The 72,089-nt window shown below is 33.4% G+C and overlaps 3 protein-coding genes and 1 non-coding gene across 8 annotated transcripts in view; all 4 read left to right on the forward strand.

Annotated features, from left to right (window-relative positions):
• LOC112024467 (KH domain-containing protein At4g18375) overlaps positions 1-6,171 on the forward strand; it is a 6,795-nt gene extending 624 nt beyond the window's left edge. The window contains exons 2-9 of one of the 4 annotated variants that reach the window (XM_065763977.1): positions 75-205; positions 881-1,432; positions 1,943-2,434; positions 2,993-3,232; positions 3,320-3,586; positions 4,484-4,539; positions 4,644-4,740; positions 5,605-6,171. In XM_065763977.1, the coding sequence (XP_065620049.1) occupies positions 98-205; positions 881-1,432; positions 1,943-2,434; positions 2,993-3,232; positions 3,320-3,586; positions 4,484-4,539; positions 4,644-4,740; positions 5,605-5,736 (1,944 nt within the window). In that variant the 5' untranslated portion in view covers positions 75-97 and the 3' untranslated portion in view covers positions 5,737-6,171. Of the gene's footprint in view, positions 1-74; positions 206-794; positions 1,433-1,942; positions 2,435-2,992; positions 3,233-3,319; positions 3,587-4,119; positions 4,156-4,483; positions 4,540-4,643; positions 4,741-5,604 lie in introns of those variants that run through there. The other 3 variants (XM_065763975.1, XM_065763974.1, XM_065763976.1) reach the window with 3 other exon arrangements.
• A 6,273-nt stretch (positions 6,172-12,444) lies between these two features.
• On the forward strand, positions 12,445-25,541 carry LOC112024466 (ornithine aminotransferase, mitochondrial). Of its 2 annotated transcripts, XM_024057096.2 has the most exons (10): positions 12,445-12,873; positions 16,180-16,288; positions 16,755-16,985; positions 18,568-18,727; positions 18,920-18,975; positions 19,743-19,895; positions 21,314-21,411; positions 23,646-23,726; positions 24,765-24,998; positions 25,233-25,541. In XM_024057096.2, the coding sequence occupies exons 1-10, from the start codon at positions 12,725-12,727 to the stop codon at positions 25,393-25,395; spliced, it is 1,434 nt and encodes a 477-aa protein (XP_023912864.2). In that variant the 5' UTR covers positions 12,445-12,724; the 3' UTR covers positions 25,396-25,541. The 2 variants fall into 2 exon arrangements, with proteins under 2 accessions (XP_023912864.2, XP_065620036.1); XM_065763964.1 differs by lacking the exon at positions 12,445-12,873 and having other exon boundaries at positions 16,177-16,288; positions 16,741-16,985.
• A 6,332-nt stretch (positions 25,542-31,873) lies between these two features.
• Positions 31,874-31,958, forward strand: LOC112024478 (small nucleolar RNA Z102/R77). The gene has a single exon (XR_002884128.1). It is a non-coding gene; the product is annotated as a small nucleolar RNA Z102/R77 (small nucleolar RNA).
• Positions 31,959-44,647: 12,689 nt separating this feature from the next.
• Positions 44,648-47,385, forward strand: LOC112024477 (F-box protein At5g46170). The gene is made up of 2 exons (XM_024057105.2): positions 44,648-46,268; positions 46,972-47,385. The coding sequence occupies exon 1, from the start codon at positions 45,050-45,052 to the stop codon at positions 46,232-46,234; it is 1,185 nt and encodes a 394-aa protein (XP_023912873.2). The 5' UTR covers positions 44,648-45,049; the 3' UTR covers positions 46,235-46,268; positions 46,972-47,385.
• The last annotated feature ends 24,704 nt before the right edge of the window (positions 47,386-72,089 follow it).

Consider the following 72,089-nt stretch of genomic DNA (forward strand, 5'->3'; position numbering starts at 1 on the left):
TTGTTAAATGGCTTACATGCATTTAGGTTGAGTAGGAAAAAGTATTTAAACTTAGACTGATTTTGCACTTTCAGGAGCCAAGTTGAAATTAGAAAAAATGGGTGAGACTGGGAAGCGATACCGTGGGCAGAGGGACTATGATGGGGACAAGAATCAGAAGAGACGGATGAATGACAAAGATGAAAAGGGGAATGATGAAGTGGTTGTTTATAGAATACTTTGCCCAGATGGGGTCATTGGTAGTGTTATTGGCAAGAGTGGGAAAGTCATAAATTCTATTAGGCAAGAGACGAGGGCAAAAGTTAAGGTTGTGGATCCATTAATACTCTGCAATTAGATTTAAAAAAATTTTTTTTTTTATAAAAGATAGTATTTTTTTTTATCTGTTCTTGAAGGCAATATTGTGGGGTTTTTTATTTTTGTTTATTTTTTGAATCTGGGTTTTCTATTCTGAGCCTTTTTCAATTTTCTGGGTGAAAGTTTTGTTTGAACTGTTCTTGGTCTCTCTTTGTTGAATACTACCCATAATATAGTTTCTTTTTTTTTCTTGGTTTCTTTTCATGTTATTTTGTATAAGTTTTTGTGTGGGCAATTTGTTACAGATGTAGCTTTGTGTGGTTTTTCAATTTGTTCATGTTTGAATGCTGAAAAACTAGAAATTAATGAACTAGAAACTCAAGTTTTGAGTCTGATAAGCCATGTTATTTATTAAATTGAGGCCGTTTGTGCAGCATGAATTTTTTGTGGAAATTGTTAAATGGCTTACGTGCATTTAGGTTGAGTAGGAAAAAGTATTTAAACTTAGACTGATTTTGCACTTTCAGGAGCCAAGTTGAAATTAGAAAAAATGGGTGAGACTGGGAAGCGATACCGTGGGCAGAGGGACTATGATGGGGACAAGAATCAGAAGAGACGGATGAATGACAAAGATGAAAAGGGGAATGATGAAGTGGTTGTTTATAGAATACTTTGCCCAGATGGGGTCATTGGTAGTGTTATTGGCAAGAGTGGGAAAGTCATAAATTCTATTAGGCAAGAGACGAGGGCAAAAGTTAAGGTTGTGGATCCATATCCAGGTGCTAAGGACCGTGTCATAACAATCTACTGCTATATTAAGGAAAAAGCAGAGGTTGAAATTGATGATGAGTTCAGTAACAGGGAACCTTTATGTGCTGCTCAGGATGCTCTTCTCAGAGTTCATGCTGCCATTGCAAATGCTGTGGCTTCCATTGGAGATTCTGACAAGAAGCGGAAGGATAGGGAGGAATGTCAAATTCTTGTTCCATCTAGCCAATCTGCAAATATCATTGGTAAGGCTGGGGCAACAATAAAAAAACTGAGAGGTAAGACGAGGACAAACATTAAGGTCACAGCCAAGGATTCCACTGACCCAACTCACTCCTGTGCTTTGGACTTTGACAATTTTCTCATGGTTAGTATTACTATACCTCATTATTCCCTTGATATTATCAATCCTTTTACTTCTCAAAAAAAAAAGTATTACTATAATTCATTCAATTGCTTTTTAATTTTTTTTTTTATTGAAGTTTGTTATAGATTATTCAGATTACAAAATGTTGTCCTGGTTACTATTTACTGTGGAACAGTCAATTACTTTTTCATTTTTTTTTACATGCCAAGTTGTATTGCTGTTGATTGGGTATTGTGCATGGATAATATATGCAGTACAATTTATGCCCTTCATTATGATTTTTCAATTTTCTGTCAAGGTTCGCTTTCATCTAAAATTTATTTTCCCGTACGCTTTCTGTGGTTTAATTGGCCAATGATTTCTAGTTTAATGGCATCTACTCCCTTGTAAGAGCAAGGTGAGAGTGAGGTGGTGGGTTGAAAACCCTTAGATGCATCATCATGTGTAACTTAACTTATCAATTAGAAAAAGGCTTTTTGGGTTTTAATTATTCTCTTATCATATGATTAGATTGCTGGTGAGCCAGAGGCGGTGAAGAAAGCACTGTTTGCAGTTTCTGCAATTATGTACAAGTTCACTCCTAGAGAAGAGATTCCTCTTGAGACGACTGTACAAGAAGCTCCTCCAAGTATTATCATTCCATCAGATGTCCCTATTTATCCATCAGGTGGATTGTTTCCAAGTGCAGATGCTATCACCGCTAGATCTGTTCCTCCAATCATAGCTGCATCAAATGTACAGGATCTCCCTGTTTATGCTGAAACAGGGAGTACATGGCCCCTTTATTCATCTACTCTTCCTATGATGTCTGGGTTCAGCAGTGCCTCACGATCTGAGGAGTTAATTGTAAGAGTATTGTGTCCCTTTGACAAGATTGGGCGTGTCATTGGCAAGGGAGGTGGTACAATTAAAAGTATAAGGCAGGCTAGTGGTGCTCGTATTGAGGTTGATGATACCAAGGAGGATCGTAATGAGTGTATCATCACAATTACGGCAACAGAGGTATGTGCTTTACTTCCTTAACTTTTTAAAAATAATAATAATGATGATTTATTCATCAGAATTTCTCAAACTAGATGGAGCAAGGGTTGCCGTGTTGCCCTCTGATTCTTCTGGTTTGTTTGTTTTTTTTTTTTTTTTTTGAAATCTAATTACATAGATGCATCTATTATGCCCTGTTTCATAGTTGATAATCTTTAAAATAGATGGTTAGATAAGTGGGAAATTCTATGTTTTGACAACACTTGTATGGAAAAATTTGTGAGAGGCAATTTTTGGCAATTTTCAATATTTCCTATACCTTGCAGAGGGCAAACTTTTTATTTATTTACTTTTTTTTTGTCTGACTGATTTTGATATATATTTTTGCAAATAGAAAGTAGATATTTCTGTTATAACATAAATATGTTTAAAATCATAGCAAGAGTAGCCGTCTCTACTTGTTTGTCAATGTTTGTGTTGTTTGTTGGTGAATTGCATCGACTCCATTCTATCAATTTGCTGCACAACAGTGTTCATCTTGAAAACTTGTTGATAATGCCAAGTTTCCCTTGTTTTCAGTCTCCCGATGATCTGAAATCCATGGCAGTTGAAGCTGTTCTGTTGCTCCAAGGGAAGATTAGTGATGAAGAAGATGACACTGTTTCAATTAGACTCCTTGTTCCATCTAAGGTTATTGGGTGTATCATTGGAAAAAGTGGCTCTATTATAAATGAGATCCGTAAGAGAACCAAAGCTGATGTCCGAATCTCGAAAGGTGATAAGCCTAAGTGTGCTGATGGAAACGATGAACTTGTGGAGGTTCGTTTTTTAGAAGTCTGTCAGATTTGTTGTTTACTATTTCTTATTCATGGGTCATGTATTATAATTAAATTGCTCCTCATTTAGGTGCTTGGAGAAGTTGGTAGTGTTAGAGATGCGCTTATCCAGATTGTTTTAAGGCTTCGTGATGATGTTTTGAGAGATAGAGATGCTGGCCATAACCCTAGTGTCGGTGCTGATTCCTTGTTCTCAGCTGGCACTGGTCTTTCAGTTCCATCTGTCCTGCCTTCTGTTCCCCCTGTTGGTTCTTTGGGTTATGATCAGAGGGTTGAAAGTGGAAGTGGACTGGGAATTCTTTCTTCAAGCGGCCTCTATGGATATGGATCTTTGTCGGTATGCTGATACTGTTATTTTTACTCTTTTTTTATTTATTTTTTTTATATTTTTTTTATAAATCATATAGCTGCTGAAACCACAACTTTGTTCACCATCATAATATATGTTTGTCATGATCAGTGCTAGTAATTACTGTAATTCCTTCTACTCATCTAAGTTTGTACCATCGGTCAATTCATGGAGCGAAGTGATTATTATAAAATCTTACTAAAATGATGTTTAGCATTATGACATGTTACTTGGTTCAACTATTTTTTGCACTTCTCAGTGCTTTTTTATTGATATATATATATATAGATATATATTTTTAATCAATACATTTAATGTATGGCTCTAGCAGTATGCCACTTGCCTATGAAAGTGACAAGTTCTATTTATATATATATATATATATGTATGTATTCCCCACCCCCCCCCCCCCCCCCCTCTTCCCTTTCTCTTAAAACAATGTTTGATACTATTAGTTCCTCTATCCTCTTCTCACTTTGTTTCACAAGAGGAAAAATTCTAACTTGTTCTCTATTAAGTAGGTTGGAAATTTGCCAAGGTAGTAAAATCTGGCATGATTTTGAAAGCCCTTGTTGGTTTTTTCTAATATGTGCCTTTGATTTAGACTGTTGTTTATGATTTGAGCTTTCTAGATTGAATAAGCTTTCTAGTTGATTCAATCTGAGACGGGTTTATGATTTTTTTTTGTTTGTTTGTTTGTTTGTTTGTTTGTTTTGTTTTTTTTTTTCTGTGGTGGTTGTTTTATTCAGTTGCAATTTGCAAGTGTTAAACTGGATCCTAATTACTGTGGTTCAGTTGTTCTATTTGATGTTTTTTTCTTGTTCAAGTGGCGACATATTCCTTCCTTTTTGTAGCATTCATTTTCCTTTTCTTTCTTTATGATAGATGGGTGAAAATGGCTATGGATCCTTGCCCACGTATTCATCCAAGCTGTATGGAGGGTTAGTATATTATTATCTTGTGATTTGCTCTTGAGCAATTGTCCTTTGGCTTTATTTACTTATTTTTAATCTGGGTCCGCTTTTAATTCCATGTGCCTATGCAGGTTGCCTCCCCCTTCAACGCTTGAGATTTTGGTCCCTGCCAATGCAGTGGGTAAAGTGATGGGTAAGGGAGGGGCCAATATAGCAAACCTTCGGAAGGTTGGTTCATCTTCCTGTTTAAGATTTTATTTTCTGGCCATTAGTTAGCATGCTTTAATCTATATAAGGGAATCTAAAGTGTTATTGTGGAGTTCCATTTCTGTGACCTGTAAATTTGTATAATGTATAAAATGTACCTTCAACTCTTGCTTAGGCATTTGCCAAGATGGCTGTATTTTGAACCTCAATTTTCAGAACTGTTGGATAGGGGCATAGAATCTAAATTTTTTGGTTACTTAAATGGTAATAATATTTAGTTGCTTATATAATGGTGGGAAGGAGGTGATAACATGTTCAAGAAATCAAGTCATTGGACTTAGGGCCAAAAATCCCATGCAGTTTACCCTGATTATTTGAATTACCTTTGTTCATATTTGCTACAGCTTGTTCACATTCTGAAATATATCCTTTAAGATGCTGGTAGGCATCCAAGATACATATGTTTCCCAATTCCCAGCAATGGCATTGTTCCTTCTATTTTGTTGAAGTGGACAATTTTCTAATATTTCATACTTATTTTGGCATTACATCAAATAAGTTTGACTCTTTGAACTCAAATAAATAAATGTCTATTCACCCTGTTCTTTTGTTTTCCTAGCCAGTGAGCTATAGCTCAAGGCACTTCCTTCTCCCATAATAATGGGATGGAGGATGAGGTCATAGGTTAAAGACCCACTAGGTGCATGTGTAACTTACCAATAAAAAAAAATGTTCTTTTGTGTACCTAATTTAATCTAATGCCTTATGTTTTGATTTTACCTCTAAATTCGGCTGTCTTGGAACATCATACAGAGTACATCTTAACATATTGAACAAATTTGTTTGATTGAATGACATTTTAACACCTACTTGTCTTCCCTCCAGATATCCGGTGCAATGATAGAGATTTCTGATTCCAAATCTTCCCGTGGTGATCGTATTGCTCTTATATCAGGCACACCGGAACAGAAGCGTGCAGCTGAAAACTTGATTCAGGCATTTATAATGTCCACCTGAGTTTTAAGGACGCATCTAGATGTTGAAGGTGAATAGTTATAATCTTGGAATTCTTTCCCTTATGGTTCCTCTCCTTAGTTCCTTTAGGTTTGGTTCTGGACAGGGCTTCTTTTCTAGGCTTCTTCAACTGGAATCCTCCTGTTCTTCCAGGCAGTGACTATCAAGATTGTGCAGGAAGATCTGGTGGTGGTTTTATGTTTAACCGTATAGGCTTCCATCTGTCAATCTATTCTCCATCTGCAGTATCTTAGAACTATTAGGACCTTTCTTTCTTTCCTTTCGTGTTATATAATCTGGTCATGTCTTTGACTAGTGTGGAGTCCCTCTTATTTCCAATGCTGTCATACTCTATAAAATTGATGTTCATGCCCAAAAATGTTTTCAAGGATGACCATAATTGTCAAACTTTTAATATATGTGTTGCTTTTCTGGCCATTCAACATCTCACTCTCAGCTTCTTGCTAGAAGAATCTTTTCTATCGGTGACAAGTGCAGTGCTGCGGTGATGATACCTTATTTCAATATTCTCCTTGGTTTACATTTATAGTGTGGTGGGAAAAGAGGCTCAACTTCTGCAATTAAATAAAATACATGATATACTCTCTCCCTCTGTGCATAATTCTATATTGTGCCTTATCCTAGGTTTATGATAGTTTGTTGCAACGCTAAATCAAGAAATCATCGTTTCTCAAGTATATATATTATTTCTGGGCTTCTCTACATGCTCTATTACATTTAGTGCTGTAAATTTCATATCACATCTGACAAGTCAGCATATGCTTTGTATCTGAAAAGCCTATAAGATATAATTTTTGGAATTATATCTCCTCAACGTGTTATATGCGTTCCACCTTCTGGTCTACTTTTGATACATATCTCAAGATCACAACTATTAGTACCCTGCTGGTTCTCAGTACTCTCCTTTCAAAGATAATTCTGTACTTCTCCTTGGTCCTGACTAAGGGAAGAGATGTTCAGCTTGAGGGGCTATTGGATTTTTCATAGTTGCCAAACCTATCCGTTAATCATCATCTCCTCTGACTGATGAATTTGGCATTTCAAAAATACAGCTAAGCTTTAGTATTAGGGTTAACTTAGTTCTGGAAATGAGCCATGCATTGACAAGATTCTTATTTTTACAAAGCAAAATGATATTGTCACTACTTGTTTTTTATTTTTGGGGGATATTTTTGCAAAGGCAAACTACTCCATTTTATTGAGTTTGCTTTCTAGGATATAGTCCAGTTGTCTATCCATTTTTATTGAATTTGTGTTGACAATATTCTTATTTTTACAAAGCAAAATGATATTATGTCACTATATAAATATATTGTGTTTTGGGGATCTCTTTGCAAAGGCAAACTACTCTGTTTTTATTGAGTTTGCTTTCTAGGATATAGTCTGGTTGTCAATCCTGATCTGCCAAGAGCCTTTAGCTCAACACCTCCAAATATTCTCAATGGAAATCTTCAGGGTTCAAATACCTCCTCCCTCGTTATAACCTATCAAATTATCAAAAAGGTTAATCCTAATCATATCATAGTATGCAAATTTTCATAATTGTCATAGTATACTAGCATCTTTGTTGTTGATGCTGCCTTCCGAGTGTCAACTGCACTTTCTCTCATGTTCCCATACTATCTTTTTTGGTTGAAACTATCATGTCCAACCTTTTTAATTATCTGTCTTGCAAAAGGGTCTATGGCACCTTACCTGTTGGAATTTCTGGTTCATGGTGTAGATAAATCATCTTGTTTTCATGATGTTGTACATGGCTCTGCTTCCTTAGCATATGATTGACGGCATATGCAGACAATCCAGTCAAAAACTATCATTCCTGCTTCAATCTTTGTTAATGAAAACCCCAATATAGGATACACAAATGTCATTGTGCCTTGCACTATTTATAGGATTCTTAGCCAACCTAGATGAGCAGAAAATATATCCTTGATATATTGTTGATCTTTCTCCTACTATTTCTCTTGCGAATTTCTATGTTTTCTGTGCCATACATTCCAATTGATTTCATCATTGTGGTTGTCCGGATGGCCAATTAAGTTGGTGTGTGTGGTAATCACTGAGGATTTGGTGTTATGGCAGCACATTGTAACATTGGTGTTAGTGGATATCTGAATTGATGTTCCCCCAGTGATGTTATGCATGGTGGCGAAATTGTTGGAAGGTGTATATGTTAGGATTTGTAGTGGAGTAGTACTGAATTACATGTCTTTACGCTTGCAAACAGTGCTATAAATTAATTTACTTGTAATATAAGTTTCAGGGATCAAAATTTAGAATGCAATGAATTTGCTTGCATTTTGCATTTCTAACATTCTATATATTTGTCCTTTTTGGAGGGAGAGAGGAGTTGGGCAATAATACTGGACAATTTTTTTTTGAGAATATGAAAAATCCGCATAAAAGGCAGTCACAAACTCATATCAGTACCTCTAGAATAATGGAAAAATGAACACTGATTGTGACACGTCAAAACATTTCTTTCATCATCTCTCAAATATCCAATATTGTGTATTTTATGTCCACGTTGGAAATGTCACAGTTTAAATCCCAATTATATGTATATATATATATATATATATTTTTGAGTAAATGTTGAAAACAGTTATACATTTGCATGAAATTTATGTTTATTTAAACATAAGAACTTCATTTTTTTTTTTATGCTCACTTTTTAAAACACTTAGCATCATATTATCTATATCTATTTTATATGACATTTTATTAAAATAGAAAAATTTCTTGATTTTTTAGTTGTTTTTTTTTTTTTTTACACAAAACAATAATCATGTAAAGAAAGAATAAAAATATAAATGCAAAATGAATAGCGCTAGTGTAAATTTACATGGATATTATAGTAGTTATGTATTTTTACACAATTTTACATGGTTTGATATGGGTAAATTTTGGGTTTGGCTAGCTAAATTTTGGTTATTTTTCTATTATACAAGCACTAGTAGGAGTGCTTAGAGGTGCTAATTGAGTTTCAAGAGTTTCATTGATAATTATTTTTATGAATGATATTGGATGTGCACAATTAACCACTAATATTAATTTCAATCTAAATATGTGGATTGTCTTGAATTTAGAGTGGAGGGGGTGGAGGTGTGATAATTATATCTATGAATGATATTGGATGTGCACAATTAACTACTAATATTAATTTCAATCTAAATATGTGGATTATCTTGAATTTAGAGTGGAGGGGTTGGGGGGGGTGTGTTTTCATTTGGGGTCTCTCATTAAGAATTGGAGAGGGTATGCTAGCGTCACAACAAGAAATTATTAGGTCATCCATAGGATTATTGAAATAGTCATCTCAATCAATAAAATGCTATCATTTATGCAAGCGTGATATCACCTAATTGTTTATTATTTTGTTTTCTTATGCTGATTTGGAAGTTGGTTCACATATTTGTATAAGTGGCATCATTTTATTGGTTGGGAGTTCTACTTCAGTAATCTTTCTAGCGAACTTGATAATTTTTCCGTCATAGCACAGTTGATTGGGGAGGTGAGTCCAACCCATGGGCTGTATTCTACAAATGGAACCAATGGATATTGGTGTAGTAGTGGGTCCATCCAAAAATCCAATTATGCATGGGATGATTGTATAATATCACGAAGCATAGAGGATATTCACATCATAGACACTAGCATGGTGGCAATAAGTGTGTGTGTATATATATATATATAATTTAGCTATAAAATTGGTTGTAACCTAAGAAAATAACTTTACTTAATAAAATAAATATTATTATATATTTTGAAAATCTAATCGTTGAATTGCATGTTCCTTATACTTTTAATACACATTTCAAATTTTATGTCAATCGGATATTATATACTATAAGATCTATAAGCTTATATTTTATACATAATTTTAAACTACAAAACTAACAATTTAAACAATTTACTGATAGCATAGTTATTGATCTTTAATTTTTTAGAAATTTTGCAAGCGTGGAAGATATAAGAAGAATATGTAATCAAATGGTAGAATTTTCAAAATTTACCTCCAATAAAAGATATTAAGGTTGTAGCCTTAGATTACAATCAATTATATATATATAGATATATATAAACATAAACAAACAAATTAACGGACCTTATTTTAGGGATGGGCAAAGCAAAATGAAAATGATGACACCAAAATATTTTGTTCCCGTAAGCAGCGTGGAAAGGATCTTTCATTGGTTGATCCGTTGTTGTATACTTGTATATACTATATAGGGTTTGTTTGATTGTCTACCACTTCATTTCTAAGAAATTGTCACGTGTCCAAAAATATGTGTAGTTTTCACTTGCGGCGGAGTAATGGAGTGTGACTCATTTTTGTAGCTTTCTTAAAAGCATGTAGAGAAAGAACGTTATTTAACTTTAACTACAAAGTCACGACCAGAGGGGTCTTATTTACTGTCCTAAATAAGAAAATCGGGGTGGACATCATTCCTCCCATTATTTTATTTTAACTATCGATTTTAAAAATAAATATTAAAAAAAAAAAAAAAACCCAAATCAAAACAAAACTAGAAGATTATCCCAAAAATAGTGGTGCTTTATTGGATGGGCTTTCAGTGGTGGGGGATAATGGGCTTTGGTCCAGGTGTTGTAAGAAATATAATAGAAAAATAAAAAGGAAAATTATTAAAAGAATTAATGCAAATGTGGATTTTTTTTTTCTTTTCTACATTAACAAAACATCTTGGTTTTAACGCATTAAAACTATGATGTTTTGAGATGAAGTGGCACTTGATGGATACATTATCAATGTATATATATAGATAGGTTTGAATTAAAGTGGAGTATATAACACTAGGCATAACTAAATTCAATTTTCTAAACGTGAGACAAAATCAAAATAATCCTAAATTTTAAGAGTGTGAATTACTATTTAGTCAAAATAGAAAAAGAAATAAAGCCAAACACACTGCCATTGGAATTTTTTAATTGAGAGAGAGAGAGAGAGAGAGAAATCAAACACACAGTCATTTGATTTTTTACCAAAAACAATTTGATACCAATAACACTTAGGGCTTTGTTACATTAAAAATAAAAAATCTTTTGGGATGGGCCAGCAACCACAAGAATGGAGTGGATGAACAATTTATTTTCTAGGCTATTTGGACACATTTAAATTTTTTTTGGAGTGAAATATAATTATTGACCCAAAGTTTAAAATTTTATATATATTATACTATTTTATGTTATTTTTAAATTTAAAGAGGGCTATGGCTAGACTTGGCAAATGTTCAGGTTGATCGTGTTGGGGTTCGAGTTCAACTTGATTCGTTTGGATTAGAAATGTGTCATTCTAAACAAGTTACAAAATTTATGATCTTACTCACTCTTTTCATAGTTAGGTCTATTGATATGACACATATGTCGATAGTCTATATTTTTCTTCTTTTTAATAAAAATAAAAGAACAACTAAGCAAAGACACTCAAACATAAAAGCTAAAGTTAGGCTGATTTTGGGTCTACCTATTTTTCATCGATCTAAAAATTACTGGCAGTCCATATCAATATTTTTCTTTAAAGTTTGGACATGCTATACCATTTGGGCCAATTGTGTTATGATCCTAGTATTTCCATATTGCTTTAATGTAAGCTTAAAAATGTGTATATAAGTTTTTGAGCACCTTCTTGCAAACCGGTTTTTAAGGGTGAGTTCTACTTATGGGTTCCTAATCAAAAAGAAAAAGGGCTACCAACCACCAAGTTAGTATGAATACCCCTTGAAATGTATTGGGGGGTGTTTGGGTGTTTTCACTGATACAAGAAGAAAAATAAAATAAAAAATAAAATAAACAAAAGGGTTATAAAAGAAGATATATAGGCTAATATATTGGACCAATGTATTTTCTTTAACCAATTGAATTAATATTAGAATTAATAATTATCAAAAATATATAAATTTTAACACCTCTCTCTCTCTCTCTCTCTATATATATATATATAACGCTATATATCAATATTAATTGGCACTAAAATATTATGTTCCTTAACCAAATCAAAATGGTCTCCCTATCGTATTGACAAAATTGTTTCCATCTGCGTATGTACAAGTATATAAGGCTTTAGATGCTTGTTCTGTGCAAATTTGTCTTAAACTTCTTGTTGTTGTTGAGAATCCGTTTATTTGATTACATATCTAACTGCACATGATCAGAATCCTTTTAGATGTCAGTATAAAAAAACAAAACTTCTTTAAGCGGATATCATCATATCACTGAACTTTACACGCTGTTGGGCTTATTACCTAACATTGTGCAAAAGGTTGGTGAGAAGGGAGGGAAGGATGCAAGGATTTTAGGACCAAACTTTTCAACAAAGTCCATGAAAACATTGAAAAGGTCATAATTTTACCCCTACAACTTAGTAAAACTACAAATTTTTTTTTAGCAACTCTCAATTGAATCTACTGGTACTTTAGTATTCTTGTATAGTGGCAAAATACTGCGTTTGATTCCTCATTTCTTTCACCTAAATAAAAAGTAGTGGTTAGTAGAAATTGGGCTTCGTTCCAATTCAAAAAAATGAAGGCTATTGGTTACCATTGCTTTCACAAAATTATTGATTACCATATTATAGCATGTGGGATAGTCAAGGATATGCTTTGGAAAGCGCAACGAATTGCCGCGTGCGTGACACAACACAATACAATGACAATGAAAGGGAACGGTTGAGAGGGAAAGAAAGAAAGGAAGACCCAATACGCAGCATCTATCTATCTATATATAATGATTATATTCCAATGTGGCAATATATAATAGATAAGGATAAAGAGGAGCATGATGATGAAACTGTGTGTGCGCGTGTAAGCAATAGTTAAATATAAAAAGAACATCAAACCCGACATTCTTTTAGATTTTATGAGCGTGTGTTGTGTTGTGTTTGTGTGTCAAAAAATCCTGTTAAAAGACTAGAAACTAGAATCTAGAACAGAGATCTGAACAAGCTTCTTCCATGGCGAGCAGGAGAGGTTTGCAATCAATATTGTCACAAAGGATTTGCAGGGGGAGGAGGAATTTTGGAGCTGTCCCTGAAGCTACTGCTGCTGCTGGTTCCTCCTCTCAAAAGCTCATCAACTTTGAGCATGAATACAGTGCCCACAAGTGAGCTCTCTCCCTTTGTTTCTCTATCTACGTCAAACTTCAGTTTTTGATCTCTTTTTGGTGTTTTGCTTTCTGGGTTTTGCTTATTTTCGTCTAATTCTGGACTCTGAATGTGTATCTACGCGTGGTGAATTATATAACATGGTCAAGACTCGTGCTTTCTGTGCTGATTTATTGTTGTTGATACTAATGAAATGAGTAGATTAGCTGTCTTGAAGTAATTAGAACTATTTAATTTATCAGGGAGAGATGTGTGATAGACAAAACACAGGATCATATAACCTGATTCAAATCCTTGAAGATCTGAATTTTTGATTGGAAAAAGTTAAACACACCTAATGGGTCTTGAACCCATGACCTCACCATCTGCTTGCCAGTTGAGATGGAGCTCATTGGCGAAGGTCTGAACACTTATAGCTGATTGTAAAGAAATTTGATTTCTATCATGCTATGTTCTGAAGGGCATTCTAAGACTACCTCAGATTTTTAAGCCTTAAGGCAGATGAAGACTGGCAATTATCTAGAAAGTGTCAGTCCCCACCCTCTCTCTCTCTCTCTTGGTATATAACCCAAACATGGTGCAAGGCAGTTGGTAAAATCATTGTACACATGGTGTCTGTCTGCCCACCTTTGTTGGCCTTAGCTCTCACAAGGCAGGGCCTTCTTCTTGCTGAAGATGGTTGGGACTAGAGTTACCTTACTTGCCTTGTGTTATGTGCATGCAGAGGAAATAGGAAGGAAATGTAGTGTTTCACTTGAATAAGTGAAACCTTATCTTTTTGCTAGACATGGTACTGAGTCTTGAGTCCTAAGATGAGTTAGTGGTGAGTTGGTTCATGGTTTTTTGATAGTTGAGTAAACTCTAATCTGGAGGCTGGATTTCCTTGAATTAATCCAGCTCTTACTTGCTTCTTTGTAAAACTCTCTTTCAAGACACACAATAGGGAAGGAAACTCCTTTGTATGTACCAAAGTGATATCAAAGATTGAGAATGGATCAATAAGTGGAGCATTTGGAGCAAAATGGCAGCTCACTTAGTGCCAACCAACTACAAATTCTTGAGATGATCACTGAGCTTTTGCATTCACTGCACCATGAAGAAGGTGGGAGCTCACAAGCCCCTCCTTGAGGACACCATGGAGTAATGTGGAGTCTCCGGTTAGGAACAACACTCACTCTTATTCTCCTAGATCGTTCAAAATGGATTTCACACATTTCTTAACAATTTCATGGGAAGATTTTTTTCAAGGGGAGGATTTTGTCTCTATTGCAAAAGGACAATAATAGCAAATTCCATGACAGGTCACATGAAGGTTTCCCATAAGTCATTACATTGAGTCTGATCCAACTTCTATTGGAGAGAACATATCAAACAATTCATCTGAGATTGTGAAGTTTGTCTACAACATAAATTAGAGCAACTGTCACATGCTGATCTCTTGCAAAATTTGCCTATGCCAGATCAGTTATTCATGGATATCTCAATGGACTTCATTGATGATTTACCGATTTCTCAATAAAATCTACTATATTTGTTGTTGTTGTTGTTGTTGTTGTTGTTGATTCATATCAATTGCACATCCTTACTCAGCAGTTAGTATTGCCCAAGTTTTCTTTGATAACATTTTAAAATTGCATGGGATGCCTTGAACCATTTTAAAAAATTCATTAGATAATTCAATTTCAGTTCACCCTGTCTCCCTCAGACTGACAGGCAAACTGAGGTAGTCAATTGAACTGTGGAAATGTATTTGAGGTGTTTTTACTAGCTCCAAACCAAAGCAGTGGGTGAAATGGTTGTCTTGGGCCGAGTTCTGCTACAACATAAGTTGACATTCTGCAATCAAAAGAACACCATTTAAGGTGGTGTATGGTAGAAAGCCAACTTCATTGTTAAGTTATATCAGAGGCACAGCAAAGGCTGTGGCAGTTGAGCAAGAGCTACTGCACAGGGACCATATTGTTAAAAACTTGAAGGTAAACCTTAAGGAGGCTCAAGCTCAGATAAACAAGTCTACTATTTGCATCACTAAGAAAAGTGGGTGACTGGGTCTATTTGAGGTTGCAGACCTATAGGCGAGCCTCAGTATCTTTGAAATGAAACCTCAAGCTAGTTCCATAATGTTATGGTCCATTTAGAGTCTTTCAGCAAATTGGCCAGGTAAAGTACAAGCTTGAGATACCCCCTGAGTCACAAGTGCATCCTATATTTCATGTGTCCTTGCTCAAAGAGAAGATTGGAGCTAAAGCGTCCTCACCACCTTAGTTACCGTTGGTATTGGATACAAACAATAATTTGGTGATCAGGCTTCAAGCTGTTTTCTATCAGTAGATGTGGATTGTTTGGACATCCTTGTGAATTGGCGAGGATTATCTCTAGCAGAGGCCATGTGGGAGAGTCTTGATCATGTGAAGTTGCAATTTTAGAATTATGCCCTTGAGGACAAGGGTCATCCTAACGGGGGAGGGAGTATTATGTGCATGCAGAGGAAGTAGGAAGGGAATGTAGTGTTTGGTTTGGATAAGAAAAACCTTGGCTGTTAGTTAGATGTGGTAGTTGTGGTCATAAGGGACTACTAAGTCTTAATTCCTGCGTTGAGTTATTGGTGAGTTGGTCCATATTTCTAGGATGGTTGGGTCCTGTTTTTCAGCATTTGAACATTAAGTATCTTTGTATAAATTGTAAGCTTTCCATTTGAATAATATTATTGCGTTTATTCTAAATTAAAATCTAATCTGATGGCCGGATTTCCTTGAATTAATCCAACTCTTATTTACTTGTCTATAAAACTCTCTTCCAAGAGACAAAATATGGAAATAAGCTCCTCTGTATGTACCACCTTGATGGTTGCATTGGGCGAATGTTGTATTCTTAAGTTGTTTGCATTGTTGAAAATGAAAAGTGCACAGCGTATAGTAAAGATGATGGATGCCTAGTCAGTGGATCATTTCATTGGCTATCATGCAGTTTTTAATGGAACCTTGATGGTTGTATAGGAAAAATGTTGTACTCTTAAGTCTTTTGGATTGTTGAAATTTGAAAATGAAAAGTACATGGCATATGGTAAAGATGAAGGATGCCTAGTCAGTGGATCATCACATTCTCCATCATGCAGTTTTTGATGGGTTCTGTAAATTATGAATTTGTTTTTTTTTTTTTTTAATGATTGTTGTTTACTCCAGAAGTCTGCAGTGGGCTATGTTCTGGCTGATTGTCATGTATAATACCCTTCTGTTGGAGTGATTTATTGAGTATTTCCTCCTGAGAACTTACTTAACTCATCCACTTTTCTGGATCAACTGCAGTTACCACCCAGTCCCCATTGTTTTTTCACAAGCAAAGGGATCATCTGTATGGGATCCAGAGGGCAACAGATATCTGGATTTCCTCGCAGCCTACTCTGCAGTTAATCAGGTAAGAAGATTGAACAATTTATGATAACGTATGTCACTGCACCAGTGAATCAACAGTGCTTTATCTCTACTATTTCATAAACAAGCAATCTCAAAAGTTGAGATACAGAAAATTTCATCTGCCTTTGTAAGTTATCAAATGCCATAAATTTTTCTTGCCAAAATTCATTTCTAAGTTGAAATATGGAGAGTTCCCATTAATTGTATACATGACAGTATCATTGTCGTGCTTGGTATTTCAAAATCCTATTTTGTCTGATTTTTGCAAGTCACCGGCAGAAGCTTTTTGCCTCTACACCTGAATATACCACAATGCCATTGGAGTTTATGAAAGTTAGAAGTCCTTAAGAAGTGACCAATGCCTCTCTTTTTTTGTTATTTATATTTGTATCTGTATCTGTATCTGTATCTGTATTTGATTTGAAATGGAATTCTTGTTTTTCAACTCCGTAGCTTCACTGCTGTAGGGTCATTGTCATCCAAAGATCATGAAAGCATTGAAAGAACAGGCAGAAAGGCTTACTCTCAGCTCTCGAGCCTTCTATAATGATAAATTTCCAATATTTGCCGAGTATCTGCGGAGTATGTTTGGCTATGACATGGTACTTCCTATGAACACGGGTGCTGAAGGTGTGGAAACAGCTCTAAAGTTGGCAAGGAAATGGGGTTACGAGAAGAAAAAAATTCCCAAAGATGAGGTAGGTGCCAGGATAATTATGCTTATTTTGATAACTATCTTAATATTCTGCTTTCATTATTTCAAATTATTGGATATTGAGGCAAGTGAACTCCTTTACCTGAATTAAGGTTACTGAGTACTATAGTTGTTTTTGTCTGTCTGACTTTTTTCTTTATAAGGTTTTTGTCCATCTTTACTTGGTTGCTCGTAAATGCCTAATGAAATACATACGGGTTGGGAGTGATCTGACGTATGATGTCAAGTAATACATGGAAAAGACAAGTAGAGGAAGCTTAGGGTAGAAAATTTGAGGTTTTCCTTTTTTTACTGCTAATGATCTTTCAGAAGGCAAGCAGCAGTGGCAAAGCATCTTCGGTTGTGGGAAGGAATAAGATACTAAGGAATTCCAAATATATTTGTTAATATTAGTTTTAAATGTAGAAAGTATAAGTAATTAATAAATATATTGAGTTGTTACCTACTGCGTTTTGTGTGTCAATATCTTAAAGTCTAGTTGCTCTAGTGTACTTTTTAGTTTGACAAATGATTTTTTTTTTTTTTAAGATTTTAAAATCTTAAGCAGAGATTAAGACTTCTTGTCTTTCCCTCACGCAAGAGGCTGATATATCAAGTGCAAGGCGAGCTTAAGTAATCAGCATGTGTCTTCAAGATGTGTCACAATTTGAAACATGGACTCTGTGGGATTGGGCTAAAATATTGTGGCTTTGGGCTTATTGCTTCATTTATCCTTGAGTTAGGCTATGAGGCCTAAACTTAGAATATGTTTGTAACCTATGATTATGATTATTAGAGAAAAATATACTTATATATGAGCACTTCATATTGGTCTCTCTATTTCTCTAAGATTTATCTGAAACAGAACGAAATAGTTGAGTACTTTAATAACTACATTGGTTTCCTCTGGATAGTGGATACATCAATTTATATCCTTACTCTTGTCCATGTAGCTCCTCCAACGGTAACCTCCTCATTACTGCTGCTGACTTCAGTCTTGGTACCATTTGACGAAAACATTCTAGCTTTCTTTTTTCTTGTTCTAGATTGGCATTACCTTTGAAGGTTCACAAAATTCATTGCTTTCTTATTTATTTATTTATTTTATCTTGTCATTGATTGATATTAACTTCTGGATTTGGGAATGCTAGTAAAAGAATGTAGCCAATGAGCTCTAACTCAAATGATACCTTATTCCTTTTTAAGAGTGAAGTGGAGGGTGAGGTTGTGGGTTTAACATCCACTGGTTGCATGGTTGCATTAGTAACTTACCAATAATAATAATAAAAAAATTCTAGTGAAACAACATACAGAGCTTGAAGTTCTAAAACCTTCTGTATTTCTGTTGGAAATATGAACTTTTTTAGGTAGTTATGTTTTTCTATTTAATTTGGTATATTGACTCCTATATAGTTTAAAGCTAGCAGTTATTCTTGCTTCTGTTGTGTAGGTTTACTTTGGATTGTAGTTGTTAATGGGTACTTAATTGTTCTTCCAGAACTTGTACTTTCTCTATTTTGGTAAATGATCAATTATATAGACGAGTTTACCATTTCAGACATTTTACTCAAGTAAACCTTATGCAGGCAATTATTGTCTCATGTTGTGGCTGCTTCCATGGTCGCACATTAGCTGTCATCTCCATGAGTTGTGACAATGATGCCACCCGTGGTTTTGGACCGTTGCTGCCTGGCCATATTAAAGTTGATTTTGGGGATGCAGTTGCCCTTGAGAAAATCTTCAAAGGTTTAGATTTACTAAAATTTATGTTTTATTGGTTCTAGTTGTACTGTACCCAAAATTGAGATAAGTTATCTTATTTGTATAAATCATCACATGCTTCAAACATTCTTTTGCAATCCATCTGAACTGCTTCAAAACCATAGAGGAGAGTTTATTGAACTATTGATTATAGCGCGTTTCTGTTATCTGTTGCAGAAAATGGTGATCGAATAGCTGGATTTCTGTTCGAACCCATTCAAGGAGAGGCTGGGGTATGTGTTTTGGAAATGAATATTTTCTCACTTTAGGGCTATGATATGTGTTACAAGGACTTGGGTATATCTTTTGGTGCAAGGTTGTGCCTGACTCTTAGATCTGTCTAGTTTCTAAATCATAGAACTAGGACATGGCTGATGGTTGGTTACACCAATTTCTTTTTGTCTAATCTGTTTGGCTAAAACGAATTGTTTATGGACTGTAGTAACATGCCTGATATATAGACATAGATATCTCATTAGCAGGTAGATTGGATAATTTCTAGTAAACCAGGAAGGTACTCTCCTCTTCCTTGTTTGACACACTTAAAGAATATGTGCTTAATTTCTAGAATATCCAATGAATGTCCCATACTTTTTTTTTGTGAGTTCTGTACCTAATTGCTACTTTCAACGATTGACCGTTTAATGCAGGCGATAAGAGAGCAACTTTATCCGGAGCTATTGTGTCAAGTTGCTCTGAACTACACATTGCAACCATGTAACACTGGCAATGGGAAATAACCAACTTTATTTAATTAGTTTTTAAGCTTTCTTAACATGTTTTCTGGTCAAATCCATTGACCTTTCATCAAGAATTGGTTAATAATTTCATATCAGTTGGTTCTTTTTAACTATGACCATATGAAGCTCCCTATTTTTTTAGGCACTGCCTCCTTTTCTTAGTATGTTTTTCCTCTTCTTTTTGAGGAAAATCAAGGTCCCATCCCTCCAAATTTTGAATTCTTTGTTTTCCTGAGAAAAAAATTTATTTATTTTGGTAGGTTGTAATTCCTCCAGATGGTTATTTAAAATCTGTCAGAGATCTGTGCTCAAAATATAATGTTTTAATGATTGCTGATGAGGTGCAATCTGGCTTAGCACGAACAGGAAAAATGCTGGCTTGTGATTGGGAAGAAGTGCGCCCAGATGTAGTGGTGAGCACCCCCCATCCCCTCCAAAAATCTCTCTCTCCAGATTCTTTATAATTTTCATGACTTTTACCAAGTGTTAGATGTGAATGTAGAAACATTTTGGATACTGATGTTTACTTGAACCATTATACTACAATATGATTGCAAATTACACCAGGAAAATTACCCATGTTGCATCCCTTTGATTTGTCATGTTAGCCTCAATTCTGTATTCACAAATCAAGAGGACATGACACTCATATGGTTATTTTCTCCATTTTGGATACATTGTTATATCTTGTTCAAATATCTGTACGAAGCTGGGTTGCTAAGTATTGATGTATTGCCCACAATTCAGTATCCAAATAAAATATTTAAATATAAGTATCCTGATATATCTTTAGGGGTTTAAATGAGAGGCCTACACATTATGAAATGATGGCTCTGTGTGTGTGTGTGGGACTATGAAGGTTTCATACTCTATTCAAAACTTTGATGATTGCATTGTCTATTTGCAGAAGCTTTTTACACCACCATTTTATTTATCATAGCTATGAATTTGTAAAGGAATTATGTTTATCCACCCAACCAATTTGATCATACAATACCACATAAGAAGACTTTGGAAGAAAAGTTTTAAAACCTTAGGAACTTGGTTGTTTTCAGAAGGCCATAATTGCCATCTATTGGACTTATACTTGAAAGTGGACTTTGACTATTCCTTGTCTATATGCAGAACTACCTTCAAAGTGTTTTTGTTATAGATATGAACTACTAATGCCAAGGAACTCTAGATCAAATAACACCTAATATTGGGATGGAGGGTAAGGTTGCAGGTTCAATGCCCACTAAGTGCATGCATAACTTATCAATAAAAAAAAAGAAAAGAACGAACTCATAAATTCTGATAAACTTCTTCCTATCCACCCATAACCAATATCTTATTATGAGATTCCATAAATAGTCACACAAGATTGAATAAGACAGCTTTGAAAGTGAAGAATTAAAATTTTGGGAATTGGTTCTTTCTAGAACTATGGACTTAAAACAAGAAAAGCATACTTTTAACAGGATTCACAATAGAATTGAGTATATACTTTTTTGAAGTTAACCTAACATTTGTATTCTTTGTTTACCCTGCCTGAGAAAATTCTTGCCTCTTTGCATTGTATTCCTAATGTGTCTTGCATGATGAAAAAGAGATTTCATATCTGAATATTTTGTCATAGAGACTTTTTTTTTTTTTTTTTTGGGGTGCGATCATACCAACACTAATGTCATAGAGACTAAGTTTGAGAGATGTGAAATGCAATTTGCACAGTATCTTCATTACTTCTTTCTTATGCTTGGGAGGCATTTTTTGTTTAAACTAACTTAACAATCTTATTGAATACTCCAATGTGATACAGTACATATAACAACTTTTTCATTTTCTTTTCCAGATACTTGGAAAAGCTTTGGGTGGTGGAGTGATACCTGTAAGTGCAGTGCTTGCAGACAAAGATGTAATGCTTTGTATCCAGCCTGGAGAGCATGGAAGGTTTGCATTTATAAGTACTTGTATTTCATAAATGATTTATTTCTTAACCTACTTACTATTTTATGTAATCAGCCTTTAATTTCTAATTCTTGTCCATCTTGATCTAAAATATTTTTCCTGGACACATTACAACACCCATTTATATATTCTGATTCAGAAAATGTTACCAAGACACGTGACTCCAGTTTTGTAAGGATTTTTTTTAATAGTGCATACAAGTGGAAATGGTCAGGTTTGATTTACACATAGTAAGTCGATTCACTTCTAGTAATATGTTATAGCAACCAAAGAAGAACAAAGTCAAGCCAAACAGGATAATGATGCAGTAAGGTTTTAATGGTTCAACAGTAATGCACCTCACTTTGGATGGTTGGCCAGTTAATTCTAGTTCTGCAAATAACGTGCAAATTTATGCAAATTGTACATAGACAAGCAGTGTTTTGTAGAACAAAGTACCTCTTGGAAGAAACACCATAATAGATATTGGACATGATTTACCTATACACTTAGTTTTTTTCTGAGTGAAATGATGCATATGGATCAGTGAAGTTGAATACTACTTTCATCAAGTCTAGCCACATTTGGAACCATTTATATTTTCTGAAACATGGCTGGAACTTTTAGTTTTTTCCAAGTTGAGCTCCGGTTGCCATGTTTTGGAGTCTATCAAATGATTATTCTAGAAAGATTCCTTAATTTATACGTTTGATACATATTGGTAGCAAGGAGTTGTACAATTTGTAAGACAAGTTTGATACGGTTAAAGTTCAACCTAGAAAAATACATTTCTCATTCTCGGATTGGGATTCTGTCTTATTTATAAGATGCTTCCTCCTAGATTCATTTTGAGGGTTTGGTTAGAAGTTGATAGATCTACCTTTATTCATTCCTCTTGGAAGGGTGTGGTTTCCTTCTCTAAGTGACATAATCAAAGCAGTTATATGGTTGTTCCCTCGTGTCTAATGGGGTTTAATAATAAACCATATAGGTTTTGCAAATTTTTCTGTCTTTAAATCTTTCATTTAAATAAAAGGATGCTATTGAAGCTGTAGTGAGTGAACAATCCTAGAGCACTTAGATTTGAGTTTTTTAATATCATTGTGGAAGGTAATAACTCTGCTGATATTCTTTTGTTGCAAAGGAGATAGGGGTCTTGGGATACTTTTAATTTCCAAGGGAGTGATTGATTTGTCACAAGTGTTTCAGGTGTTTTCCGCTTTAGTTATATAGAAGTGCTGAAAAGATGACTGATAAAATAGCATAGTGAGGAGCAATGACCGTGGATTATTTCTTTGGAAAAATATGCCACACTGAGCACCTTTCACTTATCAATTTTTTTAGTCTTTTTCTGTCAGTTAAAATTTTTTGTATTTGTCTTTGTATTTTTGCTGTTTAAAAACTTCTATGCTGCAGCCGATGAACCTTAACTCAAATGGACATTCTCCTCTCAAAAATGTGAGTGGAGAGCTAGGTTGTGAGTTCAAAACCCACCAAGTCAAAGTAGATGTGCATGTCACGACCCAAGAAGAGCTAGCCGTATTTGTGCTATACCCTAAAGGACTAGTTCGATCTAGTAAACACCTGGTGTGGGATTTAGCACACGCTTGCATAGTTACTATTATCCTATCCAATCCATGTAATATGGGGTATCACAATCTCACCTACTTAAACTCCTGACATCCTTGCCTGGTCCCACATTGTGTTGTAGTGCCCTTGAGCCATATGGCATTACCAGGTTAGCTTTAATACTATTTGTCACAATCTAAGGAAGCTCTAGCTATATCTGCACTATACCCCAAAAGGACTAGTCAAATTACAATCGAGGATACTCTTAATCACTTACATAGCCTAGTTCGACCTTGTACACTTGATGTGGGACTCAACACATGCTCGCACAACACACTTATCCAATTCAATCCACATTACCTGAGATATAATAGTGTAACTTACCAATAAAAAACAAAATCATGCTGCATGATTATGCCATTTTTTTATATTAAAATATTTTCTTTCTGTTTCCCAAAAAGGAAAAAAGAAAAACATTTTCTTGAAATTGCTGTTTCTATTAGGCTGATTCTAAAAATTCTCTCCTAAAGTTTACCGTTTTCCATTAATTTAATTTTTACCATCTTCAATATATTTTTCTTTCATTTTAAGTCTGCCATTTTCTTTGTGTTGCTGTTGGGATATATTATATGAGAGCTCACACTTCTCTTATTGTTCATTACTCGCAGTACCTTTGGGGGAAATCCATTGGCCAGTGCAGTTGCCATCGCCTCACTAGATGTCATCAAAGATGAGAAACTTGCTGAGAGGTATCAAATCCACTGCCTAATGTTGTATCATGAGATGATATAAACAAGTAGGACAATAACAGCTACATTGTTATCCCATGATAGAAAATTTATTTTCTTTAGTGGCTTAATTATCTGGAGATTCAGACAGTTTTAAGATTTCTTACTATAATACTTAATACCTGATTTTCTATTTAGCAGAAAGGATTGAAGTGCCAATATATTTATACAAGAATGATGCATTTGATGATTAATGGAGTTTTCTCCATTTCTCACTTCTATGGATTATATTCATCCTGACATTTCTATTCAAGTATTTGACTAACTTGCATTTCTTGTTTACCCAAAACCCAAAAAAAAAAGTGTCTAACACATTCCTGGTAGGAATGACAACCGGACAGGTTTGAGACAGGTATCTCCTTCCTGTGACCCCCCTGGCAATAGGGAATAATCATCCCAATCCAACTTATAGCCCAAGGCAAAGGTGGGTGGGACAGGTATTCCCATGGGTGTACTATTTATGGTAGTTTAAAGCTGAATCATTAACTAAATCATACATTTTGCAACTATGTTTATTCAAGCATATAAAATTGCTTTGACTGACATCCTGCAATGAAGACACATATATATACACAATCATCAATTTGAGAACCATAGAAGGACAAAGGAAAGGAGAAAGCGGTAGTCAGCTGCAGAGAGCTTTCACAAGGCTCTCAACAAGCCAATGTAAAATGTGGCGGAACAACTATTTCATCTGTATTATGGTTTGGAAAATAATACTTGTTTGTACTTTATGCAATAGCTTCTTTGAAATTTCCTTTTAAAATTAAAGCCCAAAGGTTTTAGTACTTAGTAGAGCTTCCATCTTTCAACTCAATCGGATTACAAATTGGGGTTTGTCATAATAGAGTTTACATAAATTTAGGCTTTGAAATAACTATGCTTTCTTTTCCGAGATTCATCATGTATATCTATGGCTGCCTTCATTATTTATTTTTCTTTGTTTTTTTATCCCCATTTGATGCATAAATTGTCTCTTGATATTTCTCAATTCTATAGATCTTCCCAACTGGGACAGGAGTTAAGGCACCATCTACTTAAGATTCAGCAGCAATACCCAAACTACATACGGGAAGTTCGAGGTAGAGGTTTGTTCAATGCTGTGGAGCTCAACAGCAAAAATCTACGTCCTATTTCTGCATATGATATCTGCCTACAGTTAAAGGAGAGAGGAGTTCTTGCAAAGCCCACCCATGATACTATCATCCGATTAACTCCCCCACTCTCAATCAGGTAAGGAAACATGCTGGGTGCACGTTCAAAATTTTGATGTCATCAAAACTTTCAGGTTGTTTTCATTGTGCTTTTCTTTCACATAGTTGACATATTAGCGACTGGGAAACAAAGTTGACAAGTGAGGGGACTTTTGGGTATCATACACCAAATAGATATTACACTAGAATGAATAACTGTTTTTTTTTTTTTTTTTTTTTTTTTGTATGACTTATATTACATATATATTTTCAGTTTGGATGAACTCCAAGAAGCCTCAAAGGCACTGAGTGATGTTCTTGAGCATGATCTACCAAAGATGCAGAAAGCAAAGCCAGAGCAGGTCTCCCCAACTAGTTCTAACATATGTGACCGTTGTGGGCGAAACTTATATGCTTCTCCAGATGAAGATAATTGAATAACATGTACATTACTTCTTAAGGCAATCAGTTGCCGAAATTGAGATATTATACCTTTATCATGGATTTTCAGAAATGGTCTCTCCTCTAATTGTAGCTTTCTTTTTTTAATCTTCTTTTTAATAAAATTAAGATACTTATCTCACTCTGGATATATATATTTTTTTGGGTTTAATCACAATAAAAGCATCGATGAAGGAATATTATAAAACTATTAGCTTATACCTATTTAATCCTGATCAATTGTTTATTTTGTAAAGAATTTTCTGTTTTAAATCATATTTTTCTGGTTAGGATCAAATAAGAGCTCCAGTTGCTCAATGTGCCAGACTTCCACTTGAGATGCCTTAAGATATGAATAAGCCTGGCAAGAAACCTTTGAGCTTATAGAAAATTGAGTGAGAGACATGTGGTCTGTCTGATTGGAACCTTTACCATGGGAAAAGAGCATTGTTTATAATGTTCTTTTAGGATATCTTTTGTTTAATGAAGAACAAAAATGCATGCCCTACGCTTCTGTGTTTGTGTGTAGGCTCAGCTGGAGATATATATGAATATTACTTCTAGTGCAAATTATAGATACCACTCTCATAGTAGTCTCTTTTATGAGGCATTTACCTCCCTTGCGGTTTGTTTATGAGGTTTTTGCTAATTTTAATGGAATTTGATGATTTAACAGATTCCAACAACACCCATTGGAAAAAAAAAATAATAAGAAAAAGAAACGAAGAAAAAAGTTGTTCTACCTTAAAGCTTACGCCTTGTAAACAGACACAAAGTAAAATAAGGGTTGAAGGAGAAATTTAGAGAGAGAACTAGAAATGTGAGGGTTGAATATATATATATATTTTTTTTTGGGTCGAAGTGCCAACATCATATATAGATTATAGAGAAAGAAATGAAGAAAAAGACGGTTCTATCTTAAAGCTTACGCCTCGTAAACATATATACAAATACAAACTAAAATGATGATTGAAGGAGAATTTAGAGAGAGAACTAGAAATGTGAGGGATGAACAATCTTTTTTCTTCATTTCTTTCTTATATGTGATGTTGACACTGAGCATCATCAAATTCTGTTATAGTTATTGAAAAATCCTCATCAGCAAACCACAAGGTAAGTGTCACAAAATAAATTGCAAGGTAATTCCATGTCTATAAGCTATACAATAGGGCGGTACGTGTAATTGGCCTTTTATTTTTAAAGCTTCATCTAGTGAAAATCGAGTGAGGGGTCGATCTGATTGAAACCTTTACATGGAGGTCAAAATTGTTTTTAGAATGCTCTATGCTTAATGAAAAAGAAAAATGCATACTCTATGTATCAGTGATGGGTTATCGAATATATTACGACTTGGTCACTCGTCTCTTCTATAATTGTCACACACACTAGGAGTCTTTTTTTTTTTTTTTTTATGGGGCAACTGTCCATTCACACATCCCTCTCACAGTTTCCTATACATTTTCCTCTCTAATAAAGCAAATAGGTCACTAAAGAAGAATATCCGTGTTATACTACAGCTTCGTGGTTTTTGCTTTGATATATTTGATCTCATTTGTTCATTTGTACTTTTTCTTCTACTAGTACAATTTTGCTTTGTTAAAGGAGATATGGTGTGTAGACACAATAATGCATAACTTTTGGTGGGAATTAAAGGAGGCCCTTTTCTTTTTTTTATTAATGGAGGTCTTCTTGATCTAGACATTTTTTTTATGAGCCTTGCTGGAATAGCTGTTTTGTGATTATTATCTCATCGTGTGTGGACTCTTTGTTTTTCTGCATCCAATGAACATCAAATTGTTTTAAAATAAGTTAATCTCCTTATATTATAGATCAATTTTATTTTATTTTATGCCTGAATTAGTGGATTGTCAACTTTGCTAAAATACTTGTACCAGTTTTCTTTTTTCGTAATAAATAACAAATGTGTAAGTTTAACAAATTCAAAGAAAATATCCACTGAATCATTGTGGCCCTCAGTTCCTTAAATGGGGGATCTAAATTATTGTGACTAATAGTTCATGACATATAGAAAGAATATAGCAGCGTATGAGGAATGTGAGACTCCACAAACTGCAATATTAAAAGCTTACATTTTAATAAATCATGACCAATTTAGGGCTCATAATAATTCATAATAGGGTCTAACACTATGAAAGGGGAAGAGGATTACATATTATATTTTGTCATTTTGAGAAGACTACAACAAGTTAGAAGATTTCCTGGTGTTGGGGGGAGCTTTTTGTAGGCTCAGTGTGAATAGGTCCATTGCCATTGGGTCCAAGCTTGGCTCAACTTAGTGTTGCCCAAGATCATAGCATTCAGACTATTCCGCAACACCCCCGTGCAAAGGGTTGCTGCAACCAAGCAAGTCCCATTGTGGCAAAGCAACGAACCCGAAACTTAGCGACCAACATCTAATGCAATAAGACATGCACCATAATTCTACTGTCTAGAGTGTCACACCCTAAGATAACATTTCCTCAATTGACCTAAGGGGATGGTGTGTTTTGGATAGAGAAAAAGTATACTGTTTTGTGATTACTGTGATTATGTAGTGTTCATAAGTTATGTATTTTTTTTTTAATATTTATGAGTTAATATATTTAATCAAATTTCAGTAGTTTTCAAAAAAAAAAAAAAAAATCAGAGTTCAATAATCCTAATATATATATACATTTGTATATTTATAAATTAGTGTATTTGATTAGTACCTAAATTCCCACTATCTCTAAGTGAATAACACTCTTAAAATTGAGGGTGAGGTCAGGGGAGATATTATATGCCCTAATTAACATAATAACACTCTTTTTGAAGTATTTTATAATTACTCATACAATTTTTTAGTTATTGTAAGTTAGATTCTTTCGTTCAGATAGTTGTATTAATCAATACAATATTTCTAACAGTGCAAAGGAAAAATAAAAAAAAAAAAAAAAATCAGAGTTCAATAATCCTAATATATATATACATTTGTATATTTATAAATTAGTGTATTTGATTAGTACCTAAATTCCCACTATCTCTAAGTGAATAACACTCTTAAAATTGAGGGTGAGGTCAGGGGAGATATTATATGCCCTAATTAACATAATAACACTCTTTTTGAAGTATTTTATAATTACTCATACAATTTTTTAGTTATTGTAAGTTAGATTCTTTCGTTCAGATAGTTGTATTAATCAATACAATATTTCTAACAGTGCAAAGGAAAAAGAGAAATATCATTAAAATCTATTGCATGCCCACAGGTCCAGCCCAAGTGTTTTGGAGGCCTAAGGCAAAATCTTCAAATGGGGCTTTTATGTTATCACTTAAATAATATTTAACTAGCATTTTATAGAATAATTTTTTAAAATTCATTCTTTTTACTTTTTAATAATTTTTTTTTAAGAAAATGCTAAAGTTATAACAAATTTTATTACAAACTGGTGTTGTAATGAATGTGATCAATGGCATGAGGCTTACAAAAATACTAGAAATATTATAAAATTTACAACATGAGAATTATAAAAATATATCACCAATCACAAATATTCCTTCAAAAATGCATTCAATAGTTTGTTGAAATCTATTTATCATATTCATTGTCACATCAAATTATAAAAGTTATGGAGATCACCACGCATTATTGGTGTAGTAATCATTTCACAAGTATAAGTTCTTGTGAGGCGTGGGGGCAATGACTGAGATTTAAGTCTTTAGAAGAGAGTTTTACACACATATACACTTAAATTAAATTAGAGTAGAATTTTTATCTTGTATAAAAATAATTAAATAAATAAAAGTTATGTAGTAAAATTTATAGTATTTTTAACATTTTCCTGTTTAAATTACTTGTGATTAGTAACACATCTATTTGTAAGACCTATTTATTTAAATTTGTTTTATCTCTATATCTAGTATTACTTAATTCTTTGAGCCTTCTTAATAGTGAAAAAAAAAAATGTAAACTAAAATGTTTAATATCTCCCAAAAATATTTATATATAAAAAATAAATAAATAAAATTTGCCCCCCAAATTTGGGGCCTTCTCTAGTAAGGGGGCCCTAGACAATGATCTAATTGGCCTAAGCCTAGGGCCGGCCCTGCATGCCCAAATCCATTAAGTGGATCCATTAATTATTATTGTTCATACCAATAAATGATACTCTATTCTAGATATCTCATAATAAATATTATTATTATTATTATTATTATTATCCAATAAATGCAGTTAGAGAGTTGGAATTCTTTGGTCATACAAATAAAATCAAGGGACAGGAGGGTTAGGTGTAACCTATCTATGGATGAGTGTGGATCTTTCTTCATGGAACCTTTGGGGGAAGGTTTGGCATTGATAGTCATAGATGCCTTACTTTTCATCTACCATGGATGCTTTTTCAAGCATTCACATTCAGTATATATACAAGCCCGTCATATTAATGTTAAGGAAGATGAAAAGTCAACATCTTGATTTTATCTATGACCATAAATATATATATATATATATAAAGAGAGGGTTTAAGTTGTACTTATGTAAAAAACAATTAAAAAAATTAACATATATAACCAATCATATTACTGTTATTTGGGTTTGTTCAATTAAAAATTTTAGATTTTTTATTTATTTATTTTTTTTACATGCGAACATTGTAAAATTTATTAAGAAGATAAATTTAGTACATCTCAATCCGTTTTAAAGTTTCCTCTATTCAAGTTACAAAATAATCATTATTGTCTACCTCTTTTCGTATATTTTGCCAAAATATGTGTTGGCTTATTTTCTTGCCGTTTCACATGAGAGACATTGACCGCCCGAAAAACTTGAAGTTTTTGCCGTACGGGCCGTACCCCTTCCAAGATATTTGAAATCGTGATCAGTGGAACACATAAACTCATGAGGGCATCAGCTATAATTTTTGAATCAGGATCCCCTCGTGTAAACCAATATCCCAGGCAAAAGAAATCCCTTCCTCCATAGCTTTTGCTTCAATCTCCAATGGCCCTAGTGGTTGGTGAATCTTTTTGCTCATGGCTGCCGTTACCCTATCTTCATGTTCCTTGACAGCCACACCAACACCAGCTTGCTGATTTTGAGAAAAGGTTGCCCCATCCACGTTAACTTTATAGCTATGTGCCGATGGTAAAATCCAAAAGTCCTGCAAAGTGCCCCGCTGCTGTTGAATAGAGTGATTGGTAGTCTGAAATTCATCCAACATAACCCGTGCCTTTTTACAATCATGGTTGCCTTCTGTTGAATGAGTGTTTTATTTTGGCAGCTTATATTATTAGGTCGCCATACGCCCTATAAAACTCCTTATGGTCCATACAATACGCAAACATATGTTCATTTAAAACAAGATTCTTTTATAGTAATAACAATTTATGTGAAAGCTGATGGAAGAAATCTTATGTGAATTTCGGTGAAAGCAAATGGAGTTAATGGGAATTCTAGAAAGATCAATGTTGGCATCTTGTTTGGACGGAGGGAAAGTTGAAGTGAATGAGTGATTTTCTGTGGAATAATATATTATTGTGCATAACTAGCCATAAGTTTTTCATTAAATTATGCATGGTATATATAATATCCAAACATATATTCACATAAAACAAAATTTTTTATAAGCATAATTATAATTTTAGGGTCATGCTAACGAGTACTCTTATGGCAATGGTTAATAATATATTTTTGGAAAGTTTTGACACCACTTTTATGGGAAATGGAAAAAACTATCAAAACATTAATTTTTCTTTTCTTTTTCCTTAAAAACTTTTTTTTAAATAGATCATTAACCATTGTCCTAAGGGTATCCGTTAGCATTTTCCAAAAAGAAACTCTTCATATTTTCTTTATGAATGGTATACTCCCACATAAGGATGGCAATTTTGCCCCGCCTCGCTTGACCGGCCCCTCCCCGCTTCGCTCTGTGAGGGTTTTTTCCACCTTGCAAAAGTGGTGGGGTGGGGATGGGGCGAGATTTTAGACCCGCGTCACGAGGTCGGGTGGGGATGGGTTTACACTTTTTAGACTCACCCCACCCCATCCCCGCTCTGCCTTGCATTAATAAGGGTTAAATTGTAATTTTTTCATACCCTAAAACCCTACTATTTAAACAAAAATATCATCAGCTTCTTTTATTCTACCTAATGTGACTCTACCTCTTTTTTCTCTTTAGCAAAGTTTGAAATAAGGTACCAATTTTAACGTGTTTTATTTTTTTTATTTTTTGGTCTTTGTTAGAAACAAATTTATATACTATTGAATTACTAATTTCATTCATGATTCATACGTCTTTCTCAACTTACTTTTCATCATGAACATAATATAATTTTTTTTAATGAGGTACGAGTCTGAGGCTTTAAATATTTGTGTCGGTATCATTGTTTTTGTAATTTTGTGTGGGCATTTGGCTGCTTAACAACACTGCTTCTTTATGCTTGTCAAAATCCATATCTATTTTACAAGCTGGGTTTTTGTTTTTTAATTTTTGGAGAACAAGATATGAGGAATATGTTTCCCTATTGGTTTGATTGCCAATATGATGGCATCAATCATGTACTAGCCTCTAGCTATTCATTCTCGTTCTCCACACAAAAATTATATACAATTTAATTTTGTTTTCTGTATTTTTATTAAAAAATATAAGGTATAGGTTTGAGACTTTGTCCCATTCTCTATGAAATAGTCACAAAATGGGAGGAATTAAATAATGCACACTACTTAGTATAAAGGAGATTTGTTTTAGTATTTTTTAGGCCAATGAAATATGAATACCCGGTATCAAAAAAATATGAATACCCATTTGTGTATGTGCTGCGGGTGCTATGATTTTTAATTTAATTGTTTAACAATGCTGCTAAATGTAGTTTAATTGTTTAACGATGTTGCCAAGGAGATTTGTTTTAATTTTTTTTTTTTCATTTCCATTATTTTATATTATCTTTGTTGGAGAAATATAGTTTGTCCATTACTAAGTTGCTAAATTAACATTAGAAAAAAAAAATGACTTCACATGAAAACATTGGTAGCTCCAATCCATCTGGTAGCAATCAATTTCCTTTGATAGTAGATGAAGATAATGCAACCCCATCATCACCTCTGTTGAATATGCCAAACGATGTCCAGGCAGTCTAGCCTAGCAATGAAATAATTCAAGAAAAGGGGAAGTACAAATCAATTGCTTGGAATCATTTTAAGAGAGAGAGTTGATGAGAAAGACAAGGCTGAATGCAATTATTGTAAGAAATTGCTAGTAAGGGGATCCAATTATGGCACTAAACATTTGCATGACCACGTGAAAATATGTCCAAGGAGAAAGTTTCAAGACATTAGGGATATGAATAAAAAATTTTTGGCCAGGGATCAAAATAAAGTGGATTCAATGGCAGGTGTGAATGCTTATAATTTTGATCAAAATATATCAAGAAATGAACTTGCTCGTATGATCATCTTGCATGAGTATCCCTTCTCTATAGTTGACCACATTGGTTTTAGAAAATATTCAACTTCTCTTCAACCATTGTCCAGGATGGTTTCTAGGAACACAATCAAGGACATTTTGAGCATCTACGAGAAAGAAAGGGAGAAATCAAAGCATGAAATTGATAAGAATCATGGTAGAATTTCTATTACCACTGATATGTGGACTTCACAAAACAAAAAGCGAGGGTTTATGGTTGTAACTGCACACTTCATTGATGGTTTGTGGAGATTACAAAACTGAGTTATGAGGTACTTTTTTAAAAATATATATTCATTTTTATGTTTCAATTAAATTCTTTTCAAATGTTTTATGAACTTATATCATTGTTGGTTCTAATTATTTAAATTTCTCATTTAAGGTTTATTTATGTGCCATCTCCACATACGAAAGAAATGCTTTCTAGTGTCCTTCTAAATACTTTGTTGGAGTGGAATATTGATAGGAAGTTATCTACTGTGACTATGGACAATTGCAATACCAATGATGCAGTTATAAAAATTATCTTAGATAAGCTTTAACATGGTGCACTTATTATGCGTGGATCAATGTTGCATATGCATTGTGCAGCACATGTTCTTAATTTGATTGTTCAGGATGGTTTGGATGTCATTGGATCATGCATTGAAAAGATTCGAGAAAGTGTGGGATTTTGGACTGCATCAACAAAGAGAAGACAGAAGTTTGAAGAGATAGCCCGACAAGCACATGTTGAATGTACCAAAGAACTAGCCCTTGATTGTAAGACTCGTTGGAACTCTACCTATCTCATGCTTTCTATTGCTATAAAGTATCAAAATGTCTTTTATCGATTGAACATATGTGAGTCATCTTATAAGTGCATTCCAATGGAGGAAGAATGGAGACAAGTAATATATGTGAGAGATTGGCAGTATTTCACAAGGTTACAGAGTTATTTTCAGGTACCTCATACCCTACAGCTAATCTTTTCTTTCCTAAGGTGTGTGAAATAAAAATAGCTTTGAATTCTTGGTTTACAAGCGCAAATGATGTGATTAGGAGTATGACATTTAAAATGTTGGAAAAATTTGATTGTTATTGGAATGTGATTCATGGTGTTATGGCCGTGGCAACCATTTTAGACCCAAAATATAAGATTGAATTGTTAGAATATTATTTTCCAATAATTTATGGTGATGAAGTTGATAATGAAATTCAAAGGGTTAGAGATATTTGTTATGAAATAATTCATGACTATAGTTCTGGGAGAATGGGTAGGGAAGGTACTTATGGCCCTTGTGTGGGAGAGGATCCGCAACTTGATGACTCCCTTATGGACTTTGAAAGATATCTTACTTAGAAAAAAAGGGGTGGGAATATTAAATTGGAGTTGGACCATTACCTTGAGGACGATTTAATGCCAAGAAATGTGGATTTTGATATTTTGGCATGGTGGAAATCCAATGGGCCAAAGTATCCTACTTTGCAACATATTGCAAGGGATATCCTTGCCATTCCAGTGTCAACTGTTGCCTCAGAGTCATCATTTACCACAAATGGTCGATTGTTAAGTCCACATCGTAGTAAACTTCATCAAAAGATTGTGGAGGCATTAATGTGTGCTCAAAATTGGTTATGGGCTAAAATTAATGGTAATTAAATTTACTAATCTAATTATGCAATGATTTATGTTGCTGCATTCTTTATTATATTTTTCAATTGTTTGATTGAATTTATTTTATCTTTTTTTTAAGGTTCTTCATCTACCACAGATGGAATTGAAGATACGTTCCAAAATATCCTGGATGATTATGATGATGAAGAAGAAAGTGGTGTCACAATGATGGAAGAATGTGGAGATTCTTTTTGAAGAACTAGTCAATTTTTATTTTGTTATGTATTAGGAGTTTGGATTATTTTATTGTGTCATACTATGAGATTTTTGTTGTGATATTGTCTTGTTAAATATTTGGATAATATTATTTAGTTTTTGCTAAAAATTAGTTTGATTTGATAGGATAAATTTATTTATAATTTCAAGTATATTTTTATTATTGAAACATGTTGTTTTATTTGAAAAAAAAGGGTAATAGTTGTAGGGAGAATTAACAAGAAATAAAGTTTTACGGTATAGGGCGGGGCTTCGCAGGGCCTTAAGGGGCGGGAATGGGGCAAGAAAAATCCATGCAGGGTGGGGGCGAAGATCCCATCCTTCGGCCCTGCCCTGCCCCATTGCCATCCCTACTCCCACATCTGTGCGCATGAGGTGATTGTTATCAGGGGCGGAGCTGCACTTAGCAATGGCCCCCCCAAATTTTTTTAAAAACTTCATAATGTATGTATATTTTGCAATTGTGTAAAATATTAGACCTTAAAATCAATATTTGGCCCCTCCAAAAAAAAAGAGTTGCCCCTGCAAAAAAGAATTGAACAACTAATTGTTGGGTTCCAAGAAATAGTTGTTAAGAGCAACAAACTATCCACCTTGTAACATAAATAGTCGTTACTTTCAAATTTTTAGTTTTTTCCTCTCTTAATTTGTAAGTTTTGTTTGTTGAGTTCAAATAGTAAGTTTTTAATAAAATAAATTTCTCTTAGAGTTATTTTATTTGGGACTAAGTCTTTTAGTTGTTTATTTTTAAGTTTTAAATTGTTTGTCAATACTTAATTAGTTAGTCACAAAGCATCAAATTAAAAAATAAAAATAAAATAAAATAAAAAACTACATTGAGCATATGGAATGTTAGGGAGTGACAATACTTAAAAAAGCAATTTTCTCTTGGACACACACACACACACATATAATTTTTATATTTAATTTTCAATTTGGGATTAAGTCTTTTATTGTTATTTTTGTTGTTAAGTTTCCAATTGTTTTTCAATGCTTGATCTAGACTAAACATGTTAAATGAAAAAAAAGTAGAGAATAATTTAATGTTAGGGGGTAAAAATGTAGTTGTGTAAATGTATATATGTATGAATAATTATGATTAATTATGATTAATTAATTTAACTTTTTCACCACTAATGCATCATAGCCATAACAAGTAATTCTTAGGTTCTCTTGCAGTACGAAGAATAGTACTCTCTCCTTTCACATTCATGATAGAATCTACTTATTAAATTCATAGTGTGGTTTACTATGAATGTAAGAGAATGTAGCACCATTTTTCTATATTCTGAAAGTACTTAAGAATTTTATAACCATAATAATTTACGAAATGATAATATTAGCAAATTTAAGGACATCTTCTTGTTCAGAAAATTAAGCATAAGGTATATACATATTGCATATCATCGTTTCCACTAAAAATGCTCTTTCGGGAGGCCAATTCCAACATATATAGGGACGTACTTAATACTTTACGATCATATGCACGATTGGATGACACACACATATATCTTTTTTTTTTCTTTTTTTTTTTAAGGCACATATAGCTTATTTTCTTCTCATGCTACCTCAAAGTTGTTCCCATCTGCCTAGCCTTGATTGACATTTATGGCTCGACTGTAGGTATTATATACGATTTGGATGTAAGACTAAAACATACCTCCTTGCTATAGGTATGGGTAGCATGAACTTGTCTTGTCTGTATTCTCTACAGGCCTCGGGTTATGGGAAATTATCTGGGGCCTAAACCCTGAAAGGGCCACTTCGTCTACCTCTTGCTTGGTTTTTTGGGGCATCATTTATTACTCTTTACATTAAGAAGTTCCAAATTAATTAAGCACCTTTCGAGCTTCTGATTTAGGTTCGTAAAGCATGATAAATTGACAGTATGATAAGAAGAAAGATATACGTGTTGTATGCCCTACCTTAAGATCCTGCTAATAATAACATATTGATATCTATGGTCCACTCCCTAGCTGTGCCAAAAATAGAAAATGTCCTACTTACTCATCCTGAAAGATGATGAAGTAGCTCTGTAACTTCAAAACCTCAATAAATGGCTGTAACGGCTAACTACGCAGATCCCTACAATTCCATTGACAAATTGTTTAGTGCTTGTGGTCCAATCCAAAAAGAGTGATGCTAAAGATAATATAATATAATTTTACTATATATAACTTATAAATTTTATATGTCACTATTAAGTAATATAAAAAAAAAAAAAAAAAATGGGAGACATAAATTAGATTCAGATCGTTTAACAAAGAAATTTTTTGAAAATTAAACACATACAAAAGATGCTCACTTTCAGTCCTATGAAAGCTGACCCATTAGGAAGTTGCAAATAGCCAGCCAAGGTTTTCGAGAACAATATAATTTGAATCCAATATGATTCCATTACATTATCATATTATGCTATACCAGATTGTGTAGTAATATAAATTATGGTTCTATTCATATATATATATATATATATGTTATCACAAAAAATATATGCATAGGAATAATTATTTTATTACAGCTCTTTTTGTATTTTGTAATACTTAAATTCTATTACCAAATGGTTATTTTACCAGCACACCACTTCGTTTTTTTGTTCCACAAGAGACCCAAATCCGCTTCAATGAAACGGCTTAAACTGTCTCCTTTCATTTAAAGGCCTTGTTAATTCCAGGCAACCATTGGATGAGCCTATAATACAATCAACAATGAAGTGCAATAATAAACAACATGTCGACCATGTGATTGCAGTAGTACTAGCTAGCACGCACACGCACACACACACGAGGTAATTAAGCTTGACTAAAATCATAATTCTGGCCTGAGATTGTGGTAAATTTAGGTTATTTGTGTCTGTCCTATCAAATTAGTACGGATGTCTATTTTGCATGAAGTTATTATGTGAAGCAATCCATTAACACATGTCGCAACGTGCGGGTGTTTTCTATAATGGTTTATTAGATCTAACTTATTTAGAACTACACATGATATATGATACCTTTGATACCTAGAAGGGTTACAATTTGTATATTTTATATGATTTATGGGAATTAGGAAGTGATCAAGTCTTCGTTTAGCTATAAAAAAAAGGGTTAGGGACAAGTTCAGTAAATGGAATAAGATTAATTAAACCAAAAAAATGTGGAACTTAGTGCAAAATAATTGGATCTTATTCCCTTATTTCTCTTTTTTTTTAATGGACACACACGATGATCACCAACTTCTATATTCTCTCATTTATTGTACTATTCATTCTATTATATTTGCTTCCTCTATCATTCTTAATGCAATTAACTAATATTCAATCCATCAATAATCTGATTGTATAATACCTTCAACGACACTCTAAATTGGTATATATCATTTTGGATTATTAACAGGTTGTATTGGGATGCTTTGTGAATATAAACCTAAACCCAGCTCATTAATTATAAACAGAAGCACTTGTTGAATGAGTTGACAAAGTAAGAAATCAATTGATGATTGACTCCATATATGATACAAAATCAAGCAGCTGAATTTAATTTGGTTGATTCATCGTGATGAGCTTGACATCCTAACTAGAGCTAATTCATTGACATGAGATTATGACCTCTATAACTCATTCTTATCGTGCAGGATTTAGGAAAGCTACTAGGAAATCAATTAGCTGACTTCCTAAATAAAGCTTGGATGCATGTAGGACTTGTCTTTTGTTTTACATGCATAGCATACCTCTATTGCAAGTTAACTCAAGCCTTTGATAGATTTTATTTTGTTGGTGTGGATGTTTGTTAAACATGAGAAAATATTTGGTATCAAATGATACTATACCAGTCATATTAAAATCCAAAAAATGAGAGACATATATGCAAAAAATAACTACCTACTAACACTTCTGGAGTAGTGGTGAAATGTTGATATGGTTATTTTGCCCACGCTTTTCAATTATTGAATTTTTATACAGGTGATGTGATATCATTTAGTACTAAATACTTTTTGTTAAAAACTCTCAAAAAAATAAAAATAAAAAGATACAACTTATGTTGAGGGTAGAAAGAAAGCAAGCGGCTATTTATTTTAAGTAGAGAGATTTGACTTTCTTTACTTTGTTTAATTACACGATTTTTCCTTAATATTTGTGGACCCAATGGTGTGGATGGTAATCCCTTTAGGGTGGGCATCACCAACACAGCATTAAAGAGAAAATAATCTAACATACTGAATGAACGAGTTCGATCTAATATTTGTAGACTCCTTCACGTCTCTTGTGGAGAGATATATTTGTTTGTGAAAATATAAGTTTAGCCAAGACATATACTTTTTTATTTAAGGGAAAAGTTAACGGATACTTTAAAGGTATTGGTTTAGAAAATATTTTTAAAAAAAATTTATGAGAAAAGAAAAAATCAATTAATTTGTCTGATGACTTTTCATATATCTCCTAAGAGTGATGTAAAATTTTTCTAAAATTATTTATTAACAATTATTTTAAGGACACTCATTAACAAGACTGTTATTTAATAACTAACTTAATGTTAAATAAATTATGTATGGTTGATTGGTGAAACAACACCACCCATCAAGTTGGTACTATTATATGAGTGAAGGTGCACCATATTATAGTGTGATCATTCATCAATTTTTATACACTAACAAATATATCATAGGGGAGACTATATAAATAAATAAAAATCCTGAAGTTTATACTATGTTTCAAATTATACCTCAAGTATTTTATTTTGTCAATTAAAAATCTCATATTTATGAAATTTCTTAAATTTGATGACTATGTCCATATCCTTTTTCATCACTTGTTATTCCGGGCAGTTAATAAGAGGGTAAATAAAAGTGAGAAACCATTGAATAAAAGAAGGTAAAAAGAGAGTTTTGCTTAGACGGAAGTGATTGATAGAAAATTGAAATTGATTACCAAGATGAAATACAAAATTTTATCAATCATTCACTATTAAATGCCTTTTCATATAATTTTTTCCTCTGCTTTGGTAGTCCCATGGACCTCTCACGATTTTGTTCTTCTTCACATGACACCAAGTTTGGTGGGAAAAGGCCTTGCACTAATTAGTGAGGCATCCCCCCTTATAATGAACTCAACATTGGCTACTCACTTAAGTGATGTGGGACTTTTGGTTCACCTCACCCCACTTAAGAGGTCTTTTGGCATTTTACCTCACCCATGGCCATCTCTTTTAAAATGCACCGAGCATCGCACAAAACATTGACTAGTTGAATAATAATAATAAAAGAGTGAGTAATTAATATTAAATATTGAATTTAAACTTTATAAATTCAAAAATTTACATTATGTGGTATGTAGCGTTCGTATATATTATATTAACTTCTCAATTTTTTAATCTATAATCTTATTTTTTTGAATGAACAAAGTTTCTTTCCAAACTAGTTTGGAAAGAAACTCTTCAAACTTCTTATATATTTCTTTTTTGCATGTGAATTTTGAAAATCTAATCGTTTAATTTCATGTTCCTTATATTTTTAACATGCATATCAAATTTTGCTTAAATTAGATATTATTTACTATTTGATCGATTAACTTATTTTTTATATACAACTTTAGATTACAAAAATTTGAAATTATAATATTTATTTGATGACATAGCAATTGATTTTTGATTTTCTTGAAATTTTATAAGCATTAAGGATGTAATAAGAACATGTAATCTAACGGATAGATTTTCAAAATTCACACTCAATATAAATATATATAATGAGTTTGTAGGATTTTTCTCCAAACTAGTTTGGAGAGAATCTTTGTTCTGAATGATTTGGAGAAAAACTTTGTTTAATTCAGTTTGGAGAGAAACTTTGTTCCGAATGATTTGAAGAGAAACTTTGTTCTGAATGAATTAAAAACCATGCATATCGTTAGACATATGACTTGTTATTCTCTACCTACTGTAATATAGGGTTACTTGGTTGGGTCTTGCCGTCTTGGCCTGAAAGAGCTGAACTTATGATATCGACCACTTAAATATAAAACATGCATTCGGAAGCAGCGTAAACCCCTTTGAAAAAATGGCTTAATATACCTTTCTCGGCCCCACTCCCAACTGAAAAAAGAAATCTTTTGCAATTTAAGAGTGATTGTTGAGCTGTTATCTCTACCAAAAGTGGGTCTAAGATTGGCACAAAGTGACATCAACCTAAGTTTTAGTTGCTTATTATTTAACTACTACTTAATTAGCCTAATCTCTCCTAGGACTGCAAAGTCTGCAACATATCTTCTTCTGAATATTAAAGTGGTAGAGAAGATTTACTCGAGATAAGAAAGAGGTTTCATATAGACGAAAAACTTAATTAGAAGAGAAAAGAATTTGGACTTTTTTTTTATTATTATTTATTTTGTAGGAGATAATAAAAGAATTTGAAGTTGAACAACTTATGAAAAAGTCTAAGATCACAAAATTTTTCACAATTTTTTACCATAACTGTGATGTGATAGAGTGTGATTGGTGAAAAAAAATTATCGAGTTAGATGTAAATAATAGTTAACCACTCACAATCTGCCATGTCATAGTTGTGGCAAAAAAATTGTGGAATAATTTATGGTCCTAAAACTACTCCCACCCTATTTCATATATATACTCTCAGTGTTTTGACACCAATTTATTTACCTATTGATCTCTTCAAACCAAGCTCCCCTAGGGCCCTATGCATCTTTCTTTATGAGCAAATGAGAGTTTATTTTATAATTTTTAAGCTATCATCTAGCTATACCACATAGCTTGAGGGTGCCAACCAAAACAAAAAGTGCTCAAATTCTTTAAGAATTGGCTCTCCTTCCCTACCATTTAAAAGCCCCCATAGCTTGAGGGTGCCAACCAAAACAGAAAGTGCTCAAATTCTTTAAGAATTGGCTCTCCCTACCATTTAAAAATCTCACATTCACTCCCATTTTAATTTAAATGACTAACACGTAGCAGACAAACAATCCAAAAGTTAAAAAAAGAACCATGTCATGCTAAGTTTTTTCTCTCTCTTCCTTTGTTCTTTTTCTTTCTCTCTTGTTTGCCTCTTTCTTCATGAGTCAATGGAACACACAATTAAAGTGAAGAAAGGTCATTTATTTATACATTATTGTATTATCAATTCTCTCTACGTTTCAAATGAATCGGGTTCGGTGTGGCCCAATCATTCATTTTTTGGGCTTAACTAGATTTTTGTCTCTCTTGGTTCATAGCATAGTGTTGGGCTACTGAGTTTGCTGGGTTTGCTCATACAATTATTTACATTAAAATTCTAAATTGGGCTAGATCACTTTAAGCAGCCAACTTGCCTTAAAAAAAAAAAAAAAAAAAAAAAAAAAAAAAAAAAAAAAAATTGAAAAAAGAAATCTTTTGCAATTTAAGAGTGATTGTTGAGCTGTTATCTCTACCAAAAGTGGGTCTAAGATTGGCACAAAGTGACATCAACCTAAGTTTTAGTTGCTTATTATTTAACTACTACTTAATTAGCCTAATCTCTCCTAGGACTGCAAAGTCTGCAACATATCTTCTTCTGAATATTAAAGTGGTAGAGAAGATTTACTCGAGATAAGAAAGAGGTTTCATATAGACGAAAAACTTAATTAGAAGAGAAAAGAATTTGGACTTTTTTTTTATTATTATTTATTTTGTAGGAGATAATAAAAGAATTTGAAGTTGAACAACTTATGAAAAAGTCTAAGATCACAAAATTTTTCACAATTTTTTACCATAACTGTGATGTGATAGAGTGTGATTGGTGAAAAAAAATTGTCGAGTTAGATGTAAATAATAGTTAACCACTCACAATCTGCCATGTCATAGTTGTGGCAAAAAAATTGTGAAATAATTTATGGTCCTAAAACTACTCCCACCCTATTTCATATATATACTCTCAGTGTTTTGACACCAATTTATTTACCTATTGATCTCTTCAAACCAAGCTCCCCTAGGGCCCTATGCATCTTTCTTTATGAGCAAATGAGAGTTTATTTTATAATTTTTAAGCTATCATCTAGCTATACCACATAGCTTGAGGGTGCCAACCAAAACAAAAAGTGCTCAAATTCTTTAGAATTGGCTCTCCTTCCCTACCATTTAAAAACCCACATAGCTTGAGGGTGCCAACCAAAACAGAAAGTGCTCAAATTCTTTAAGAATTGGCTCTCCCTACCATTTAAAAATCTCACATTCACTCCCATTTTAATTTAAATGACTAACACGTAGCAGACAAACAATCCAAAAGTTAAAAAAAGAAACATGTCATGCTAAGTTTTTTCTCTCTCTTCCTTTGTTCTTTTTCTTTCTCTCTTGTTTGCCTCTTTCTTCATGAGTCAATGGAACACACAAAAAGTGAAGAAAGGTCATTTATTTATACATTAGTGTATTATCAATTCTCTCTACGTTTCAAATGAATCGGGTTCGGTGTGGCCCAATCATTCATTTTGTGGGCTTAACTAGATTTTTGTCTCTCTTGGTTCATAGCATAGTGTTGGGCTACTGAGTTTGCTGGGTTTGCTCATACAATTATTTACATTAAAATTCTAAATTGGGCTAGATCACTTTAACCATCCAACTTGCCTAAAAAAATAAAGAAAAAACACCAGCAAATGCCAGCACAGCCTATTCAGCCGTATCTTTCTACTAATTTTTACCTAAACAATTTCTACCAGCGTGACAAATTTCATAACTTATCTACAATGGATACAAGCTAAGATTAGAAAATATCACTTTTACAGCGACTATCGTTGGCATCAGTTTTTCTTCTACATTAAGCAAAAGTTACCATCTCATGGGAAAAATATCATGAAATTCATTGAAAGCTAATTTAGATCTTATTTTTGATAATCTTAATTTAGATTCTTATTTATGGTTTATCTATGGTAGAAAGGTTATAGTAGAAAGAAACTAAATCTAGATTTTCATTTGTATTGTATTTTTTTTTAAATTTAAAATAATAGATAAGAGTGTTGTATCTTAACTAGTTGATATATTCTGTATTTTTGTTGCATGCGAAATTTTTTTACCCCTTTCTAGAATTACTCTTATCTTATATGAGATGGATCTTTTGACGGGTGAGAAAATTTCTACCATTTTTAAAATTTCTCTTATCTTTCTCTTATGAGATGGATAAAATCTAAATTTAAAATTAGATATTGTTATTTTTATAATAAAAAGAGTTTTAATCGGATTCTATTCAATGATTTGTTAAACCCACCCACTCATTAATTATTGTTTATGCAAATAATAGCCATATTAGTTTTAATTAATTAAAACAAATTAGTAATATTCTGTATTTTTGTTGCATGCGAAATTTTTTTACCCCTTTCTAGAATTACTCTTATCTTATATGAGATGGATCTTTTGACGGGTGAGAAAATTTCTACCATTTTTAAAATTTCTCTTATCTTTCTCTTATGAGATGGATAAAATCTAAATTTAAAATTAGATATTGTTATTTTTATAATAAAAAGAGTTTTAATCGGATTCTATTCAATGATTTGTTAAACCCACCCACTCATTAATTATTGTTTATGCAAATAATAGCCATATTAGTTTTAATTAATTAAAACAAATTAGTAATAGTAATTCTCCTAATATCACTCAATAAAAAGGAATCTAAACTCTGAAGAGGAATAAAGATTAGGTTAACAACAACAACCGTACGTGTGAGTTTGTGATTACTGATTTATTAAACTACAAATCTCAATCAACACCAGTAAAACCAAAAAGGAAAACGTACAAAGCTTGTAATTTAAATCAAAAAAATAATAATGTTACACAAATTATTTTATAATTTTTTTACAAATTACTAATATAATTTTAATATTTTTTAAATAATTATTGTAATTAAAATATAACGTTACTGATGCGCTCATGTTAAAACCGGTAAGAATTTACCGATCAACCGTTTGTAAAATAATTTGTCAGTACAACACACACTGTCACTCACACACAACACGCACGCACGCACCAACCTTTTTTTTCCTCTTCCTTAACGCGCTTAATAATAATCTCCCAATCTCTCTCTCTCTATACACCACCACTCCTCTTCTTCTACACCTCTGAACAAAGACAAAAAAAAAACCGTGGATCTATCTTTATTCCCATTCGCCACCGCCATTTCCAATTCCCAGCTCACATCTTTCAAACTCCAAATCTCTGCGAATCGTTCTATTTCTGTTTCTAACAAATATATGTATACATATATAAAACAAAAAAGCTTTGAACAAACTTTATCTTAATGTGAAAGTAAAGCAGAAACAGAAACACATGTCTTATAAATTCCCAGATCTACACCAAACCCACTTCTACTACTAACGAATTCAGATCACAAACCAGCCTACGTCTTTTCGCAATGTCAGATCTGACGCTTTCGGAGCCGCAATCCCACATCGACCACTTCGACCGCCTTCCCGACTCTATCCTCCTCTTGATCTTCAACAGGATCGGCGATGTCAAGGCCTTGGGTCGCTGCTGCGTCGTTTCGCGCCGCTTCCACTCCCTCGTCCCTCAGGTCGACAACGTCGTCGTTCGGGTCGACTGCGTTATCTCCGACGACGACTCTTCGTCTTCTTCTCTTTCTTCGCCGGCCATCTCCTCTTCCTCCGACAAGTCTCGCAACCCGTTCTCGAACCTCTTCCGTTTCGTTATCGGCGGAATCGTCAAGCCCCTTCAGCTCTTTACCCAGCTCCTTAGCCCTAAGAGACCCGCTTCGTCTTCTTCTTCCGCCTCCTCCGGTCTGTTGCTCTCCGAAGACTCCGATGCCGAACATGGCGGAGGCGGTGGTGGCAGTGGAGGCGCCGTTACTCACCATTCCCCGACCCAGGTCCTCAAAAACTTCAACGAAATTCGCTTCCTTCGAATCGAGCTTCCCAGCGGCGAATTGGGTATCGAGGATGGGGTTTTGCTCAAATGGCGTGCCGATTTCGGCTCCACCCTCGACGATTGCGTCATTCTCGGCGCCTCCGCGGTTTTCCGATCCCCGGCCTACGCCGCCGCCGCCGACGCAGCAGCCGCCTGCGGTACCGGTACCGGTACCGGAGAGGACAACGGGAGCATACCCGAGTCGTTTTACACGAATGGGGGTCTGAAACTGCGTGTGGTTTGGACAATCAGCTCTTTGATTGCAGCTTCAGCTAGGCATTACTTGCTGCAACCCATAATTTCGGAGCACAAGACGTTGGATAACCTCGTGCTGACCGATGCCGATGGGCAAGGCGTGTTGTGTATGAACAGGGAGCAGCTGGAGGAGCTGAGAGTGAAGCCGTTGTCGGCTTCCTCCGCCTCGAAGAGGACCCAAGTTCCGGCTCTTAATATGCGCCTTTGGTACGCGCCGCACTTGGAATTGCCTGATGGGATGGTTCTCAAGGGTGCCACCCTTGTCGCCATTCGACCCAGCGACCAGTCCGTGCCGGCCATGAGCAAGAAGGAAGTGTCTGATGTGTCGTGGGTGTCCACGGCTTTCGAGGAGCCTTATGGTACCGCCGCCAAGATGCTCGTCAAGCGGAGGACTTACTGTCTTGAGATGAACTCATTCTGAATTCACACTTTCGCGGAGAGTAATGTGATCTGAGGTAAACAAGTTTCTACAGCTCATTTAATTGGGGATTTGAATAATTGAGCGGAAATTGCAGTGTTTCTCACAAAATTGAAAATTGTATTGGTCATGGTACAAATGAGAAAGTAGCACAAAGTATCTGGATTATGTATTTTCTGCATTGGTTTTTGGTTTTGAATTGTGCTGCTTGTGTGCCTTTTTGTTTTATTTTGAAAGATAAATCAGAATTTACTCATGGGGATCTGCATATGCATTTTTTTTTTTTTTGGCAAACAGATAATTAGAAGACAATTTTGTATTATTGTTATATGGCATTCTAGGCTTTGGATATGGAGTGTTCATTATGCCTTAACCACTATATAAGGAACCAATGAGATATTGTGTATTATTGTTATATAGCATTCTAGCTTAGGATATGGTCTTGTTGTGGATCTGATGCATCTTTTAAGATTTGGGAATTCGTATGTTATAACATATACTCAATGTCTTTGAGTAAGGATGAGGCCTAATTGTTTTTTGGGAGGTGGAGACTCACGAAAGAGAAATTGTATTAGCACAAAGTATATCTAGATTATATTATTCCTGCATTGTTTTTTGGTTTTGAATTATGATTGTTGTGTGTTTTTTGTTTTATTTTAAAAAACAAATCAGAATTTACTAATGAATCGTTGTTATGTATTTTGTACACTCTATTCTTACTCTAAAATGGGGTTTTCCAGGAAAGGCACAATCATACAAGAGAAAGTGGAGGATGTGCATGTTTTTTTGCAAACAGAGAATTAGAAGACAATTTTGCTTTTTGAATATCTCAGTTGGGTGCCAAGCCAACTTTTGTGGACTGCCACTGAAACACCAATCCTTGGTTGAATATGCATGCACTGTTAATCTCTCACCCGGTATGCTTGAATTGATGGTGGAAATGCATCTGTGCTGGTTGTTTTGATTTGAGGCATATGCTTGTAAGATTGCACACGTGCAACTAAAATGATGTTGTAAGATCTTTCAGTTCGTGTAGTCATTTACTTTATTTAAACCATCTCTCTGTATGTGAATATTGTAGTTATGATGAATATGTGATGTTTATGTTATACTTAAAAAGGTTATTGAGCAATGTACTATTATGCTTCGAATGATCCATGGTTAGTCACTCATATGTAGCAGTGGTAAAATGGAAGATGTATATTATCTGTTTCTTCTTCAATGGTAATTGCCAATAGAGAATCGCTTTAAGTATCTTAGTGGTTAGGAGTGAACTTTTGCCAAGAGCCTTGAAACTCAAGTGGCACTTCCTGTGGCACTTCCTGCCCTGGTGTTTTTAAGGGAGACATCTAGGTTCAAATACTCAAACTCCTGTTATCTATTTGTCAAAAATGGTAATTTCTAATAGATGACTTATTGGACTACATGGATTTTGGGTAGAGTTGGGAGGGGAAAGCTGAACAGAGTGTGAACCTAGGCATATGTTGTGATAGATGACTTTAATGACTGCTACAAATCTACAATTGTAATGTCTTTTGACAGAGCGTGAACCTAGGCAGATAGTGGCCGTAGAAACGGTTATTGTGTTTTTGGTTTACTGCTTTTTTGGGTTTTCTGCTCTTCTCGGGAGTAATTGTCATTGATTATTGATGAATTTATGGCATAGTGAAGTTGCTCAAAGCTTTTCTTGTTTAGGACAGCATAAGATAGCATGTCACTTCTTTACCGAACTTGAACCTCAATAAAATGTTAGCATGATAGCCTATCTGCCTCCAAGTAAGAGTGAGTTGCTGGTTTGAGTGAAAATGAAAGGGTTACGTTAATGGGCACCGTAAGGTACCTGCTAACTACAGCTTTTTGCACAGTTTTTTTACTTTTTTTTTTACTTTTTATTCTATTTGACAATTTTTAGCAATTTTTTTTAATCATTTTTGGCAATTCTTTTTAATCATTTTTGGCAATTCTTTTAATAACTTTTTGTCCATTTTATTAACACAGCCCATTAAGGAACTTGTTAACATTTCCCCAAAAAAAAAAATAATAATAAATAAATAAATAAAAAGGGGAAAGAAAACAAGGGAGTTGCGAAATAACCTATAGAGTATCTTGATGCTAATTGTTGCAGGTGATGGGTAATTGTGCTGTATGTGTGAAGTGTGAAAACTGATGATGTATCAATTTACATTCATAGCTGTATGTTTGAAGGGTGGGCTGCTTTCGTCTCATTGTTTGTTATGATGTACTGTCTCTCTGCCATGATACATCTGACACTGCATTGAATAGCATTGATTATATGATATGAGTTTCATGGAAATTACTCATACCCAGCGTATTTTCGTTTTCACTAGAAATTATCAAAGGCTTGGTCCTATTTAAGGATGGGAAATATAATGCTAGTTACTTTTTGTGGACAGTTGGGTCGCTTTCTGTCAAAAAATTCATGTAAATACAAGTTGAGTCACTTTCAGTCAAAATATTCACGTAAATACAAGTGGTGTCCAATTGATGCTTTCTTGAGCACCATTAAACAAAAGTGACATTATGAAATGGCTTATCATATTCTACAGAAGCATATAACTTGACATCTTTGTGTGCAGTGTCGTGTGGAATCTCTTCTTTACATTGGTACCGTTCAAGAGTGTGTAAGCCATTGTACAATTTAGAAAAAATTTACCTTAAACCAAATTGGTGTCCATTGAATTTGCCAGGATTAGAGAAGGTGATAGCAATATTTCATTTATATATTTGTCGACGATTAACCAACCATTTTCCTTGCTCTATATTTATCTCAGACCAACCATCACTTCCACGCTCCCTCCCCCCCATTGCAAGTTAGTGCTTCCTTTCACTGCTCAACAAGTCAATGCATGTCTCAAAAATGCCCAGTGGCCGAGAGGCACTAACTATGATTGTCATTAAGATAACAGAGCTACATCTTCAAAGATGTAATGACTTATCTATAGTCAAGGCTAGCCCCTAGTAGGTGTAGATTCCTTTGAAAATACGCTTTGCAATTTAATATAATGCAATGCTATTTACACAAACTCTCTATCTCACAAAAAATTTACAAAGTTTCATGTCATTGTCACCCTAGGTTTCTAAAAATCAAAGAATAAATAGGAAAGTGATAGGAAAAGTAAAGATGTGATTATGTAAAATCTTCTTGAAATAAAATTTGGTATGTGCCCTTCTTTGATGGGAAAAGTGACAGGAAAAGTAAAGATGCGATTATGTAACATCTTGAAATAAGATTTGATATATGCCCTACTTTGATGGGAGTATTGAGGGGTTAATTTAATCACCATTAGACAGAGTGGCATCTATATACTATACACATACTCTTATTTGATTCGAGAAGCAACTAGACTTGGCTAGTCCTACTCTAAAAATTGATTTTTTTTGCTCTAGGGATAGAGTGGTTCTTTCTAAAAAACATGCCCTTATGTAGAAACGAGAAGAGCTATGCACTGGTCTTTTGTATTATTAATAACCACCATTCATATTTTATTTTTTATGGACCTCAACTTTGTTCTAGAAGGAACAGAGTAAAATAATCAAATAAGAAAGTGGGGGAATGCGATTTTTTATTTATTTATTAATAATAATATTTGTTTATTTCATTTATTTAATGTTGAAATAACATAATAATATAGTTGAGAATGATGGGGTAAGGCTGTTTCCAGGCAAGGCTCGCGATTTAGAATTATAGTTTGATACTTTTCATTGGCTATTTATTTGTTTATTTTGATTAATTATTAGCTGGTCCTGTTTCTACTAACCCTATCTGTTAGTCACATGAGGTATCTTATAGCTTTGCATACTCACAATCCACGTGAAATAAAGCCTGGAATCAAAGCTCAAAGTTTACACACGCACACGCTCCAATGGAACAAATTGGGTGAGAGGATTCTATTGACTTTGGGGGCCTGATTTTCCTTGTTTGTAATCTATTTGTATATTCCAAACTCAATTTCTTTTTAGCAAAACATAATTGAAAAGCGAGTTCTATTTATAATTGAAAGATCTCATCTCACCATTATTCTACACTATATTCTATAAGACTATTACAAAACAGATAAAATGGTGGAAGTGGAGGAATCATATGAGAAATAGAAATGATAAGCAAGCCCCACATGTTTAACAATAAGCCGGCAATGGGTGTGACAAACAGTAAACAAAGAATTTGTCCTTTTGTAGGTAAACACTGCAGGAATGCAAATTAGTCATAGCATTCATGATTACTTTTCCCATGCTCCTACATGTTTTCAGACATTTTCAAGTGATGTGTCTCTTTTTTATATTTTAAAGCCCTCTTTACAAATTTCAAGGTGGAGCTTTATGATTGAAATGGCCCAAATTCTTGGTTCTGAATTTCCTTTTCTTTTTAATACTGTGGCAGAATTAGAACTTAAATACTTGTATAGGTATGTATAGCCTTATTAATATACTGGCTTAGAATCAAATTCCCTTTCTTTTCCCTGCTGAATGAAGACTTTATTTATTAAAGAAAAAGTTTATTAAAGAACTAGATTGATAGTGAGAGGGGATTAGCATGTGAGGTTAGAACTAGAATAAAAAAGTTTATTAAAGAAAAAGCAAATGGTCATTTCTGTCAAGGACCCAACAGGCAAGTCCAGTAATGAAAAGATGTCCATTGGGCTACGGAATGGGCTGCCAAGTTACAAACTACTCTCAGTAAAAATTTATACTTAACAGCTTGACATCGTCCAAAATAGGAAAAATTGTTCAATGAGGGAGCTGGTTATCGTCTTGTAGTGAGTTAATTAACCACATTCAAACATAAATCTGATTCAGCAATACAAACATAAAGAGAACATCTGAAAGAAGAAAGCTGTATTTTTATTCGTTTGCAAATGAATCACATCTCTTATATAGAAAAAGGGAGACGCACAAAGAAAAAAATACAAATAGATAGGAATGTCCAAAGGACTAGTAGTAAGATAGGTATTTTAGATGAACATTTACATAAGTATATAGTTGTCCAACCGAAACCAACAATAGAGACAGCAATACAAAGGCTTCTACTATATCTAAATCAGCTGTCATATCTATGATCTATCTAATTCCCCAAAGCAGCTAAAACTGAGAGAAAAAAAAAAGAAAAAAAAAAAGACAATTAACAAGATTAGACGAAAAGAAGAAGTAAGTAGTTGGTAAAATAAATTAAACATTAGTGGTAGGTGTCTTGATCCTAAGGGTCCGTTTGGTTAGAGGAGTGGAAAAGTGAGAGGATGGAAAAGTAGGAGGATATAAAATATTTGATTTTTCCTCTTGTGTGTTTGGTTGGAGGGGTGGAAAAGTGGAAGGGTGGAAAACTCTTTTGTTTGGTTAGAGAGAAAAAGGGAAGGATGAAAAATGTAATTTATATAAATTGACTATTACATTCTTGTTGCATAATATGTAAGAAATAGATTTATTTGTACTCATTAAATAATATAAAATTTACCACATCATACATATAAATTTATATTATTTTTTTTATTATTATAATGTGAAAATTACAATAGTGTACATATAAATTTAATTGGGCAAAATATTTTGTAACCAGCTAAAACGTGGTCAGCAAATTTACACTACATTCAGCCCACAAAAATGTTGCCGTGCTAATTTAACAAGGAATAAAAAAAAATAAAAAATAAAAAAATAAAAAATAAAAAAAAAAGGTTGAGAAGAGAGCCTGGACATTGCTGTGTTGTGAGTGACTCCAAATCTTCTGTCTCACTTTCCTTACTCCACTCTATACTCCACCAATAAATACTTGCCACGTGATACTATTAATTAATAACTGTAAGATTAATAAGTTAATAATGATAATATTTAATTAATTAGGTAAACACATGGTAAGTATTTATTGGTAGAGTATAGAGTGGAACAGGAAAAGTGGGACAGAGAATTTGGACTTGCTGTGAGAAGGTAAAATGATAAAGATGAGAAAAGCCAAAAGTCATCAGGCTATAAATAAAGTGAAGGGTAAGTGAGAGGGTATTTGTGTAAAATACATTTCACAGCACTTTTCCTCCCCATTTTCCTCCAAATTTGGAAGGATAAAAAAGTGGGTTTGGAAGGGAAAACTTTCTCCCATTTTTTTTTCTCTCCTATTTTCTTTCCTCAACAAAACAATAGAAAACAACATTTTTCACCATATTTTCCTCTCCCTATTTTCCATCCTTCCTATTTTCACATCAACCAAACACACCCTAAATGTCTTGTTCAATCTCTTTACTCCACAACACGTTATTTCTCTTCCCACAGATCTCAAGCTTATATGGTTCTACCCATGCATAATCAATAATTAAAAACACTTGGCCTTCAATGTCAATTTGCTCAATCTTTGTTAAAAAACATGTTGTACTAACTTGTACACATAACAAGGCCACAAATTAAAGTTTAGGAATTGAAAAGGTTATCATGTATGAAGAGTTAAAGATTGCTTATGTTCATCTGAAACAAACATGGTTGTTTCATAGTGAAATTTATTATGAGATCATATTTAAAACTAGTGTTTCTTATCTTGTTAACGATTTAATTTCTTTCTTGAATAGAAAGTTATGGATCTTTATATAAATGTCTCTAATAGTTCACGATTTGTTTTTATATTCAGTATAATTATAGTCAACTTCTTATCGAATGACCATTATATCTTCTGTTTCATAAAATAATCAGAAGCTTTATATCACTTTAACTATTTATTCCGTCAAATTTTTTCATATTCGTTAGCGGCAACAAAACAGCGTTGGTTTCTCTCTCTCTCTCTCAAAATGGCCAAAATAATCATGGATATGGGTGAAAAGACCATTTTGAAAGCGAAATCAAAATTGGTAGACTAAAATGAAAATCTTAAAAACTCAAGGGAAAAAATGAATATAATCCCAAGCTATAACAGTAAGAAGTGTATTTGAATACATATAATGCAGTCACTTAGCAAAAAACGTGTAATTTAATCTTATATAATTTTATAGTTAATTAGTGTTTTATTTTATACAAAGAAGAATTTTGGGCTTCGAAAATATCTTTAAATAGACGTGCTGCTGTTGCTGCTGCCTCCTAACAAAAACAAGGTTTTTTTAACGCCATTGCAAACAACAAAAACAGATTATAACGTATCAGTAAAACTACTCAGCTTTCAAAGTATAGACTGAACTACTTGGTTGTGCAAGTCCCAGCCGCTAGACTTTAAAGCTTGAGTAGAGCTAAACTCTTTTCCACGCCAAAACTTGTACAGGGACCACATACCATCTCAAAGATAGTTACATCCTGTACATGCTCAGCGGTCTAAAGCCTTGATGTGGCATCAGATAATTCTAATTCGATTAGGATGCTTGCAATAAAGGACAGACGAAAAGAAACCAAGTTGATACTCGCATCATTCAAATCCAAACAATCTGTGAAATACTAAAAACTGAAAATGACACACGTGCTACGCACAGTGGTTCAATTTTCTAGACGGAAATTGGCTTCATATTGTTGTGCAATAATGATGAATGATCGCATCATAATATGGTGCATTCTCGCTCACATATGTAATAACACCTTTTTGAGTGGATATTTCATCACACCTTATGATTTAACTGTTGTCTTTTGGATAATACATATCACTTCATGAAAGGAATATGTTTATTACTAAGAGGTATCTTAAGAGTCTGTAAATAAGAGAGCTCTCATTTAGTTTGGATGCTTGATTTTCTCTGCATGCATACTATGTTTCTAATCACCACCCTAATTGCAAATCTATATTTGGCACCAACACAAAAGCAAGGATGAAAAGTGGAACTATAAAGAAAGTAGAGAACTACCATAGTTAATTCCAAATTTGCCCGGTCAGATTAAACATAAAAAATCTGTGCTCGAGACTAAATTTGTAGGTCCATTGAGTATGTTGTTAAAGTGTCATGGACTCAAACTGGAGTGATTTGGCAGGCAGATTCATTACAATTCCAAAGTAATTGAAGAGAAGGGGAAAAAAATAACTTCAATTGAATTGTAAGTTATAATTCTTCAAAACACAACATGCTCCGCAGGACTAGATAAATTTATCCAAATATGTGAACGCAATAAGCCAAGTGACTTGACTTGAAATTTGATTAAATAGACAAAATAGCAATTTCAGAATCATAAAAATAATGTCTCAACCAGTGCAGGGAAGGCAACGCATTTGCCCAATCTTGCCACAACTTCTCCTCCATTTTCCTGCATTAAAGTTTTCCCACCATAAGCAAATGGAAAAGGATAAATCAGATTTGTTTTTTAGCCTGTAAAGTAAGCACAAGTTTTTCTAATTGAAATTAGCACCCAATCAGACTAACACAGCTCCAGGAGGTGCTTCACATGAAATAGTTCTGTATAGCAAGAGTTTCAAGCTATTTATCACATATAGTTTACACGTATAGTATGTAAAAGACATTTGTCCCTGCTATATATGGGTTCTAAACAAACTACAAATTCAAGCCTACTCGCAAGAACATAAACATGTAAACATTTTCTTTTAAAAAAAACATACATGCTTTTAATTTATGATAAATGTTTGCCTTTTACTTGATCTTTCAAAACCTTAAACATCATGTAAATGAGATTTTGAAACCTACAATCTTACTTGCAGGAAAAAGCAAACCATCAAATAAATGCAAATGAGATTAGTAAATTTAAATGAGATTTTGATCTTTTACTTGCTTCTTTATTTATTTTTTCATTGGTAAGTTATACAAGCATCCAATGGGCGTTAAATCCATGATCTTAACCTTTGACCAATTATTATGAGAGAAGGATATGCCAATTGAACAATAACACATTTGGCTATCATGAAATTGCTAACAATCTTTTGATCAATTTGTTACAGCTTTGGAATAATTAGATATGCAAGTACCTATCACCAAAAAAGAAGAAGAAGAAGAAGATATGCGAGAACTTATCATATCAAACTTATGAGAAAGATCTTGGTGAAAAATAATTAAATAAACAAATAAGAAGACAATCCTTGGAGTTACATACACAGAATATGCAAGACTTGTAGATTAAGGAAATTCATAGTTAGTTCTTCGCATACTTCTAATATTCATGCAATGGAAGACAAAGGCTTTCTAGCCAAATACTAGGAGATAGACTGGTTGTTTAAGTCCCTTAATCTTAGAGCAGCTCTGCTAATCTAGCCCTAAAGACTCACCAAAGTGAAGAAACTGTTGATCATCTTCAAAACAATGTTACACCTTTTCAAAAGTGTCAATTACTTCTATCATAATAATTTGAATATAGAACACCAAAGCAGGCCAATACAGATTAGATAAACTACATCGTAAATTCGAAATTACTATTATTAGCAGTCCCAGTTTTTCTGGATAACCTCCACTAACATAGCTAAAGTTAAGGCACCAGGAGACTCATATTCAGTGTTGCAGTACATATATGAGTAAGGCTCCAGCAAGGAGATCTTGTTAAATCTTTAGCAAGAAACTCACATTAGAAATTTTCTATTACAAGATTATGAAGGGTGCTGCATCATGACTTATTATACACACCTGCAACCCTATATTTTAGGGATGAATTTTGCTCTCAAAACAATCTTACATATAAATATTCTTCAGATTTTAATAGCCATCTATGAAATACATAAATTTCAATTTTATCCATCTTAATATTGCAATACTTTCAGTGATTCAATTAATGTAGAATCAAATATAACTACTTCTACAGGTAAAAATAAATAAATTGATTTGTATTTTGGCACTATGCATGGAACTTATATCATAATAAGCAAGGGCCATTCTATCTTACACTTGAGTTTGTGCACTAAGATGCAAAAGTTGTGGAAAAGTCATGTTCAGACATAATGTTATGAATTGGAATCCCAAATCTAGAAATAGTGAGTTGTAAGCAAGTTGCTTTCCATGACTATTGCGAGCTTAACGGTCATCAAGCATGGTGTTACCAAGATTTTCACACTATGCTTTACACACCAATGACATTTACATCATACATTCAGCAATCATAACTCTACTGACATCTGTCAGGGACAACAACCAAACAAAAGAAATTTCAGAAACTCTTACCAGAATCACTATCTAATCAGCAGAACAAAGACCAGTTGAAAGTATAATAGAAAATTACAACTTAAATCATAAGCTCCTACAAATATTTTGGTTATATCCCAGTGGATACATCCAAAACATTCAGAAAGAAATTGAAAGAACAACATCCTCCCCACAATGGAAATTCTCGTCTTATTTACCATCAAATGCAAACTTATTCCAAGTGCTAGCTGTGTGAAGAGTAAAAATATTTATTTTTCAATCTCATTGAGGATTTTCTTCTTTTTATTTATGTTTTAAATGTCCAAGGAAATTCTACTCTAATGAAGAAACTTTATATGAAATTTAATTGGCAGCCTGTTCTTGTTTTATTTCAGTCAAACATCGTATGAACTCTTTCTTGGTTAAGGCAGAATCTACAGCCACTTTACATCAGGAATTGGTGCATGAGTCATCTATAATGGAACAACTATTATATAATATCCACATCAGCTGTTTCTGTTGTTCAACTTACCATGACTGTCTGTGTGAGAGATAGGTAGAAAGATAAAGAAGGGTTTCAGGTAACACTAAAATTGGGATATATGGCATAACCACAACAAACTATGAACTTATAAGAGACAAACAGTTTCAGGCAAAGCCTTAAAATCACATGCAGTGATCAACTCCATAATGGAAGGTGTAGGTGATGTAGAACAAAATATGCAAGTTAACTTCTTCTTTTTTTTTAATTATTTTTTTAATATATAATTAATTTTTTATGTTTCTTTGTAATTTTCAGAAAATTTTAGAAAAAGGTTTTATTTCTTTGTTTTAAAGAGCTTTTAGAAGCATTGTAGTCAAAATTGAGTTTTTTTATGTTAGGATGCTAATTAGGATATATTTAAGAATTTTTTAGTTATTTTTCCTTTGTTAAACCTAATTTCATGTTCACCATGAATTAGGGTTTTCTAGGGCTTCCAAAGGGTCTCCTACTTGACCTAGGATTTCTTTGTCATAAACCAAGCCTTTCAGCATTCAGACTATTATGAATTCGATCTATAAACTTTCACAAAGGTTTTTCCTTTTCCTTTTCCTTTTTGGTGGTTTTAATAAATTTCTATGTGGATTCAAAGGTTATTTTCTTAAGATAAATGTGTTCTATTTCTTTCGACTTTCCATCCACATTAGTTGGCATCAGAGCCTTATCCTCACTCTAATTTGATGGCTAATGAGCGTTACGTTAACAGTTTCATAGACTTGGATCTTCAAGAGGTCCATACCAAGGAAGAATTCTTTAGTTTCAATGTGACACTTAACAACATCAAAGGCACACCAAACAATCCTATAGAATAGTCGGCAACTATTTCTTGAAAACTAAGCTATGTTTTCCAACCCATCATAGCTAACTATTTCTTTAAAATTAAGCTTGGAGCAATTTTTTCCAACCCATTATATGGATTGTCTCTTCATTTGCTACATCATGAGCTGAAGCAAGATAGCTCCAAGCCAGTTTGGAGTTGGAGCCAAACTTTTTCCTTAATAAAACAATCCATAATCTCCAAAGAAATCAATCTTGTAACAAATGCTTTATTAATTTATCCACAGTTCTACAAGTACGAAATAAGATATTTATTACCCTCTCAAAACCCCAACTTAAACCGAATTGTATTATCTCAACATATAAATGCACTCGTGCATACATACATTAATTACACCTACAAAACTTATTTTATTCTTTACATACTCCTTCAGGCTTTCTCAGGTGCAATGAAAATTAGCTGCTGGACAAACAAAAGGAGCAATAGTTTTCACCAAATGAAGTAACCACATGTGCTTCGCATGAGAGTGATAGGAAAAGAAGAAAAAACTTTCACTATATTGTCCTTAATAAGAGAAAGGAAAATGAATTATTTTCCCTATGAATACAAGGCATTACATGATGTCAAAAAAATGCCTTCTCTAACATTATCTAAATCCAGAATGTGGGGAAAATTTTAGAAACTCGTTTTGTTTTGTTTTTTCTTTTACAATTGGACTTCCACATTCTCAACTACATTTCATGAAAAGCACATCAAACATATAGTAATTTATATCAACTGCATCAAAAATTGATTGTGTAATTAATCATCTACTTAACTAGGTACAAATTATATAATTTGACTCCCAAACAGCAACAAAAAGCCTCAATCCCAAATTTTTAGGATTGGTCACATTTTTCACTCCCAAAACTATCTTGTAAATCAACTCAAAACCTTGCAAAGTTCCAGAGTAAAAAAAATCATCAAGTTTAATATCTAATTCCAGGTATGAAAGAAAAAAAAATACATCATTCAAATCATTCATTCCAAATGGTTGTCAATCCTATGCCGAAATTGTAAGTGGAAAAGCACCTTATTAAGGCATTTAAAGAGTTTAGTAAGCCCTTATCTATAATGACAATGACGCAAAATGTGCAGGAGAATAGAGATAAAAATAAAATAAAAAAGGACAAACAGAACCAAGTCTAGACTTCACCACCTAGAATCTACTTGAAAAGCTTAGGCATCACCATCACCACCAAACAAAAGAGGAGCAAATTCACAACTCATAAATTTATTATTCAAAATCATCTGTTTTTCATCATTACAAGAGCCCAAGCTTGTTGTGAAAAACAAGTCAAAAAGAATGGCAAGACTTTATTGCCAATCATCAATTTCGGCTAAGCATGCGGGTACAATCCACACATGCTTCCAAATTAAAATAAAATGTAAAATCTCTTTTGACTTTGGTGCACCTTGCATCAGAGAACTACTAAAAAACATGCTTTAAACTTAAATTTGTGAAATTTACAATGTAAGGATGAAAATTGGTAGGATAAGTAGGGTTTTCGCTGCCCTATCTTGTAAATAGGGCTAAATCCCCTTGGAATGGCAGAATTATTATGAAAGATGGAACTTGAATCAGTGCATCCCCTCCATTGACATGAATTCCAGCAACAAAGAAAACAGAAAATTCCCCATGCAAATTGACATAGGATTGAAGTCATTTCCACTATGACTCCACATGAATTTTAACAATCAAGAGCATATAAGGTGAAAATAGGAAAGATATAAGACCATATTAGAATAGGATAAGTTGGTTTATTAAAATCTCATATTGGATAAAAATGATAAGAGTGAGTAATTAATGTAAGATAATTTGGCCCAAACCTATAGGCTTAAACTTCTAGGTCAAATGACATCCCAACATGTTCTCTAAAACCCTCACAAAAGGTGTTAGTGATTAACTTTCACAACCCAACATCCAACATGTTCAAAACATCAAGAAATGGTGTACCTTAAAACTATAACTTTTAGACTTCAACCTAAGTGTATTGTATAACCATTAAGACCACTGGCTTATAAAATGCCCTTTGGAAAGCTATTGTCTTTTTGTTTCTTCAATTGTGATTCTTCAGGTTACATCTTCTGTGAAAAAACAGTAGTTATGTTGTTGGGGAGGATGATAGAGATGGGAAAGCCTGATCTAGCTTGCAGGAAGTATCTTTAATCTTTATGCTGGCTGTGGTGCATTTGGAATGTGAGAAATGGCAGAGAATTTGAGGGACGGAAATTCCCCATGTCTCTTTTCTTGGGTGTCCAAAAAATTGAACTTTTGTTTTAGGTCTCAATCTGTAGTTGTATATTAACCTTGTATATGGGTGTTTCCTCTCTAGTGTGTTTTAATACAGCCTCACTTGAAGATCAAAATGATCTGACAAAGCATTAGAGCATTTATTTTACATGTCAATCAATTCTTTGACATCCATTATAGTTAGCAGCTTCCATAGCATGAAATTCCAATGGGAAAACTAGTCTCCTACAAACAAGCCATATGTGTTTGGTGTTTAAGTATTGTTGATAGTGGGTTTTAGCTGTCATTGCCCGGAGATGTAGGATTGGAATTTGTAGAACCACGTTTAATATTGTTGTCTTTTGTGGATTTTTTTTTTTTTTTTTTTTTTTTTTGTTCGTGTAAATGCACTTTTAATTATCCAAGCATTCTCTCGGCATTTTGAGTAACTTTTCAAGTGTTCAACTAAATCCTTTAGTGGTGCATCTAGTATTGGATAGACCTCATACAATAACTGTCCTAGCTCTCCCATATCTTTTTGTATTGCTTCAACTCATATTCTCCAAAAAGTAGATCCCGCTCTAACACGATGTCTCACTTGGGTTATACAATGTTATATCTAGGTTTACTCCAAATCACAACAAACTGTTATTAGAGCTTAAGGTTTGATCCTAGGGAAGTTCAATAAAAGATTATGTTTGGTGCACTTTCAAAATTGGTTCAAGATGCGTCCAAAAATTTGTCTTTAGTCAAGGAAATGATTGTTTTCTTCAAGGAAAACTTGCTTGGATTAAAGTGGAGTTGTTGCAAAAAATAAGACTACTTATTGGAATTTGAATTAAGGAGTCACAAAAAATGAGACTATTTATTGGAATTTGAATTAAGGTGGGGATTTGTTAGAATTTAACTCAAATTCCTATTTTGACTTGGCTTGGGCTTTCTTGGTGTGGAAGGATAGAGTTTTTTATTGAATAAATAATTAGGTATCCCTTGTTCATCTAAGAATAAAATTGAATATTTATAAATAGATAGTATTGTAAAAGATTTAGCAGCTTCAGCCTAAGGGTCCTCTCATATGGGAAGAAGAGAATACTCTTCAAAAAAATTAGTATATTTGAAAAATACTTGGTAAACTTTTTTAACTTAAAAGATATTCATATATTTGGGTTGAGACATTGTTTGTCTTGTTAAGAGCACCATTAGGTGGTTAGAAAGTTGGGATTGTGAGTTTGTGTTTGTGAGGTTTATTAGTATTATTTGTGAGCCTGTACGTTTGGTTTGTGAAGTTTTGATTGAGTGCTTGTCATTCGTGTCCTTGATATTGAATTTTGACTGTCATTGCCTATGGACTTAGGCAGAGTTGCCCAAATCACGTTGAATATTATTAACTTGTGCAAATCTTTTTATTTAATTTGTCCGGGTAAATAGGCTTCTACTATCCCTAAAGCTAAATGGTTTTACTATTATAAGTAATAGATGTCCAATGTACTGAGATCCAAAAGGAGAAGGAAAAAATTAAAATTAAAATTTTATGAGTACAAATGAGATGGACCCTACTACTTTGTTTAACATGGGGAGGCAAATTAAATTTTGGGAGTGTCCTTAGTCTCGGGGAGTGCATATCTCTAGTAAGAATCACTGCCCTGGAGAGTAAGGCAGTTGTCTGCTGCAAATAGGGTCCAGTTTATAAAACCTGTACTTTATGGTGTTCAGTCTTACTGGTCAAGCAACTTGTATCCTTCCAAAATAAGTTACTAAGCTGGTGGGACATAAATTCAATGCTTTTTCTTTGGAATACAAGTACGTACAAGAGCAAGATTACCTGGAATGATGTTTACTTCCCTAAGAAAAAAGGTGGTCTAGGGCTGTGCAAACTTGAAGAATGGAACAAAGCTACAGTCATGGATTCATTTGGAGTTTGTTTGCTAGGGAATATCTTGTGGGTGGCATGTTATAAATTATATAATATTGGAGAGGAAAATCTTTTTGGGAGGAAAATGTTTACATCCATCAGTTGTTGGGGTGAATGAAATTTTAGCAGTTGAGGGAGAAACTAGGCCTTTCCTAAGGCATCTGAATGGTACCGGAAGCAGCATCCTTGTCTAGCATGGTCATTGACACCTGAATGATCTACTTTTCCCCAAGACATGGCTTTAGAATGATCTATGATTTCAGCTAACTCAGCCAATTTTCAAATTTCATGAGAGTGAAAAGATGGTTTTGGCCCCAACCAGATATGAGGAGCTAGTTGAAATACTTCATAAGTTGTTTGGATGTTAGCTTTCCCAAATCAATTGTATTCCTGTAATACACCTAAAAAGCCATCATATCATGTAAAGCTCTGGTGTCATGGAGTAACTGATTTGGTTTACTAAATTAACCCCAAGCATGCTTTTATTAGCTGGTTGGCAGTGCAGAATAGCTTCCTCAACGTGAAAAGGTTTATGCCTCTTAGGTTATAAAGTGCCTTTTATTAACGAGACACAAGTTAAGATGTATTTAATATGGTATTAAGTAAATTTTTATATTTAAAAAAAAATCAAAAATTGTTAAAAAAAAATTAAATAAATAAATAAAAATAAAAACAATTATAATGAATTTATGGATATAAACAATAAGTTATTGATCAATATATTTTCATTTTTGATAAGTGTGCATTACAGCTCTTATATAAAATTAAAAATTAAAAAGAAAAGAAAAAAAGTAAGTGTGCATTACAGCTCAATTGAATATTTATCATTTAACTTGTACTGTAAGACACTACTCGATCCTATATAAAAGCTATGTTCAAGGGTCACTAACATATTTCAAAACTATAGTGCTTTATCATATAACTTGGATAAATGAAAAACAAAATTATTAGTACAAATGAGATTAGTATATACCATCATGAAAGAGGCTTTGTCATGAATGTAAGCTTTTTATTTTATTTTAATATATATATTCACTACTTCATGGGAAAATATAACGGCAGTCTAAGTGTTCAGTAAAGAGGAAAAAGAAAAAGAATGTTATCGGTATATCCAAGTATGCAAATGCCCAGAATCTTGAAACTCAAATAGGACTTGTTCTTCAACATTTGACCAACACATAATAACCGTTTTCCATATTACATTATTAACAAAGATTGCTGATCTAAATCCTAATCATAATGTTTCTCAAAAAAAAAAAAAAAAAAAAAACCTAATCATAATGTTAAATTGTCACCAATTATATCATTAGAACATTAGTATGTAAATCTTTATTTAGTACATATTCATTAATAAGATCGGCCAACTAACCTATTCTAAGTAATTAATGAATTGTTAATCCTCAAATGCTAAATCCCCAATTATTATGATCATTAGCAAAACTTAAGCACTCATATTTTTTCTAGAGTAATGCTTGAGCATTACGTATTGGTGGTGCTAAAATACAGTTATTAATTAATAGTATCACGTGGCAAGTATTTATTGGTGGAGTATAGAGTGGAGTAAGGAAAGTGAGACAGAAGATTTGGAGTCACTCACAACACAGCAATGTCCAGGCTCTCTTCTCAACCTTTTTTTTTTATTTTTTATTTTTTTATTTTTTATTTTTTTTTATTCCTTGTTAAATTAGCACGGCAACATTTTTGTGGGCTGAATGTAGTGTAAATTTGCTGACCACGTTTTAGCTGGTTACAAAATATTTTGCCCAATTAAATTTATATGTACACTATTGTAATTTTCACATTATAATAATAAAAAAAATAATATAAATTTATATGTATGATGTGGTAAATTTTATATTATTTAATGAGTACAAATAAATCTATTTCTTACATATTATGCAACAAGAATGTAATAGTCAATTTATATAAATTACATTTTTCATCCTTCCCTTTTTCTCTCTAACCAAACAAAAGAGTTTTCCACCCTTCCACTTTTCCACCCCTCCAACCAAACACACAAGAGGAAAAATCAAATATTTTATATCCTCCTACTTTTCCATCCTCTCACTTTTCCACTCCTCTAACCAAACGGACCCTTAGGATCAAGACACCTACCACTAATGTTTAATTTATTTTACCAACTACTTACTTCTTCTTTTCGTCTAATCTTGTTAATTGTCTTTTTTTTTTTCTTTTTTTTTTCTCTCAGTTTTAGCTGCTTTGGGGAATTAGATAGATCATAGATATGACAGCTGATTTAGATATAGTAGAAGCCTTTGTATTGCTGTCTCTATTGTTGGTTTCGGTTGGACAACTATATACTTATGTAAATGTTCATCTAAAATACCTATCTTACTACTAGTCCTTTGGACATTCCTATCTATTTGTATTTTTTTCTTTGTGCGTCTCCCTTTTTCTATATAAGAGATGTGATTCATTTGCAAACGAATAAAAATACAGCTTTCTTCTTTCAGATGTTCTCTTTATGTTTGTATTGCTGAATCAGATTTATGTTTGAATGTGGTTAATTAACTCACTACAAGACGATAACCAGCTCCCTCATTGAACAATTTTTCCTATTTTGGACGATGTCAAGCTGTTAAGTATAAATTTTTACTGAGAGTAGTTTGTAACTTGGCAGCCCATTCCGTAGCCCAATGGACATCTTTTCATTACTGGACTTGCCTGTTGGGTCCTTGACAGAAATGACCATTTGCTTTTTCTTTAATAAACTTTTTTATTCTAGTTCTAACCTCACATGCTAATCCCCTCTCACTATCAATCTAGTTCTTTAATAAACTTTTTCTTTAATAAATAAAGTCTTCATTCAGCAGGGAAAAGAAAGGGAATTTGATTCTAAGCCAGTATATTAATAAGGCTATACATACCTATACAAGTATTTAAGTTCTAATTCTGCCACAGTATTAAAAAGAAAAGGAAATTCAGAACCAAGAATTTGGGCCATTTCAATCATAAAGCTCCACCTTGAAATTTGTAAAGAGGGCTTTAAAATATAAAAAAGAGACACATCACTTGAAAATGTCTGAAAACATGTAGGAGCATGGGAAAAGTAATCATGAATGCTATGACTAATTTGCATTCCTGCAGTGTTTACCTACAAAAGGACAAATTCTTTGTTTACTGTTTGTCACACCCATTGCCGGCTTATTGTTAAACATGTGGGGCTTGCTTATCATTTCTATTTCTCATATGATTCCTCCACTTCCACCATTTTATCTGTTTTGTAATAGTCTTATAGAATATAGTGTAGAATAATGGTGAGATGAGATCTTTCAATTATAAATAGAACTCGCTTTTCAATTATGTTTTGCTAAAAAGAAATTGAGTTTGGAATATACAAATAGATTACAAACAAGGAAAATCAGGCCCCCAAAGTCAATAGAATCCTCTCACCCAATTTGTTCCATTGGAGCGTGTGCGTGTGTAAACTTTGAGCTTTGATTCCAGGCTTTATTTCACGTGGATTGTGAGTATGCAAAGCTATAAGATACCTCATGTGACTAACAGATAGGGTTAGTAGAAACAGGACCAGCTAATAATTAATCAAAATAAACAAATAAATAGCCAATGAAAAGTATCAAACTATAATTCTAAATCGCGAGCCTTGCCTGGAAACAGCCTTACCCCATCATTCTCAACTATATTATTATGTTATTTCAACATTAAATAAATGAAATAAACAAATATTATTATTAATAAATAAATAAAAAATCGCATTCCCCCACTTTCTTATTTGATTATTTTACTCTGTTCCTTCTAGAACAAAGTTGAGGTCCATAAAAAATAAAATATGAATGGTGGTTATTAATAATACAAAAGACCAGTGCATAGCTCTTCTCGTTTCTACATAAGGACATGTTTTTTAGAAAGAACCACTCTATCCCTAGAGCAAAAAAAATCAATTTTTAGAGTAGGACTAGCCAAGTCTAGTTGCTTCTCGAATCAAATAAGAGTATGTGTATAGTATATAGATGCCACTCTGTCTAATGGTGATTAAATTAACCCCTCAATACTCCCATCAAAGTAGGGCATATATCAAATCTTATTTCAAGATGTTACATAATCGCATCTTTACTTTTCCTGTCACTTTTCCCATCAAAGAAGGGCACATACCAAATTTTATTTCAAGAAGATTTTACATAATCACATCTTTACTTTTCCTATCACTTTCCTATTTATTCTTTGATTTTTAGAAACCTAGGGTGACAATGACATGAAACTTTGTAAATTTTTTGTGAGATAGAGAGTTTGTGTAAATAGCATTGCATTATATTAAATTGCAAAGCGTATTTTCAAAGGAATCTACACCTACTAGGGGCTAGCCTTGACTATAGATAAGTCATTACATCTTTGAAGATGTAGCTCTGTTATCTTAATGACAATCATAGTTAGTGCCTCTCGGCCACTGGGCATTTTTGAGACATGCATTGACTTGTTGAGCAGTGAAAGGAAGCACTAACTTGCAATGGGGGGGAGGGAGCGTGGAAGTGATGGTTGGTCTGAGATAAATATAGAGCAAGGAAAATGGTTGGTTAATCGTCGACAAATATATAAATGAAATATTGCTATCACCTTCTCTAATCCTGGCAAATTCAATGGACACCAATTTGGTTTAAGGTAAATTTTTTCTAAATTGTACAATGGCTTACACACTCTTGAACGGTACCAATGTAAAGAAGAGATTCCACACGACACTGCACACAAAGATGTCAAGTTATATGCTTCTGTAGAATATGATAAGCCATTTCATAATGTCACTTTTGTTTAATGGTGCTCAAGAAAGCATCAATTGGACACCACTTGTATTTACGTGAATATTTTGACTGAAAGTGACTCAACTTGTATTTACATGAATTTTTTGACAGAAAGCGACCCAACTGTCCACAAAAAGTAACTAGCATTATATTTCCCATCCTTAAATAGGACCAAGCCTTTGATAATTTCTAGTGAAAACGAAAATACGCTGGGTATGAGTAATTTCCATGAAACTCATATCATATAATCAATGCTATTCAATGCAGTGTCAGATGTATCATGGCAGAGAGACAGTACATCATAACAAACAATGAGACGAAAGCAGCCCACCCTTCAAACATACAGCTATGAATGTAAATTGATACATCATCAGTTTTCACACTTCACACATACAGCACAATTACCCATCACCTGCAACAATTAGCATCAAGATACTCTATAGGTTATTTCGCAACTCCCTTGTTTTCTTTCCCCTTTTTATTTATTTATTTATTATTATTTTTTTTTTTTGGGAAATGTTAACAAGTTCCTTAATGGGCTGTGTTAATAAAATGGACAAAAAGTTATTAAAAGAATTGCCAAAAATGATTAAAAAGAATTGCCAAAAATGATTAAAAAAAATTGCTAAAAATTGTCAAATAGAATAAAAAGTAAAAAAAAAAGTAAAAAAACTGTGCAAAAAGCTGTAGTTAGCAGGTACCTTACGGTGCCCATTAACGTAACCCTTTCATTTTCACTCAAACCAGCAACTCACTCTTACTTGGAGGCAGATAGGCTATCATGCTAACATTTTATTGAGGTTCAAGTTCGGTAAAGAAGTGACATGCTATCTTATGCTGTCCTAAACAAGAAAAGCTTTGAGCAACTTCACTATGCCATAAATTCATCAATAATCAATGACAATTACTCCCGAGAAGAGCAGAAAACCCAAAAAAGCAGTAAACCAAAAACACAATAACCGTTTCTACGGCCACTATCTGCCTAGGTTCACGCTCTGTCAAAAGACATTACAATTGTAGATTTGTAGCAGTCATTAAAGTCATCTATCACAACATATGCCTAGGTTCACACTCTGTTCAGCTTTCCCCTCCCAACTCTACCCAAAATCCATGTAGTCCAATAAGTCATCTATTAGAAATTACCATTTTTGACAAATAGATAACAGGAGTTTGAGTATTTGAACCTAGATGTCTCCCTTAAAAACACCAGGGCAGGAAGTGCCACAGGAAGTGCCACTTGAGTTTCAAGGCTCTTGGCAAAAGTTCACTCCTAACCACTAAGATACTTAAAGCGATTCTCTATTGGCAATTACCATTGAAGAAGAAACAGATAATATACATCTTCCATTTTACCACTGCTACATATGAGTGACTAACCATGGATCATTCGAAGCATAATAGTACATTGCTCAATAACCTTTTTAAGTATAACATAAACATCACATATTCATCATAACTACAATATTCACATACAGAGAGATGGTTTAAATAAAGTAAATGACTACACGAACTGAAAGATCTTACAACATCATTTTAGTTGCACGTGTGCAATCTTACAAGCATATGCCTCAAATCAAAACAACCAGCACAGATGCATTTCCACCATCANTGTAGTAAATTAGTTATTTATTAAGAGACTGTTTAATTAGACAATTTGGATAAGCCAGTCTCTAAAAAACAAAAACAAAAACAGAAAAAGCTCACAGATCTGTGCTTTTTCTCACAAAAAAGCTTGCTCTTTTGAATCACAACCTGCAACAATTCAAAAAAAGAAAAAAAACTTTCTCAGATCAGCTTCTCAATTACAAATCAAAACCCACAAAATTACTCCAAGAAAATAATATCTAAACAAGAAAAAGAAGAAGACCTGGTTGGAATTTCTTGCTTTTTTTTTCTCTCTCTCTGTAATGTAGAGGAAAAGTGGGAAAAAAGAACTAGAGCATGGTGAATTCAGTGCTGTTGAAAAGAGCTGAAATTTGGAGAGAGTGGTATTGGCACTTACATGTATGAAAGTAGTGGTGGGGGTTTAAGAAAGAGAGAGGATTAGGGTTGGTCGTTGTTTTTTGGTGAGTGAGGGAAGTGAAAGGAACAGGAAATGAAAAATCTGGTGGAAATGGGAATTGAGAGGGACTTTGAGGGTTTGGAAGTATAGGGGGGATAGGGGGGTTTAAAAACAGAAAAGTAGGGTAAAGCTAATGAGAGTGAGAGGGAAGTAGGAGCAGGAGTAGGGGGAAGTAGCAGTAGTAGCTAGAGAAGATGTAGGAAGGAATTGGGGTTGTTGTTCTTCTTCCATTCCAAATTCCAGCAAGGAAAAGGAAAAGAGAGGAAAAGGAAAAGGAAATCACACCGGGCTTATCGGGAAAGGACAGACACTGCGCCGTTCCCCATCTTCTAAATATCTCCTTTCTCTCCTATTTGCCCTCCCTTCTTCCCCTTTTTACTCTTCAACTCCTCCTGCTTCTATCATTTTTTTTTTCCCTTTTCAATATCTATCCCCGATAAGTTAAGGAAAAAGTTTAGTTACAAAATTGATTGTAGCGTTAGATTACAAACTCATTCAATAAAATAAATATTATTATATATTTTAAAAATCTAACCGTTGAATTACATATTCTTTATGCTCTTAATACACATGTCAATTTTTGTGTCAATTGGATATCATTTACTATATAATCTATTATCTTATATTTTATGCATAATTTTAAATTGTAAAAACTTACAATTTAAAAATTTATTGATAACATAGTTATTGATCTTTAATTTTCTTGAAATTTTGCAAACATGGAGAATATAAGAAGAAGATGCAATCCAATGATGGATTTGTCAAAATTCACCTCCAATAAAAAGATATTGAGTGAGTTTGTAGCCTAAAATTACAATCAATTTTGTAGCTAAACTTTGTCCATAACTTAATATCTTTTCAATTTGGCTAGAAACTTTACAAACTTATTATATATATTTATATTGAGTGTAAATTTTGAATATATACCCGTTAGATTGTATGTTCTTATTACATTTTTAATGCTTACAAAATTTCAAGAAATTCAAAGATCAATTACTATATTACCAAATAGATGTTATAATTTCAAGTTTTTGTAATCTAAAGTTTTATATAAAAAATAAAATAATTGATTGAATAGTAAATAATATTCAATTTGAATGAAATTTGATATACATGTTAAGAATATAAGGAACATAAAATTCAACAGTTAAATTTTCAAAATTCACACCCAAAAAAGAAACATATGAAAAGTTTGAAAAATTTCTCTGCAAACCAAAATTCACACTCAAAAAAGAAACATGTGAAAAGTTTGAAGAGTTTCTCTCCAAACTTTGTTCTTACATTAATTCATATTTAATATCTTCTTCTTTTTTTCTTTTTCTTTTTTAATTGTTATGGTCAATTTGAAATCTAAGAGCATTCACATTAGCTCATGCAAAAATTTTAGCCTATTTTAACGTAATAACCTACTTTTTTATTTTACATTATCACTTTTTAAAACATTGTACATTAGATTATCTATTTTATACTACATTTTATTAAAATATCATTTTTTAAATTATTTCTCTTTCTTCACATAAAACAATCACCATCGACTCTCTTCTTTCATCCTAAGATACATAAAGAAAGAATAAACAATTAAATGTAAAATGAATAATGTCAGTAAAAATTTACAAGTTTGCGATAGTAACCATGTAAATTTACATTGACACTATTTATTTTGCATTTAGTTGTTTATTCTTCCTTTACATTTCTCGAGATAAAAAAAGAATAGATAATGATTGTTTTGTGTGAAAAAAGAGAAACAATTTAAAAAAAATATAATAATAATATCGACAGGTGTGAATCATTTTAAAGTAAAATTATGTAAATTTTACTCATTTTTTTATTGTACACATGTAAATGCTCTAATTCTTTTTATAGAGAGACCAATCAATATCACTAGATTACAAAAGTCTTGACTTAATTTCATACTTAATTACATGTTCCAAAATTCTAGGCAAAAATATATGCGAGTTTTTGTAAATGAGCTAAATAAACGTAATCTCTAATAAACTAGGCAAATCCAAAATTCCGTTCATTTTAGATAGTCAATCCCAAAAATCAAGCTCCAATGGTCTCACTATCTTAGGAAAAAAAAAAAAAATGTTTGGTTGAGCTACAATTACTCTTTTGGTGTGAAGAGTATTGTAATTTCTATAAACACAGTTCTGGGATTAAAATATTCAGTTCTTTTTCTCACGCCAATAAAAAAATCATTAGGTAGAAACAAATAATTTAAAAAAATTTAGAAAACTATTATGTTAATAAATTAGAGAAAATGAGAGAATGTTTAGTGAAGTGTATCTGAAAAAATAGGTAAGCAAGCAAAATAAAAAGGTGAATTTTTCTCTCCAATTTGGGTGAAAAATACAAAGACAGTTGGAGATGCACAATCTTTTGAAAATGATTTTAAGTTGACCAAGCAAAGCAATGTGGGTTTAAATTTGAGAAAATTTGATTTCAGATTCACTAATAATTAATCTTTCCAATGCATAGGAAGTAGGAACATAGACACATAGTGTAAGCGGTTTATAAATATTTTACTTGAGTGATACAGTTATTGATCAGGAATTATAATTGTAGGGACTCAATTTGGATTTGACCCTGAGTATGAATGAGTTTTCAGCCCAACAAGCCCAAACAATAAATTTTTAGAGCATCGGTACAAGAACTAGTACTGTTTGACAGGAAAGGTTATACTCATCAAGTAACAAGGGATATTTTAGGTTCATTCCTTGAGAAAAACTCTCCTCAGCTCTCTTTCAGTCCGTCTCTCTCTTCTTTCCTCCCTTTTTTTTTTATGAAAAAGTCTCCCTTTATTTCATTCGTTTCTATGTTATATACTCCGTTCTCCCCTCCGTTTCCATTGTACATGTGTAGTTCTTATCGTGGGAGCTCCTTTCTGTCCCATCCAGCACCTACCGGAACTTTCTACTCAGTGGCCATAAAGCTGCTTAGTCACTGTTCAGGTATTACCTCCACATTAATGCGGCCAGAAGGTTAGCTGGAAAGCATTTAATGTGGAGGTGATGGCCTTGGAAGATATTTGCTACCTTCCCCGATTCCTCCTTAGGTTTATACCCAATTTCCAATTCAGATACAACTTTGCAGAGTCTCCTCAATAAAATGAAAGTTACATTCACCTCGGACTTTAGTGTCCTCGGACGTGCGTTATGCCGCCGTATACAATATCCACTCCTTTCTCCTATATTATTCATTTAATAATAATAAAAAAAATTTAGGCTATCCTCGGATAACTAATCGTTCTCGGATTGGGCCGTTGGGCCCCGAGCCCACTTCTGAGGATTACCATATCTTTTTAACTAACAGGCCCCACAATAGCCCCTCAAAATCTCGCTTTTTGCCACCTCGGGAAAAAGGGAGATTTTGATATCCAGCCTTCATTTATTTCGTAGGTTTCCCCCGCTTTCAGAATGTCTTTTTGTTTGCCCAAGGCACGCTCCTGACGTTTCGGCGTCATGAGCACGCCATTATTAAATGATAACTGCTCTGT

The sequence above is a fragment of the Quercus suber genome, unplaced genomic scaffold (assembly GCF_002906115.3).
Source record: "Quercus suber isolate HL8 unplaced genomic scaffold, Cork oak 2.0 scaffold_535, whole genome shotgun sequence".
Lineage (NCBI taxonomy): Eukaryota > Viridiplantae > Streptophyta > Magnoliopsida > Fagales > Fagaceae > Quercus > Quercus suber.

Coding starts and splice junctions, on each gene's coding strand:
- LOC112024477 (XM_024057105.2), top strand. CDS start 45,050: ATGTCAGATCTGACGCTTTCGGAGCCGCAATCCCACATCGACCACTTC.
- LOC112024466 (XM_024057096.2), top strand. CDS start 12,725: ATGGCGAGCAGGAGAGGTTTGCAATCAATATTGTCACAAAGGATTTGC. Junction 16,986..18,567: donor AAAAAATTCCCAAAGATGAG/GTAGGTGCCAGG, acceptor AACCTTATGCAG/GCAATTATTGTCTCATGTTG. Junction 24,999..25,232: donor ACTCCCCCACTCTCAATCAG/GTAAGGAAACAT, acceptor ATATATTTTCAG/TTTGGATGAACTCCAAGAAG.